At 39.1% G+C, this 72,089-nt stretch overlaps 3 protein-coding genes and 1 long non-coding RNA gene across 5 annotated transcripts; 3 read left to right on the top strand and 1 right to left on the bottom strand.

Moving 5' to 3' along the window:
* Positions 1-14,247: 14,247 nt before the first annotated feature.
* LOC117948710 (C-type lectin domain family 18 member A-like) lies at positions 14,248-25,370 on the bottom strand. Its single transcript, XM_034878468.1, has 12 exons — positions 25,123-25,370; positions 23,669-23,760; positions 19,679-19,912; positions 19,466-19,563; positions 18,963-19,084; positions 18,592-18,699; positions 18,362-18,454; positions 17,744-17,850; positions 17,488-17,617; positions 17,254-17,350; positions 16,586-16,677; positions 14,248-14,422 (listed from the first exon to the last, which is right to left on the bottom strand). The coding sequence occupies exons 1-12, from the start codon at positions 25,235-25,237 to the stop codon at positions 14,385-14,387; spliced, it is 1,326 nt and encodes a 441-aa protein (XP_034734359.1). The 5' UTR covers positions 25,238-25,370; the 3' UTR covers positions 14,248-14,384.
* A 2,261-nt stretch (positions 25,371-27,631) lies between these two features.
* Positions 27,632-36,642, top strand: LOC117948585 (fibulin-7-like). The gene is made up of 8 exons (XM_034878288.1): positions 27,632-27,838; positions 30,271-30,430; positions 30,734-30,904; positions 31,492-31,617; positions 32,897-33,070; positions 33,158-33,295; positions 35,317-35,452; positions 35,642-36,642. Exons 1-8 carry the CDS (start codon positions 27,776-27,778, stop codon positions 36,003-36,005), a joined length of 1,332 nt encoding a protein of 443 aa, XP_034734179.1. The 5' UTR covers positions 27,632-27,775; the 3' UTR covers positions 36,006-36,642.
* Positions 36,643-40,418: 3,776 nt separating this feature from the next.
* Positions 40,419-52,510, top strand: kif7 (kinesin family member 7). Its single transcript, XM_034875347.1, has 20 exons — positions 40,419-40,539; positions 42,140-42,532; positions 42,755-42,952; positions 43,090-43,489; positions 43,594-43,941; positions 45,081-45,273; positions 45,377-45,529; positions 45,787-45,945; positions 46,319-46,446; positions 46,531-46,646; positions 47,097-47,252; positions 47,336-47,541; positions 47,789-47,986; positions 48,515-48,640; positions 48,902-49,078; positions 49,157-49,372; positions 49,673-49,879; positions 50,497-50,695; positions 50,916-51,068; positions 52,113-52,510. The coding sequence occupies exons 2-20, from the start codon at positions 42,202-42,204 to the stop codon at positions 52,505-52,507; spliced, it is 4,059 nt and encodes a 1,352-aa protein (XP_034731238.1). The 5' UTR covers positions 40,419-40,539; positions 42,140-42,201; the 3' UTR covers positions 52,508-52,510.
* A 2,695-nt stretch (positions 52,511-55,205) lies between these two features.
* On the top strand, positions 55,206-65,799 carry LOC117947654. Of its 2 annotated transcripts, XR_004657284.1 has the most exons (3): positions 55,206-55,566; positions 57,050-57,247; positions 65,308-65,799. It is a non-coding gene; the product is annotated as an uncharacterized LOC117947654 (long non-coding RNA). The 2 variants fall into 2 exon arrangements; XR_004657283.1 differs by lacking the exon at positions 65,308-65,799 and having other exon boundaries at positions 57,050-57,536.
* Positions 65,800-72,089: the final 6,290 nt, after the last annotated feature.

Raw genomic sequence — 72,089 nt, 5'->3', positions numbered from 1 at the left:
CATGTGGGTTTAATTAGCTTCTTTAACAACCAACACAAAGTAAGACTGGCTGTAAGCCAAACTTTAATCTTGGTCAACTCTAAAATGATTGTTACCTCTTTTCACACTACACTTAACCCAGGCACAATTGCATTATTAAAATGTTAACCCTTGGATAATTGTGCTCTCAGTTGTGTGACATGGAGCTAAATTAGCCCTGGGCTGTAGATCTATAAGGTACAATAACATTGAGTTAGAAATGTGTAATACTGCTTCTGTTCTATAACAAAATGCAAAGACCTTTGTGATCCTAATGCTGATGGGTACAGTTGTCTTTTGAATGTTTCCATATTTAAACTAAGCTACCATGCACGTGAGGGAATGACACATCCAAATATCTGAACCAAGATTAACAGGAAACCATGGCATAATAAAAACATGGCAGGTCTGCATAAAAAGATAATGAGCTGTTGTATTCCCTTCAAATACACAGGTTGTAACCAAAGGGCTCCCGCTGCCTTGTTTGGATGCATGCCTTCTCAGCTTGGATGTGTTTGCTGAGATTGATATGAAACGCCTGAAACAAGAACATGAGGATAAAATGGAAGTAGGCTTTTCTTATGAGCTGTGACTAAATGAGAAGAAATGACAGGAGACAATAGTGTGTTAATATAATGTATACAGAACAGCTTATATTGTCCCTGTTGACTTCCTAGCAACAACCACTAACACATTTTTTAAGATAATGATTAATACATTTTTGTTACTGATCTAAACACAACCAAACACTGTTTTATTTTTTAAACACGATCAAATGCATTGACTTTTTAATGTGGGGACTTGTTTTTTCATGTTTTTCGAATTATTCTTATTATTTCAGCAAGGTGCTTTAGGTCACTTGCACCAGAAAAGGAGGCAATTACTTTTTTTATAAAACGAATGATTGTATTCTTTATTTTTTTCACTAGTTATCTGATCAACTGTATATCCTTACAGCTGTAACTAAAGTTAATATTAATTCTACCCTAAGCTAAAATGTCTGTTGTTGTGATATACTGTTGAAGATTTAGATACCCAGCAACGTATAAAGTAATAAAAATTAGCCCCACCTTTACCAGCTGCAACATTATTGACGCTTGCACATTAATGGATTGCTAATTATAATCACTGATACAGTATTCTTACATGGGCCATTCTGCCTTAGTAGTACTTTTAATTTTGGTACTTTACTTCAATGCTGATACTTTTGTACTTTTACTTAAGAGTTTGAATGCAGGATTTTACTTGTAATAGAGTATTTCTAGACTGAAGTATTGTAACTTTTACTTAAGTAAAACACCAGAGTACTTCTTCCACCACTTATGGTGCAGATTGTGATAATTCTAAGAAAATGTATTGCATCACATGAACTACAGTGTGCACAGTGCTAAAGATGCAGCACAGCCCAGCACTGCTCCTGGACGCTTGTTAAGCAAACAGAAAATCCACAACATGTACAGACAGTTTTCTATATAGAACATACATGCACTCACTATTTATACATTTCCAGACTGGGAAAGAAAGGTTTCTCCTCCTACTTTATCTGTTTATGACTTTGACTTTATCCAGTCTCAGATAGGCGAATTTGGGTTCACTGTCAGCCAAAAGAGAAACAGGAGAGAGGTGAGGGGGTGAGAAAAAGAAAAGTAGGAAGGGAAAAAGGTAGTCGAGCAAAACTGGGCTTGATGCATCCTAGCTGACTGACTCACGTAAACAGAAAAGGCTAAGGGGGATGGCAGAAGCAGAGAGGGAGAAAACTTGCCTGCAGGCCGAGGAAATGTGAGGAAAAGTACAGGGAACAGATCAAATATAGACACATTATATCAGGGCTAAATTATTATTTAGAATTATTGTTATTATTAAGAGAAGAGAAAATGAAATAAAAAACCAAATGCTGGAGAAAAAAACGTAAACTGATGTGGAGCCTAGCTGAGGAATAGACTCACAAACAAGCAGGTTTACATGGAAATAGGAAAAATAAAAAAACCATCAAGGTTGAAGATATTTATGAAAATGCAAATTTAGTTTTCTGTAATTTCACAAAAAATGGAGAGAAAGTGTTGCTATAGTATATCAGTGCATTTATGTTGAAACTAGACTATCAGCCGGCAGAAAGAGGTTGTTTTTTTTAGCTGACGTATTCAAGCTGTGCTTAGCCAACTGACAAATCCACCACATAGCAAAGAATATAGGCTCTGCACTGTATAGTGTTGATGAACTCTCATGAGGAGGCAGGCAGCCATGCTGAGGTTTAGCAGTCAGCTAGGAAATAGAAAAATTTGGCACTCCAAAAAATGTGAAACATTCTCCTGCATGGGAAACTTAAGTGTATGGAAAACAGGCTGTTTTGTTGCTGTTTGTGTGATGGATCTTGAGAGGTCAGTACTAGATTGATAACTAAGATTCTAACACCCTTTTTCGCATTGACACAGAAACCACCAACTGCCACCGCATTCAGGAACCGAGTTCCAAACCAAGTCACGGCTGAATTCTCATGATTGAAATGCAATTCAGTTGAAGAGAACTATGATTAAGATCAAAAGTGTAGTTCTTAGTATAAGCTTCAGACATCTACAAATCACAGCACAGAGCTTGGCATGTTAGGGTTGTTGTTAGCTAGCAGGCTGTTAGCTAATTGTAGTAGCAAATGATGCTGCTGACAAAGGTTAATATAACTTGATACAGAGGGTTGTGCTGAGTTTTTGGGTGCAGGGAAAAAAAAGGGTGGTTCTTCAACAAACTGTTGCACCTTCTCTGTGTTATGGGCCACCCCAACGCAATCAAACACCAGCTACTGTGAGGGTGCCCATCTGATGACCGTGCAGACTTGCCTGCACTTTTACACTCACACACTTCATAGTGAAACCCTCTTTTCTCTGGCAAAATGGATCAAGGGAAATTACTCATCCAACGTTTCCCCGACCAACTTATTGTATCTATGGAATGGACCAACGAAAGAAAATATTCTTTCTATTCTTTTGTTGAGGGGAGGGTCACCCAGCTTTTTTTGTTCAGGAGAGGGGGGGGTCACCCAGCTTTTGTATTCATGAAAACAGCAAAATTTCAAAGTGGCTTGTGTGGTGAATACATTTTCATCTAGCTGTCAGTCTCGGCCGCCATCACCGGGTCTGACCCAACAAAAACCGCAACATGTCAGCAACATGAGTTTTGAGTTGCTTTTTTGTGAGAATGCCATTGTATAGCTAACCGCTCCACCTGATGCCAAAGTATCATCACTGACTTGAAGATGGAATATAATGAAGATGACTGGCTCAATGGTTTCACTTTTCCTCGAGCTTGAGCACCCAAGGAAAATACTGAGCATTCACGTGTACTGCCAGTAGACTAACAACATTTAGGCATAACATTTTTTGGACTAGCCTACTTTTTTTTTAAAGGGCATGAACCCGTGAGCACCCACGGAGGACAACATAAATCAACTGTGATTTGAAATTTTGCAAACCACAGCCTTTTCAAGAGATTTGAGAAGGAATAAGTGGTAGCATGCAAGCTCTCAAATTGAAGCTCGTCTGAGAAATGGAGTTTTGGATAATGTTCAGCTTCGGCAGCTTTACCTCTATGCTAAAATTTACAATGACTAATAAAGCCTAGTGACGAGTCCAGTTCATGTGTTGAATTTCTAATTACCCGGTGTGATTGTTGAATTGTCTCAATGTTTTATTGTTTTATTATCTATATTTATTGTCAAGTCTATTTTGAGTAAAGATCCTAAAACTCCACCAGTAGCTACTTAAATAAAAAATGAACAGTCCCTTACCAGTGCATACTGTATTTGTTAAGTTTAGTGAAACCATCAGTAATGGTGGTTAGACAACTGAGTGGGCCATAAATTCATGCTAATGGTTCATGTCACTGTAGTTTAACCTAAGCAGATACAAAGATGTGTAAAGTTGAGTGTTGGCTCTTTGCTCGAGTGAGAGCAGGATTTTAAGGCAGAAAGAAAGTCATGATTGATATGCTGACAGACATCCTTTTATCCCTTATTTTGGTGGATATAGCTCCTGTAGCGGGTTTTGTGCCTATATGATTTCAGTCCCCCCCCCCCCCCCCTTACACTCAGACAGACGGAGCAGAGCACCAACACCCATGAAAATCAGTGCCCACCGAGGTATTGCTGTATCTTGACATGATAATCTTCTTTTTAAATGCACCACTGCACACTTTTCCCTCACCATAGAGCACAGCCGACAGCTCATACATTATCATTGAGTGCCTTTTCTTTTTTCTTCCCCTTCTCTCCATGTCACACCCAATGACTCCCCACACACCGTCCTTCCCTGTTGCTTTCTCTAGCTGGAGTGTCTCAAACCCTTATCACATCGAAGGCTCAATCAGGGTTGACTTTGTGTTTGAAAGGGTTAACCCACGTTGACTGATTCTGCTTCGCAACCCAGTTTGAGAGGTGGGTCAGATACAAGTCGATATCAAAGTGAATTGCACAGGACCAGTGTCTCCAACAACCGAGGCGGGACAAGTTATGTCTTTGGTTGGAAATGGGGACACTCCTGCTCGGCCGTGTGTGATTGGTGTCTAAACAAAGCTGCATTTAATCTGAAAACATTTAAATCTGTCATCTATGAAGTCTCCTCATTCCAATATCAGATGTCACACATCCTCACAGGTCGCAGCCCACTTTGAAAAACAGCTACATAGATTTTATGCAATGAATGAAATGAAGAGGAGGATAATTAAACTAGATGATGGCTATTTAATTGTGCTTTGGAATTTAATCACTGTAAAACAATCAGATCTCTCGCTCTCTCTCTCTCACACACACACACTCACACATACGCACACAACCACACATACAACCACACACACACGCACACAAGCACGTCTCCGCAGACCGCAGAGGAATTCAAGTAAGCCTACAAAACATTAGTTCTGGTAGCATACAGCTGGACTGGAGTATTTAACAACAATAGCTGTTCACTGAATACGACTGAATGTGTAAAGCCTCTCACATTTCCAGCATGTGAGGTAATTAGTACGCACCACTCTCGAGTTGTGACCCATGTTGCCTATCGGATTATGTCCAGGGATCAACCTGTGTTGACTGGCTTGGACAAAATAAGGGTTGAGCGCTGGTCAGGTAACCCTGGTCCGACCCGGGTCATTGGTGTGAAAGAGATACAGCATGAGTGTAAACACCTCATTATGTAGCCTACTGGGTTTTTTTTGTGAGTGTGGATGCACTTGCATTCATGCCTGTTTGTGTATCTGCAGCCTGTATGTGTGATCAGTGAATAATAAATCCGGCAGGGCTCCATCAGTGTGACAGTGCCCAGGTGGCGAAATGTCCCCCTTTTTTTTCTAGCCTTGAGTAACTGTGGCAGCAGCGTGATTTGGCCGGGCTGATGATAAGAGGCCTGCGGGCAGCTGCACATTTCACAAGGCTTTAAGTGGCACCTTATTCACTGTGCTTTGCTTCCGGCCCTCAGCTATTACACTTAACAGCCTCTCTAAAAAACATTTAGCACCACTGTGTATTTGTTCATCCAGTGTGTGCATCGATACATTACTAGGGGAACTTATGATACACTTTTTTTTATTATTTGCTTTTATTTTAATTTTTTTATTTAGATAAAACAGAGAAGTATCAACAACCTTGGAATTAAATTGTATTTTCTGCTTTGATTAAAAATTGTGGGCCAGATCACACTGTTGTGTAACATTGTATAACGTGTCTTTGTTGTTAGGATCTGGTTTTAACGTTGGAAATTTGAATGTGAGAGACTGCTGTCCCCACTGTCCAGTCTGATCTCAGTTTTGGATGAAGCTGCCTCTCCCTGGAGCATCTATTGGATACAGAACACCCACTGACTGTACACTGTTTCCAAACTTGTGATGTATTGAACAAAGAAAGCTGGCTCGAGGAGAAACAGAGCAGGGTCCTCAGAGGATAATCCAACTCATATTGGCCAGTCTCTGAAGAAGCAATTAGAAGGATGATTCAATTATACTCAGAGATAGTGAGAGTGTGAAACTCAGTTAACTTTGCATTAGCGTCTCTTTCCTTGCCTCGTGCAGTGAGATAGACACAATGAGAGTGTGGCTGGACTGAGTAGCATTCTCAAACAACCCCATTCATCATCCTCCACAGCCCTATCTTACTGTGTCAGGGACAGCCTTGTTCACTCGGACTGCCCAGCTGTGACGAAGAAAAAAAATACTCTCTTAACCAGCTAGATGTTTCTGCGTCAGCCAGAGAGCCCCAACAGATATCAAGCAGAAACACACAAAACCATGCCTGAACAAAATAAAAGAGGAAACATCATATTAGTCTGATAACAACAATTAGATGACATGTTTGCAAGATATTCGCCCTCATGTATGTTGAATTGGCCATTCCTTTTCCAAACGCTACAGAAATAAATATTTTTGTGCAACAGCAGATTTTGTGAATGATCTATAATGTGTATTGCAAAAGTATAATGCAGAAGTAAATTATTCTGTTGTCTACTGCATGAGGTAAGACCTTAAGATATTAGTAGTGGAACAATTCACCTAATTTGGATATTAGCATAATTTGGAGTCATGTTTGTGTCAATCTGATGAGATTAAATCCAACACAGATTCTCCTTTTAGCTTTTTTTTTAGCCTCTACCAACAAATACATGGCTCTTAAGCCGCTAAATGCTCCTCTACATTCACCTGCTAAGTGCTAACTGTGTCTGTCTGGTGTTTGGTGTTGGGCAAGAATAATAGAAGAAGGTGGCTCTTCAAAGCTTTTCACTCTGATAACAGCTGCCTGCTGTAGGTGGAATTAACTAAAACAGTACTTGTATGGCAGAAAACCCAAAACAACGTCCTGAAAGCTCCATCTCAGGGCAACTGTAGAGTCAGTTGATAATTCAGAGTGGACTCACAAGCAACCACTTTACACATTGTTCTGTCTTGATTTACAAGAATGTATGATCTAGATCTATAAAGGTGGAGTCTGTGATTCTAATCCAACACACTTTTTTTTATCAAATTCAGCCATGATCTCTTCATGGTCGCTAGCTGTCTGTTCTGAGTGAGCGCTGAAAAACAAATCTGTGTTTTGCACAAGTCTGGTTCTGTGAATGGGAAAACAAACAAAGTGGCTCGGATCGAGCCACATGGCACTTTTCCAGCCAAAGAGCAACAGACGCGTTCATGCTCGTGCACCGGACAGGGGAAAGGCCATGGATGTATAAGAGACGGGTGATATTCTGAGGATGAACTGCAACTGATGTCAGCTGCAGAGCAAATTACACACCACTTTACTTGTTCTGCTATAGAGAGAGGAACAAATACATGACTTACAGTAATGGATATTTTAGCATTCAGGTTCTGGTGATTTTCTCTGGCCTAACACTGACACTAAACCAGATCATTATTGAATTTGATAGCTAATTTGTCCTCTCTTCTTTCGATCTCTAAAACTGTGTGTTTTTAGTGCAGATGAAGGTCAGTCAAGCCCTGTTTTCCCACTCACCTTGTATGGCAACATTATGTAAGCTAATGGTGTAATGATATGTTTCCTCTGCTTGTTGTGAATGATTACTGATCAGCTTCAATTTCATGTGTTTTTGGATCATAATAGAGTTTCCTGTGCTATGTTGGGCCTTTTAGTGTTTACAAACACTGCAAAACTCTGTGTGTGTGTGTGTGTGTGTGTGTGTGTCTTTGTGTTTCTGTGTTTGTTTGTGTGTATGTGTGTGCACATGTGTGCGCATCTGTGCGTGCGTGTGTGCGCGTCTGTGCGTGAGTGCTTGTAATGATGAAAATACTGCTTTTTAAAAAAAGAATAATTGTCACTGCTGTAAGCGCTTTGCTTTTTGTCAGGCCTAACAACCTTCATGACAATACTGCGTAGTCGCTCACTGCTTCCTGGTTATTATCATTTAACCACTCATCCTCTGACCAGGCGCTGTCTCTCTCACATATAAAGTAATTGTAGCAGATTATCCTCACCCGACGCATCAGTCCTCTTTATCCTTTGCTCCTTCTCCGTTCATCAAATGACACACTTTCCCCACTCCGTCAAACTGCATTACTCCTTGAAGTTAATGAGTCAAAACTATCAGTCGTTTCGCTTTTAATTAAAAAACGGACAGAATGATTACATTTTTAATTGAAGCTGTCATTTTCAATTAAGATATGGCATCCTTGAGAAGCCCTCTCCTCTCTCAACTCTGCATTTCTTCATTTATCAGCAGCCTTCTCAAGATGTTCCACTCATTTGCCTCCTGATCCTTTTTCTCTTCCTCTTCTCTCGCTGTTAGGGATCCTTCTTGTTGGAGGATGGTGATGGAGGCCCTTCACATGTCAAGCACTTCCACTGAATTTCTCTACGTAGTCCTGAAGGCCTTCTTTTACTCACATCTAATAATCATTTCAGGACATGCCTCTTTAGATTTTATTATTTAACCCCATTATATGTTCCCCTTTCTTTCTTCTCTTCCACATTGCATTTTATTCTTCTACCAGCATCCCTCTCTGTCTCTCAGATAAACCATTCCAAACAAAGATGTGAAAAAATGCGTGTTTAACTTTCATGCCATGATTAAGTTATTTAAGTAGTTGATTTGATTGGCATTACAACATATTGTGCAAGGGTATTTGTTTGGTAAGCTAATGCAGATAGGACACACATGTTGAAATATAACACTGCTCATAAATGAAAGTAAAACTTAAAATTAGTAATCACTTAAAATAGAAAATGTATTAAAATTTATGAAAGAATAAACTGCAAATTTGCAGAGTGGCTAAAGTTTAACCTTCAATGGTTGAACATACTTCTTTAAAAAGCAATGCGTTTTGATTCAAAGTTATCTTTATCTTTTCTCATGAGCCATTTCTTCAAAAGAGTGGGGATTTTGAAAGGAGCATTCTCTTAAAGTGCTCAAATTCTTTTGGCAAAGGCGAGTTTCATAGATCAAGGAAATTGACTATTGGGAATAATCATTGATTTTGGATGCTGTCTTGACTATTTCCTCAAACTGATTACTTTCTGTAGAGAACAAGCTACTCTGCCGAGCCAAAATTTAAAGGGAAAAGTACTCCAAATTTGGTTGAGCAAAAAATATGTTTGTGATTTTTGGGGAAATTGCTTTCCTGCTCAAGATTGGCAGCAGATTGTAAAACCCTACTGTTCTCCAGAAAGAGACTGTGGTGGTGGTTGAATAAGGGCTGAAGGTCTTACTTGAGAAATGTATACTAAAAAAGACCCAAGATGGCTGTCTTTTAAGGCTAACTGTTTGTTTTATTTGGTGTTATTATTGTGACATGTCTGTGTGGACTCTGAGAGTAAATGCCATATTCATTCCATTGTCTTCCAGTTTCCTTTTTAAAGAGGTCTTATTAAGCATTTTAAGCACTGAACTGTGAACCATGAATCTTTCATGTTGCTCAGCCAGCTATTAGACGTGACCTTTTAAGAACAGATTAGGGGCATTGAAATGTTAGAAAAATACAACTGTACAAGACTGTGTGTTTTTATGTATTTTAATAAGGAATTAACTACACACCATAAAGTGTGTATAAAGTACTCACTGCTGCATATTTATGCAGGGGCATTGCTGGAGCCAGCCAGGGTGTAAATACAGGAGTTTCTTTTGTTCAGCACTGTTTTTCTTTTGTATCTTTTCTTTTGTTGTAAATTGCAAGAAAAGCTTGTTCAATTCTAAATGGACATTGTGTCTGACAGGGTAACAATGGTAAGCAATTTGCTAACCAATGGAGCCGTCATTATTTGTGCGCTTTCTGGTTATCAGTGGAAGCAGCAATGTTTGTAGTTGGTGGAACTTGTTTGAGGATTGTTGGGTAGTGTCACACTTCACTGATAATATAATTTCGAAAATAAGAAACCTGAACTGATTAACGGCTTCTAAAGTAGCATACTGTATATTATAATTCCAAAATCTTAGCTCATGATAATTTTAAATCATACCTGTATGTAACATCAAGGTTAATAAACAAGCTCTCTGTAGCATGTTGTCTTTGTACTAATACTGGTGCAAAATATCTCCAGTAAGCAGCTGTAATTCCTTGTTGTGAAACTGTATTGAACTTGTTTCCTCCTGTTTCAGTTAACTCAAGTCGGTTTTACATTTTCAAAAACTCATAAGAAGACTCTGAACTAATTATTTAACCTCAGCATGTTTTAAGGCATTGGAGGATCTACTTTTTTTAAGATGAATCAGCTCTAAATCATTTACAGTAAGCAAGGTTTTTAACTGAATATTCTGGTGTTCTGCTGGAATAGTGAAAATACACTGAAACTGATAAATTTAATGTTTGTGTCCAATCTAATAATACAGTGAGACATGATGTTGCTGAGCACAATGTAATTTAGAACTGTGTTATCTTATAAAATACAGTAATTATCTATCATTATGTTTTACTCTGGAATCTATTCCACACATTTCCATACCTTAATCATATTTTTCCTTTTCTTCTATTCTTTATGCTTCACACCCATTCTTTCCTGTCTTTCCCTGGTCTCTTCTATTGTCTTCCTCTGACTCTCCTCTCCTCCAATTCTCCTCACCTCTTCTCCTCGGTGGCTGCAGCTCTTTATGGTCCATTTCCTGGCAAGGAGGCTCTTGAGTGCAGCCCGGGCCATTCTTTCCCCGTACAATGCTGTGTTCTCATTAACTCTTATCAAAGTTCATCTTGCATCCAAATGCTGTGGTTCGCTCAATACAGACTGCACTAGAAAGAGAAAATGAAAAAGACAAAGCAAGCTGTAGAGACAGAGAGAGAAAGAGGCTGAAAGAGAGAACAGCAGACGGAGAGGGCATCATGTAGATAAAGGACAGAGAAATAATGGTTTAATGGTGATTGAGGACGGGCAGAATAATCACTGCAGTCCTCTGACTAGACTGAGCATTGGTTTGATTTAAAATTGAACTGTGTTCATATCTGAAACTCTGATAAGCATGTTTTTTTTATAAACCAACACTTTTCTTTGTCTGTTTTTTTTTTTTTTAAGCTGGAAAAGAAGTTAGAGATGCAAAACTGGCCAGGGAGAATAATTAAATAGAATTCATAAACGGCCCATTTATAAATGCCTTCATGTTATGTCCTTTCATAACAGCGTCAAATGAGAAATGCCAATGCTCACAGACCACTACAAGCAGCACGGCAGAGATGAAACCACTTTCCCAGTACCAGTAAACAGAGGACAAAAACAGGTGGAGACATAAAACAAGTACTTAGTGCAATACTTCCTTGATTTGTTCAGATGATTAGAAATCACCCTGTAATTCTGTCTGTAAGTATCATCTACCTCTCCTCATAAACATACACGGTTACTCCTCCTGTGTCATCAAATCCTGCAGTGCAGCTGGATTTCCTCATTGAGATGTAAAGAGCGATAATTGGAGACTGATTGCAGCCTTCAATGATTATCACAAGATGCTTAAACACTTAAGAGCTCCATTTATAATTTCATCTGTACTTGTTTCATCTGATGGATATTTTGTCTTTTGCTACCTTTGCATACATATTATTCCCTGAGCTAGCCGGCGTACCGCTAACAGCAAATTTAACTTGTACCCAATTCCTAATTTTCGTAAAGTCCTTGTTAATGATGAGTGCCTCCTTCTAACATCAGCAAACTGTAAATGTCAGGAGGCGACACTGTTCTCCAGGACGGAATGATGTAACATTAGTCCGGCTTTACCGCCATGGTTGACAGATAATTCTAACTAAGGAGCAGTTTGATGATACAATACCTGATTTCGTTCATATAGCAAGCTCACAGGTCAAACTGTCTTATAACTTGGGTAGAGCATTCAGTCTTATGATAAATTACTTTTATTTCTTTTTAAAACAAAACACTTTAAAACAATTTAAAACAGTCTTTTTGAGAGATTTTTTGAGTATAGAATAAAAAAAGTTGCCAAAAACCTAAACCTATCGCTAAAATAAAATGACTTATGCTGGTTTTACATGACAGCTGTCAACATATTAATAAAACAAATTAAAAAGGTTGACAAATGATAAAACCAATGGCCAAGCATTAGATTTGCTCTTTTAAATAATTAGGATAAATATAGTTTTAGTCATTTAGTTTTCAGGAAGGAGACATGTGTTTGAATTAGCAGTGGAAATAAAGAGAGGAAATGTTTTGAAGGGAAGGTGGCTGCGGAATAAATGAGCCATTCAAGAGAAGTGTTTTTGTCTCTGGAATATCTTAGTCATCGTTAGTGCTTCGATGGGTGATAATCAGTAGTGTTGGTTAAAACAAACTTATCTGGTTCAATGGGCTTCTTCTCAGCTCAAAGCTTGCAGAGCCCCACAGCACACACCCACTTTATTCACAGCTCAGTAGCGTGAACAGTTTAAAAAAAACGTGACAACGTGACAACAACATCGTGACTCTGCCTCAGCAGCCAGATAAACGCCCAAAGGATAATGTCTGAGACCATAAACACCAGCAAAGAATTTAACCATGATGGATGGTGCTGGAGAGTGACTACTTTGCTCAGGAACTCTGTCCCCCAACTCCAATATTTAGGCATTTTCAAATCAGTAACTCCTGTTCCTGAGTCTGTGTGCTTATTGTGCTGATTAAACTTGTATTTACTGTAGTGTAAACTGCTTGTGCACCCAAAAAGAATCAGGCCTGTAAGGAAAAGGATAGTTTAAGGGTTTAGATGTTCTTTGTTAAAAGGAAAATACCGCTACTTATGTGTGTGCATGTGTGTGTGTGTGTGTGTTTGTGTGTGTCTTGGTATTGAGGCAGCCTTAGGTCTTCGGGATGGCACTGTTCTGCTGCTCCCACTTTAATTGGCTGCTGGCCCCTCAGCCTCATCTGAATGGAGTCATTTAGGGACCTTTCACTCTCATAGAGGATTGTAGGTTGCTGCTGCAGGAGAAATTGCATTTCTGTTTCCATACAATGGCTGGTCTGAGTTGAACGGGGCAAGAGTATCACTGTCATTATCATGACAATGGAAGCTAATTCCACTGCCACTAGCTCCATTCTGAAACCCTCTGCTGCACCAGCTTATCAGGGGGCACCATGAGACCAGCAGGAAGCTACGTAAGCGACGCGTCTGAGGCAAAGATTTACACATACAGTGCACACTCACAGACAGACACACAAACACATTCAAGCCTGATACTTTTATAGAAAAGCAGCCAAAGGCATGAACCACCACATCAGCAAAAAAAAATGATTACACGGCATACGGCTCTTATACAGTGACACACTGTATTTATTAATAATTCTTATGTTTTTTCAATGTGGACATGATACATGTTTTAACCAGTGGCATTGTAAAAGGCCTTTTAGTGTAAATATAAATAACTGTAACCTCTCCTTTTATCAATCAGTAGCTCAGTCATTACAAATACATGTTGTGCAGCCATACATTGTTCATATTTACAGCAATTACAATTTCTAGTAAAGAGCTCAAAGTTTTCAAATTTGTCATTTATACAACTCACTAATTGTTTATATAGATTAGTTTAGAATAAGAGTGGAAACAGGGTCAAACAAATAACTGTCAGCTGGCAAGCTCCCCCCCCCCGGCTATCAGTTATGCTAAGCTATGCTAACTGGCTGCTGCCCTAAATTTAATGTAAAGACATGAGAGTGGTATTGATCTTCTGTCTAATTCTCAGTAAACAAGTAAATACATGTAATTCCCAAATAAGTTTGAACTATTTCTTCAAGGTGACCGTAAAGGGTACCATAGAGGACATTTTAATATTCAAAAAGTAAACAAACCTGACAAGCCTGTTTTTTGTGAACACAGTGTGAGCCAGGTGCACGTGACGGGACATGAGATGTTTCAGGACGGCTTTAAGGATCATGTTGAAGCACTGTTAATTTGCAGAGGGAAAATCTAAAATGTGTTGTTTAAAGTGGAAACTCAGTTGAGCTCAAGAACAGTTAGGGTACTAGTTTTCTCCACTTGCTTCCAGGTGTTTAATCCTGCGACCCCATCCCTCTTTTGTTCATTTGCACCATTTCACTGCAGCTCTGCATGTTGTTGTGACCCCATTCTCTGCAGCCTTTATCCCTTTCTTCCCTCGGAGAGTATCATTATCTACCATCCAACAGGATCCTCTTCTGGTCACTGAGAGGGCAGTCTGGTGTTGGACCTCGTATCTCTGACCCATTAAACACTCACTGACCTGATTCACATTTAAAACCCCATTTACACACACAAAGCAAAATCAAACCACATACACTATACACTTGTATACCTACATTTACTGCATTTACGCATTCAAACATCTACAGTATATACAGTACATCTAAACTACATGGATCTGTTTACAATAATTGAAAAAAACATTGGTGGCCATTGTCCCAACCAACATATAAAACATAGTTTCACCCCTTTGAAAAATCCAGGTCACCTGCCATCCTCCCACTGGGCTATGTGCTCTGCAGCTGTGAAACACACACACAAACACACACACCCTTTAGAAACAATAAAATATGTATGGAATTTGGCATGTTAAGAACAAAAGCACCAAACAAAGGAAACCTGTTAAGTGTGTTCATAAATCCCCAATAATTCTTCAATTCTACTGAAATGTGGCAGTGATCAAACTGTTAATAATGTAAAACACGACATAGACTCCTTTTAATGCGAACGGAAACACACACTTCACTCTGAAGAAACATAGCTTAGTGTCTGCCTCAGGCTGTGCAATAGCCACTTTTACGGTAAAACAGCACAGCAATGAAGGCCGGAAATTAATCTGATGGGAGAAGGATGGTTTTGCATTGTTATAATCAGCTGAATTTATGCATTTTATTATTTGTTGCTTCAGTGAAAGGTTGTTTTTTTTCTCAAGAGGAAGGGTGGGAAAATGATTGCTGTAAGGATATTCACATGTTTAGCGTTGTAAATGACCTCTATACTACTGTTGTTTAACTACATCTGATATATAATCCAACCCTTAAACCCTCTCTTGATCATGATCTGATAGTCCTGTTTTACACTAACACAAACTACAAAGAGAGACATTAAGAGGTCTTCACAAAGCTGGTTGTAAAAACGTCATCCTGGCCACATTGAAAGTAGATCGCTCATTCAGCTATGGGTAATCAATGCCAGATTACACATCAACCACTTGCAAAGATGCACTCAAGTGGATAAAACTAAACATCTGCCACCGTCTCATTCCTAACAATCAATGTAAGTGGTATGTGTGTGTCTAAACACTGCAGGCCTTTGTGGAGCTGACGCATATTGATTGCTCAAAGGCTCTGGATGGCGAGCAATTTAGTTTCATTGATTTAGACTGAGTGCCATGTTTGAATGTGTAGGCAAGATCACAGATCTTTCTATGTTGTGGACAAACTGGATTAACATTTAAGACATCACCCTGCTGTGCTTATCTGTGACAGAGGCTGTGAAATAGATAACACTAATTGTCTGGACACAGTAGACCACAGCAGGTGTTACTATCCAAACAAATACAAAACCATGTAAAGTTCTAATAAGTCATATTTTTTACATTTACCGCCGAAATAAATCTATGTGTTATGTGAAAGACTTACTTATTACGGTGTACTGACCACCTGAGTCTGCAGTCCACACTTTTGGTTCACTGTTTTCATTTTCTGACCTTCACATTTACTTTGTGGCTAAGTCTCATATCTCTGTCAAAAAAAAGTCAAACACCCACATATTTGTCTCCGGAGTTGGTGGACTAGGGCTACTACTTAGCTTAGGGGTTAAGGCACTGACCACAAATCACAGCATCTGTTATTCTCTACTGAATGCATAGAAATGATCAAAAACTATCAATGAAAAAAAAGTTGATGGACCAAACTGGACCTAAAAGTTGAGAAAATAGTAAATCTCCATTCTTCCGTTGGAGACTTTTGTTGGAAGTAAAATTGAAAGAGTGAAAGAAAATTGTTTGCAAAAAGGTATTATTCTTTGAGAAGTTGATGGTGGTTTCTGATGGTAAGAATGGCCAAACATGACAGAAACAGGCTGCAGGAGTCACTCACAGTCTATTTTATTGGGGAATAGGTCAGCCACCTTCCAGGATCGCTCGGCACTTTTGCCTGAATGGCCAGTCACCACCATCAACAACAATCATGCTCAGGCAGGGAAAATGGAGGTCGGGGCACACATATCAGCTGCATTGAATCCTTTTCTAATGGTACGAGCTCCCCAGTTTCAGGGGACAGATCTGTTTCATCATGAAGTTCAAAGCCTGGTGTTTTTTTGCATCAGTTGCAGCTGGACATACAGTAGCATACCAAGTTTAGGAGGAAATACAAGAGGGCAAGCCAGTCTCCCTAACAAATCAAATGTGGACATGCTGCAGTTGAAGAAATGCAGCCAACCAGTCATGCAGCCAAATGTGTATAGTTTTCAGAGGCAAGAGAAAAAGCAATGCGCTCAGTGATAAGCTATTTGGTTTTGTGCCCAAAGTCGACAATGGCAAGTGTTAACTATTCTGAATTCCTGTTATCGCCTATATCAAATGTCACATGTTTAGGGCAATCACATTGGGTGGTCATTTGTACAAAAGAGAACTCAATCTTCATTGCCTCAACACTTTCATCCACCCTCACAAGGAGCCTTACCATGCAAACAAATGTATCGGTTCTGCGTTTTACATCGCTGGTCATTCCAGTTAAAGGCACTCGACGCCTGCAGCTCGACACAGTTTCCAAAGCTAGACAGAGAAGGAGTAAGGGAGTGATCTGCTGATTAGAAAGCTTTATATTAAAGTTAAATCCGGAAAAAATGTCAGACCAGTTTTGTTTGTTTGAATTTCTGAAATGGTATGAAACCAATTATTCTGTAGTTTTTACTATAGAAACTGACAAAGCAAACCAACACAAATTTCTAAATGTGGCCAAATAGATTCAGGCTCACATATAGAAATCAGACATTCGTATTGTCATTTATGCATGACTACGTGTTTAAAACTAGTTATTATTGATATAATAGCTTATTTACTTAAAGTAGCTTGTGAAATTGGTTATTACTGATAGAGAGTTAGATAGATAGAACAGAGGACTGAAGTGAGAGACAGAAAGAGAGAGACATCTAGTGGTCAGAGTGCACTTTGCAGGTCAGCCAAAATAAAAATAAAAAAAGCAAATGATACAAACAAAAACGGTAATTTTCTACCCTTCAGATGATCTGTGTTGTGTTTGTTTGTTTGTTTAGCTCCATTTCACTTGGCCATCTCTGTTCATGGTGTACTCTGCAGTAGCTCATGTCTGTTAGTAAATGTGTCTCTTACCCTTGGTTGTCAGGTTGCCCAAAGGCAAAGCTGCTGAATCTAAGGATCTCTCCTGTGTCCCAGCGAAATGAGTCTTTCAGAGGCTTATATGTCAAACCTATGAAGTGAAAACATTGCTGTTTTTTACTTCCCCCTGGTAATACATCTGGTCCAAAGAGAGCCTGAAATCTAATCGGGGAGTACTTCCCGGTGTTAGAAAATATTTATTTGAATGTACAAGATGAAAAACTGTACCAATCCAGAAATTTCGGGTCTCAAAGTCAGAGTTGGTGACCTCGTTGCTCGTCTCCAGCTGACTGAGATAAAACGCAAGGATGTCCTGAACCTTCTGATTGTGGATCTGAGCTAGAATACCCGCTCGTTCCTGGTGAAGAAAACAAAATAAATAGTCACACTGAAAGCAGAATGAAAGTCCTCGTATGTATATGAGGTACGATGGCTGTAGAGCTTGTCTCACTCTCTCAGGGGGCAACACACACCTGTCTCTCACCTGACAGTGACTCTTGGCTCCATAGTAGGTGTCAGCTTCTGATGACACCATGAAGCAGTCACCATCTATCATCACATCACAGCTGTGGAAGGGAAACTGCACTTTCTCTGTTGGTACATAGGCCACCAAAATACGCCAACAATTATAAAATAATGATGCTGACCATGCATTTATGGCTCAGGTTTAATGAGAATTTAATAACTAAATGTGTTGTAATCTTTTAAGCCATAACAGATGCAAATGTGAATGAAATTTGCAGAATTTACTCAGGGAGATTAATAAAAGCAACCCAAATCAACCTATGGGAAATAATTCTGTTGCCTATTGAGCTAGAATATGCACAGAAATATAATTTACAGAGCAAAGTGTAAATACTGCAAATCTCATTACTGCTAAAAAGCTAAATTATCTTTGTTGACACTGTTAACAAGTCAATATCCTGATGCTTTCACTGTCTTTTTATCATGTCACTAAACGTGGCATCCCTTAAGATAAAGATCTTAGATATCAAATTTTCTCAGGATGTGTGTCCATCCTTTTGGAAATTGAAACCATTCCTGTGTCTAGGAGTACAAATTGCTGAGGTATAAGAAACTGAAAAAAACACACTGAACTTACCTGCACACTCAGCACCACCATAGCCAACATCACACAAGCAAGAGCATTCTTCTTCTTTGAAACGACCGTGAACACACTGCACACTGCACCGTACTGAAAAACAGACATGTGATACACTGAAACCTGCCTCTCTGCTAAGAATATTCAAGAAAACAGACCAATTTAAGGAGGCCTGATAGCAATAAGTATACTATCTCAATAGTTCTACACTTGATGTTGATGAGTGGTACCCTGGCAGAAACGTCCGGTAAAGCCCCGGTCACACGTGCACTTGCAGGATGAGATGTTAAGATGGCCGTGCTGACCACAGCTCATTCGACACGGATTCTTTGGAATCTCTGACAGGCACACCAACAAAAAACGTTCACAAAAGTTCTAGTTAAATGACATAAGCAGAATACCATGGAATACGCTAAATGCTTCATGAATGGCCAACCTGCATTTAAAATTACTAGTAGAAACACTGAACGAAACATAACATTGGTGGTTGATGAGAAACAGCCTTGAGGAGCGTAATGGAGATAACAATATTAAAGGTAGTGAAAGTCGTGGTAAATTCCATTTTAAACCTTTGAAAAAGTGTGACATACAACTGTCTTACCACATAATCCACCTACATGTCCCCACAGTCTAAAGCAACCAGACATGGAAGAGGTGCAGAGAGAGCAGTATGGACCCGTCTTATAAGGCATCACCAGCTGACCATTCACCTCCCAGTTACCCCTGCATCAACACAAATGTATACTGCAGAACACACAAACTAAAAGACACACAATTGCACAGGATCCAGAGTAGCAGCAGGGAGGCTAAAAGCATATTAATGTTCAAAATGTCAAATAAAATATCCACACATAACATCGATTTCACAACAAACACATTCTAAGGCCTTCACACGAGTAGTTAATGTGTACCAAGAACTCCCTGGAAAGTAGTATTGACCTTACATATCGGTATTGACCCGTTTTCCACAATTACAATGATTTGTGTGCTGGAATGCAGATAAAATGGTTCGTTTTTTTTTTGTATTATATTATTTTGCCAATTGTATAATCGGCTGTTCCCAGATGAATTTAACATTTCAGTTGAAGAGTGTGTAATTGTTACCCAGGGTAATATGCACAGACAAACATCTCCCAGAGGTCTCCTTCTCTCAGACACAGCTGGCTGGCACAGCCAACATGACCTGAAGAGGCCCACACCAACTACACAACAAAACATGGTTTGGACACACTGCATTAGCATTTTTCAAGAAAAAACCCAAATTCTGTTTGAATGTCACACAAAACATAGGTACAGTTTGCATCTGCTTGTTAATACCTGTGTATAGTGTTGACAGGTGGCGTTCTCACTACATTGCCCACTCAAGTAGAGAAAATCTTTCCCCTCCTCAAACCAAGAGTGAATGGCATCAGAAAATGATGCAACACCATAAGCAGAGAGATGTGCATTCCAGCCAACGTGTCTGATAGATGAGGAGTGTTGAGGAGGCGAGTCTGTATGACACAATGCTCCCCTCTCTTTCGCAAGTAGTGCCAACTTCTCATTCCATTCCTATAAAGACAATAATATTTAATGTCATTACACATCTTTCATTCTTAACAATTACAGTAAAACTCCTATAAGAGAAAATGTAATGTTGTTGCACATATTTTAGCCCTCTCTGTAAGGATCTTACAGTCAGGGGAACTTTGGGTTCAACATTGAGGGGGTTGAGATCTCCACTTTTGAACGTCAAACACATAATCTTTTGCATTCAATTTGTGCCTTTCCTGCATCAACTTATGGTCTTTATTTAAGTAAAGGAAATTATTATATGTTTTTAGGGAGGGTTGCATTGGCCAGTTTTTATTATTGGGGGGGTTGCAACCCCCCATCCCCCCTGTAAATTATGCCTATGGGTATGACTTACCTTAAGGAAGGTCATATTGTACTCTCTAGATACTGATTAAAACTGGATGACAGGAAAAACTCCTTGGCATGAAGGTCATTCCTAATAGTGCATAAGTGATTTTCTTTACCAGCTCAATCCTTTTTAGGGGTCGGAGCCAGTCTTAGAGTATAGCGGGCAACAGGCAGGGAGACACCTTTCGGCAAGCTGCCAGCCCATGGCAGGGCCAACAAACGCAGACTGACACTCATTGTGTGCTACACACTCATATATGTGTGTGTTAGTGGCTTCACCAAGTGGCATTTTCCAAGATTTTCAGTGGCAGATTCAAATAAACAACACACAAACTTTCCACAATCAATCACTCGGCCAAATCTGTTGCAGTACAAACATCACATTCAGATACTCTCACTACGAGAAAAGGTGGAAAGTTTCAGATTCAAGGTTTGTATGAAAACATGCTACGTATACTAAATGAATTAAACGATACAATTGTGTGAAGTTGAACAACCCAAAAGTTGAAAGATTATCATATTTGCATTACCACTGTCTCACTTGTTCACCCTCTTTAATTTTAAGGTATTATACCTCTGACAGATTAGTTAAAACTCTTTTGGATAGCACTTTCTAGTAAGACACACTTCATTTAGGGTTTATCAATTGTAAATAATAGCTTCAGGGGGTTAGTACATCATTTACCAATGCTTTGTAGATTAGTCTGAGTAGTGTTGGGTAGTAACACATCATTTAATAACCATTGCAATAATGTGATATATATTTCAGTAACTTGTAGTGAAAGGTGGAAATTCCGTAATCCCAGTAACGCTCTGTTACTTTGACATTTTGTGTTGTCAACTTGTTTCTTAATGGGAGTTTAATGGAGAGTTGATATTACTTTGGTCTCTCTGCCTCCAGTGGAGAAAATGGGCTTCCATGAAGAAAAAAAACTTGTTTTGTTGAAACGATGTCTGAACTCTGCATCTAAACAGTTGGAATGGGACCTCTGGAGTCTGTTGATGTATCATAAGACAAGTTTAGTTACTTATAAACCCTTTATAAATAGTACCTTTATTAGAAAGTGGTACACTCTTGAACAAGTAGGATCTCTTTTAGGTTGAAGAACCTCTAAATAATCTCATCAAATGTCTTTTTGTGTACAGTTAGACAGAGTTTGGAGAAACGACAGAGGTATGACACTGATGTGTGGTGTAGAAAGGCGAAGCCCCCACTGAGATCATTGTTCACTCTGATGTCAGCCAGCCAAAGTCATCGGCTCACACTTTGATGCCACCAGAGGTCACCGGGCAATATTTCATCTATGACATTTCATTTCAAAGGATGTCATGTTGTATTCGCTGGGAGATGTGAATGTCTCATTAAGAAAAATGAGAGTTTATCCGTCTATCTATCTTTGTGGCATTATCAAGAACTGCTCACTGTCATGTACCAAATTAGCAAAATCAATGAAGCTTCATATTTTACTGTGAAGCTTTGCAGTTCTGTTTTTTGTCACCTTAACTGTGTTACATTGAATTGCTGGAACTTGAGAAGTTCTGAGAAAGATTAATAAAATACAATCTCACCAACGGAAGTCATGATTTACAAATCAAAAGTAAATACTTTCATTTTTGTCTGTGTGACCCTATTACTATACTTTCTCAAGAGTTCAAAGAAACCCTGCACACAGGGGTACGAAAGGGAGGAGCATCATCCATTCCTAAATTATTGGCCATTTATGTCACCCTGAAAGAAAAGCCTAAAGGTATATAGTATAATCACATCGACACAATCTCACCACAGTTCTTACTGGTTCTTTCCTGTGTGAAGAAAAATCCTTATCCAGACATTCACAAACACAACGGAAGCCTTGAGCCTCTTAAAATTTATCAGTAAAGCTCTTTAATATGCCTCTTCAACTTGGCAAAGCTTGCTCCAAGGGTTTTTGTCGAGAAATTACCTGTAATAGCGAGTTGAGAATGCAGAATTATTATCCAGATCCTCTTTTTCTCATTACTGCCTTATCAGTTGAGAACAGTTCTGCGAGGCTGAAGAGCAGTCAAAGAAAGGAGCTCAGACTGTACGGGTGGCTTTCAGGATGTAATCTATGACAAAGTGACAGTTTGCCCTGGCACAAATCTAATATTATGCCCTGAGGATAGCTGGTGCATTGTGATTTCCATTATCCATCGTTACCTGTCATAATCACATACATGTGAGACAGTTGTGCAGATAAGTACTGTATGGCGAAGCAATAGATGGAAGAAGATAGGGAGAGGATTTACTGTAGCTGGGGTGTTTTGCAGAGAGTGGGATTAGAGATCATGAGTCACAAATTAATAGTAAGACTTGCTGCACATTCAGCAACACTTGAGCCCTCTAACTGCTCTGTCAAATTCATGATTTCATTTTGTGTACAGTATTTCCCCTGTATGTGTTGATCATCAGAACTAAAAGAGTAACAAATTAAAATGTTCCGCCGTTTCATTTTTGTTCTGGTAAAAAATAAAAATGTATCATTTCACTGTGCGATCCTCACAAGACCACACGCGGCTAATTGGTTTTGGCTTCGTTCTGACTGTCCACTATCACTCAGCCTGCAGCAGAGCAAAACAAATGATGCACTAACACTACTATTTTACACTGTTGAGACTATTAGCACCACAGAGGAAGACAGTTTAAAAACTAAAAAACCTGTATCCATGCTTTTGTTTAGTGATTTCACCTCAAAAATATATATATATATTTTGTGAAACAACTATTGGTGGAATATGGCTAAATTGTTTTAGTTAAGTATAAGATCATTTCATCCCCCACTGGAAATACTGTGGTGGTTTTGAAAGAAAACCACCACAAAAAAGTTGCTTTCTGCTCCTGAATGTTGTTGTGGGATAACTGTAAACATATTATTGATATTGGCTTTGCCTGTGACTATGCTGCTAATTTAGTCCACCTTGTGCAGTTAGATTGAAAAACAGTAAAAACAGAGCTCTGAAACAAATTTCAGACTTTTGGCACTGCATGCCGTTCAAAACAGTTACCCCACATCCAGCTTAAACAGGGTTTCAGATTCTCCCACTGCACATGTCGGATCATTACTGACAACAACATCATCATCACTACTGTTATTCTCTAGGTTTGGCACTGCCAGCTGCAAGCTCATTTGAACTCAGAAGCATTTTGGTTAAATTTGCCAAACATGGCCATATACCTTCCATGGGTGGAGAGAGAGAGAGTCAACAGTACAGAACAGTAACTCTTGAAAAAAGACAACTATGTGCTGCCGAAGAACACTAAACTTTGGTGTGAGAACCAGCAGTTACCGTGAAGACAGTGTAAAACTACCTTAAACTCACATTTAGGGGACAGCATTCGTGCCATTCAAACACACACTTAAGAAGCAGACAATGTATGCCACAAACCATTTTTTGCATGTTAGCTGCCATGGGTTTGACTCGGCTACGCAGTCTATTGTGCTGGGCAACAATGTGTGAGTGCTCCTTCACCCCGAGTCCTGGAAGAAAACAGAAACACTCGTTTATTATCTGTGCCTCTATTGCCGTCACCATGGCAACAGGATACAAATGTGTTGGTGGGATGTGTGTGTGTGTGTTCGTTTGGAGCATGGGTCGATACAGTCTGTCACTAACAATTCAACTCAAGGGTCAGTGCTGTTAAACGAAATTTAATCAAAATTCCTGACTATATTTTGATAATTTTTGCCATGACATTTGCATATCAGTAGCTGTACTATCTGGGAGGACGTAAATGCCAGATTCTAGCAGTATGGGTCCCCATACTAAAGTTGGATATGCTCAGAACATGAACTCTGCCTCTATGATCAAAGAATATCCACTATGTATAAATTTATATTTGGATCATGTCTTGAAATATTTGGGCAATAATATCTCTGTATTCTTGATTTTTTCGCAGTGTACAGTACATCAACACAGGATAAAATGTCTATATTTCTGCTTGTATTAAAGCTTATACAGTTTTCTTTACTGCTCATAGATAAAAGGGTTAAAGTTAAGTTATGCCAATGCGAACATATCCGCATATTTGCACATTACATAGACTGTCGACAGTATGCGTAATTGCACATTTTTAACTCAAATTTTGCTGCTCTTATTTTCCTCATTGTTAATATCTTCTAATTTTTACTTTTTTATATTGTTTACTTGAATGTTATGTTTGTCTGTGCACCAAATTTGTTATAAATGTCTTGTCACCGTGGGATAGAGGGAAACGCAATTTCTATTTCTTTGTATGTTTTGACATGTGAAGAAATTGACAATAAAGCAGATTTTGACTTTGATATTACATTAAATTAAGCCCAAGATTCGTAAATAATTAATGTAAGGACATATTGTGGATTAATTACATTTTAGACTAGACTTTAATCTGTTTTGATCTAATTAACTTATTTCACTACTTTAAATTACTTATTAACCTACATCTGAGCACATTTTACCAAAAAAGTAAAGAGAGTCAGTTCCTCAGTGATGGGTTGACAATTTTGCCTTGTGTTTGGCAAAATGCCATCAAAATGGTCATTTTAAGCTGAGGCCAAACTTCTGTAGCACAGCAACCAGTGACAGAAAAGTTGTGCTGCTGGTGCTTTGCCAGATGGAATGAACAGCTAAGAAAGCCCACTCGAGCCCCCAGCTTACACACGACCAGTTATAACAGTATTCTCTTACACTTACTATAACTGCTATAACTTAAATAACATCAAGGAAAATGTCTACATTCTATTTAGCAGTCAAAATGTGTGCCAGTTGATAAAGTAGGCTATATCTTGCACTACGAATTCTACAGCAGGCTACTGTCCCTCGTGGCCACCTGACTCGCGCACCGCTTGAAGTGCATTTACCCGGGATGGCGGACTTCTGGCGCTCCGGTGTTTCTGGATTAATCCGGTTCGAGTGGATAAACGGGAGCAGCAGACTAAAAAAAAACACAAACTTGGACGCGGTTCTAGAGCCCATTGTGAACTCCTGAAGTATCTCCAAAAACAGTTACCACTTTGCTCACAGTTATCCTGCCTTCCTGCTCCTCTCCTCCCTCTTTTCACTTCAACAGCTTTCACGCCGGTCTGCAGCGCAGAGCACATGTGTCTCATCAAAGAGAGTCCACTATTCCCAAAGACACGCGGTAGAGTTTTGATGACATTTTATTATTTTATGAATTCATCAGTGTGTTCCTCTAATCCCTCTTTTTTTTGAAAGTGAGGAAGTGCCTTTAGAGCAGTTAACAACCATATTAATTGTTTTGTAGTGATTCCAATTATGCAGGAACAATGGATGATAGTATAAAAAGTTCAGATTGACTTCTCCTTATAAAAGAAACAAAATATATTTTTCAGGTTCAAATGCTTTCAGTCAAAAAGACAACATAATCTATGTTCATGCAGGCTACAATTTGGCTAGGCTACTGTTTTATTAAACTCACAAAAGTAACTTTAAATACATGATTAAATCAAATACACATACTTGTTTCCTTTTATTATGATTTTCTGATCATAGTTTTGTTTCTGAATGCCAGAAACTTGTTAAAAATGTTGACGTTCCTTCGTAATAAAAAAAAAAACTTTAATGCTTCACTTTATTGATCACAGAAGATGGTGGTGGAAGTATTGAAATCCTTAGTGCAAGTAGCTACACTGTGAGTAGGCTACATTGTAAGTTGAAGTCTAGAATTGAAATTGTTGCACATCTATATGAAGGTTATATATGTCCCCTTTTAGAGTGCACTACATTTATTTTACAGCTGTTGTCATACGTTATAGATTATAATTTAAAAAAAAAAATCACATGATCAGCTTACAAATGTGTTTTTATAGATTAATTACATGTACCTCTTGGTCAAGCGTGAGTGTTCATCATTGTTAAATGAGGGGAAGTTTGTTTTGAGAAACTGTCTATCATTTAGATGAATCAGAGCAGACTATGAGGTGGCCGAACTTTACAGTAAGTTGCACATAATGACCAGTCATGTGAGTGTTGGAAGTATACAAGTTGGAGCCGTCTAGATGTCTGTGTGGACATGATGGTGACAGTGTTTTTATTATGGACCCAGTGCGGGAAGCATAAATCATGCTTTGCACATTGTGGGATGACTGCAGAGTGACACAGACTCAAACGTATTGCTCTCCCCTGTGGGTAGGAATGTGTTTCAGTCCCCAGTTATTTCTTATCTCCTTGATGTTGCTGCATCAGTAAAAGACTGTCTGACCCTGATGAGCCAAACAACAGCTGTGCACACATTCTGCTCTCAGTCAGACACGGCCACCTACTAAGATGATTTCTCAGGTGAATCCAACAACCAGAGGAAGTACCGTACGATTACTTCCTGCTTGAGCTGAAAGCAGTACTCATGAGCCCGAGCCTCATCATTAGGATCCTCTCTGAACTGCAGTGGTGTCGGTCCGTCTACACACTTTCTCTGCAGCAGCATGGTTCAGTTGCAAACTCACACTGAGACACACTTTACCAAGTAATTTAAATGATCAGATACTCTAATTAATGCAATTTTACTTTCTTCATAGCCGTCAACTGAAAGAATATGCTTATAATACAGACAACAGACGTCACAAATGGTATTATACTGTTTATGTACTGTACTGACTGTTGCTGTTTATAAGTCAGTTGAAGAATGCTGAGTTTCAAAAAGCAGTTTGAGAGTTGTGTGTAAATGTTTTAATATGGTTTGAAAAAATGTACTTTGTTTTTCAGCTGTAACTCCCGATTGTATCATTAGCTTTCAGTTATAATATATTCTCCAGAGGGAAAATAAAAATTTACTGTTTTGTTTAATGTTTTTCCTGACTCTACTGTCATAGCTATTTCGCTACACAGAGCCCTTTGTCAATATATACAGCCATTAGGTCAGGTATGGCCCTTTGTCTGTTTTTGTTCCGTTTAACTAATATACAGCACAGGAATGCATGTATGAATATATTCCTGTAGAGGGCACAGCTTCTCTGTAGTGATCCTATTGTCAAATCAGTTTGATGAGAAATAGGTATGATAAATAAAAAGAATACAGAATATATATTTTAACCTTTTTCTACAATATATGTATGTTGTTTTCGTTTAACATTACTGACAATAGTGTCAGTAATGTTAAGTTTAATGTAAAAAATTGCTGTAAACAAGTTAACAATATCAGAAAAAATTATTATTATTAGATTATGATCATGACTGTCATCTCACGCATGATTTAGATCATCAACATCTTTACCAATAGAGCTCAGTTTCCTTCCACTTCTGTATGAACAAGATATAAACTAACTGCTTTGGCCAGAGAGGAAGTGCACACCAAGTTAAGTAAAGGGATAATAATAAGTCTCTTTTCCCTGATTGGCTCCTGAAGAGTAAACCCAACATTCCTCAACAGTTTTCTGCCGCAGTTTTTCCACTGTGGTCATTTTCTCATCTGGAGTCCATGCACGCATTCAGTGTTCACACTGCCAACATCTTTGAACACTTTTGAGGACTGCGCTTTGGATTGGAATCAGTGTAAACATGATAGCTGCGATTGTCATCACTGTGTTGTGTTTCTGCTCGCTTCATCCTACTTTTGAACAGGTGAGTGAAATCAATGTCACAGGCTAATGCAGTTGGGTGTTTTTAGAGTATAGAACATCATTTTAATTAAGTTGAAAGGCTCAACACATGCTCAAAAGGACAGCTATATTCTGTTCTATTGAATTGATTAATTGATTACAACATGCCTCTTGAAAACTCCATCCATGGCTTGAAAGGCAAAAACTGCACACAAAAATCTGAGTAACCTTCATCATAACAGCACCTACTGTGAATGTCCTTGCTTGGCATTGCATAAAAAAATCTTTTTACAGAGCAAAGCTGGAGTCACCTTTATTTTGCCTCAGAAACAAGTACCCAGAGGCTCCAGTGAATGAATACACTCAACATATATATCTATCCTGTGCTTCAATGCAATTGTGCTAAATGTTTCATAAAAGTGGCATCTCTCTGTAAATGACTCTCTTTAGGACTTTGCTCGCTATGCATGTGTGTTACTGAAACAAGGCCTGCATATTTTTATTGTGTTTCTCAGAAAGAAAGAGAGCGGGATGGTTTAGGTGTGTATCTATGTGTGAGGGCAAGTTTAAAGTTGCATTTCAGTGTTTCAAAGTTGTAACTCTGGTTAGATACAATAGTACAGTACTGTCATTTTAAGCTCCAGAACTGCATGCATCCTCTTAATATGAAGCCATGTGAAATGTCGCTAAGCATAGGCAGAAAGAGGCCTTTGACAACTGCACTATAAACACGAGCCACCCCCTCCCTCCCTGGCTGACTCAAGCTTCTCCAGACTTAGGTTCTGTCCAAATCAGAAAGGTGTTTTCAACAAATATTGACTCTTCTTACATAACATGAGAGGACAGGGCACAAGGCGTAGAATGACACTGTTGAAGAGGACATGGCAAGAAAACCAGGCAGTGTCACTCCCTCGCCCCTGCAGCCAATAGAAAGGGAGTTTGTAGCACAGGTGATGTTTATGCTGAGGGAGTTATTACCCTGTACTGACCCCGACCCCAACCTCCAGCACACAAAAAGCGATTTAGCTGTTGCTGATTTCATCGCCTCTACTAAAGTGACTGTAATCTTCTGTAATCCACATGGGGTCACACCTAAACATCACAAGAATATTAAACCTTCAGAGAGTGTTCCTGTGTTTATGACTGAGTTATGTAGCTTTGAGACAAGAAGGTTGCTGCTTGCAAATACTTACAGTTGCCAAACATACTCTGATCTTTCGGCATTTACTCGCTTTTATAACAGACCAGCTTCTGTACTGCACAAGTATTTAAGGGCCTGACTATTTCAGCAGGCTTTCATTTGTTTGCATGCAGTGGAGCAGACTATTTTTCAAGTTTTGATCAGAGCCTTAATTTTATTTTATACTGTACTTTTAAGTTAGGTGATCTGGGGCCTGCTGCATGAAAGTAGAATGAAGATATCCAGGATAAGTGAAAACACGCAGCTTGACTTAGTGTGATCTGCTCATCGCGGCTTGCGGCTCCGCAAAATGCAGAGACGGAAACTGAAGGTAGTTTTGATGACTAAATGAATACAGAAATGCACATACAAGTCTTAAAAACAAGCTGGAAAAAAATAGGGAACCAAAAATTACGTTCAAAGTAAAAACAGGTAACAGTACACAGTAACGTTGCAATGATCTGACAACAAGACCAAATACAGAGGGTAACGGGATAGCAAGAGGCAGGTGACACAAGGGCTGGGAAACAGGTGGAAGACAGGTAATCAAAAAACGGGAAATCACAGGAAGTAAAACTGAAGATAAGACAGCACAGAAAACCAGACTATCAAAAAAACAGGAAACAGAACATGCAGACACTCACGAGAGACCACAAGACACAAAACCTCAACTAGACAAGACAGGGAGCAACCAAGGACTAAAGCATATACAAGACCAAAAAATATAACAAAATCACAAGGACAAAATATGTAACAAAATACCAAACTATAAAATCATTTGGCTGTAAAGAAATCATCAACCAAACATTTTGAGTCTTGTGATGAATGAAAAGTTAGTTCTCTGGCTAACACATCAATGACATCACTGGCTTGTGGTCCTACAGTCTCTTTTTTATGTCGACAAATATTTATTTTAACTTACCTGAGCCAGAGGAGTAGCTTTTCTCTATTCATTAATTCATGAATTCACCAAAACAGTATTCCCTTTAAAGAAAACTCATACGTTTAAAAGAAAGAGTGTTTCTGCAGCTTTGAAGATCCAAATAGTAAAACTATGTTTAGTACAGTGCAATACACTCTTAAATGCTCCTGTTTTAACAAAAATCATGAACTTCTCATATTAACATCATTGAATTGTTTACAATGATATGGTTTGTAAAAGAATTGATACAGGCATATATTAATCTTGTTAGAGAATTACAGCTTTGAAGAAGCTGTTGTGAAATATTAATCAACATTTAATTACATTAGTCATCTCCTCTGTTTTATTCCAGGACTGCCCTAGTAAACAGGAAATACAGGGCTCCCTAAAGCAAGTCCAGAAGCTTCTGTCAGCCCATGAAGCCTCTTACTTGCAGAGTCTTCGCAACCTAAAGAAGAAAATAAACCTGTTGCAGAGCAGCACGGGGAAGCAGACCACAAGAGCAATCAACAGTAAGCAAAACCCTCAGAAAGACTGATTTATTCAAATGTCAGATGTTTGCATATCAATTTGTTTCGTAATGTTATAATATTGTGAAGTACAGGCAGGACCTTATGAGCTGCATGCTACCGCCTGCTCCTTCTCAAACCTATCCTGTAATTTTTGGGGCGGTCTTGGGTAAATTCTGATTGTTTGGGTTTTAATTTTGTGGTGTTCATTTTTTTTTTTTCTTTTGCAACATTGTTGATTGTTCGAGATAAACAATAAATCAGATAAAATGAAATATCTGCCATTCTGCTTTTTTTACCATTGAGGTACCTGCCCAAAACTGGACGTGCCTATCAATGGGAGGAAACTCGGCAAGTTGCACGCCGTGGGCCATGAGGTTCACGTTCTGTGTGACCCTGGTTATGAGCTTGTTGGATCAGAGAGCAGGGTTTGTCAGGAGAGCCTGACCTGGAGCGGCCAGCAGCCCACCTGCCGAGGTGAGAGTCCAGCGCTGATCTTCTGCTACCTGGCCCTCACTGTGATGGTCAATTTCTCTTCTGGCCCATCCTCATTCCTCTTCCCATCAGGGTCTCTCCTCTTCTTTGCCCTGACCATCACTCATCCTGTTATCTAACCCACTTATCACTTTCATCGTCCTTTTGTAACCGTCCCGTCTCCCGCTTTCTATTGCCATTCCTCTTTTTGTGCATTATGCCTTTTTTCTATGTAGAGATAGATTTCTCTTGTGACTCATGATCATATTTCCTCTTTATGTATTGTGGTAAGTTGTTGAGAGATCTTGTTGAATGGCGTGACATGTGATATTCCAATCTGTATGTCCTCTGACAGCTCGCAGACTTTAAGATAACAGCTCAAAGGCTGTTTGATCAAGACAGGGTTTGCCCTACACTAACATTAACTCATCTGCTCCGTTTCTTTTTCATTCACTCTCTAGCATGCATGTGCAATGATGTCACATCTTCCTATCATAAAATATCAAAGCATATGTTCTTGTATCTCCAGGAGGTTCAAGTGTAGCAATGGAGTCACTTTGTATAATCTACCTTTCTTTCTTTTCCCCCAGACATCAATGAGTGTGCATCTTCTCCGTGCCAGAATGGTGGGACATGTGTGGATGAAGTGAACCAATTCTCTTGTGTCTGTGCCAAAGGCTGGGCGGGAGCTACCTGCCAGAGCCCCTTGCCAACATGTAGGTAAAATTGGACCACACACACGTTGAAGTTGTAGTGCATTTAACATTTGCAATCCTTGAGATTTGGGTCTTTGGTTGCACCAAATGTTTTGATGTCTTAATATTAGAAGCTACATACAACAAATAAATATTGCACACTTTACTACAGGGCATATTTCTTATAGGCTAGTATCCAAATCCTCCCGGTCTGCTGCTAAAAGAGATTATATTGACCAAGAGTTTGGCTTGCCAGTGCTACAAACCACAAAGTGGGTTTTTATTAAATTCCAGCTTGAAGTCCAAGGCGATGCTGGTTGAGCAGTGGTCTGCTCCCTGATGTAGATGGTGGACTGTGAATCTCTGGAGCCCAGTTTGTTTAGTTTTTTTTCTATTTATTTGATATTTCCATGTTAACATATAGTTTGGTTTAGGTCTGTTGTTCATTAGACATTAGCCCACTCTGTAGGCTCCATTTATAATGTCACAGTCATGGCTAGACTCACTTACTCACTCACTCACTCACTAAGGAGTTTTGCACCCATGGATGCATGGGGACAAATCATGTCAGACGTAGTGACAACATACCAACTAACACATGACTATGATACAGGATTTCTGAGGCAGAATATCAATATTTCTAATTATTATAATATATATTTTTTAATGATGATAATGTCTGATTATCCAACATATGATTTTTGTTTGCATAAACACAATATATTTAAACGTTTTGCTGGAAGGACTCCTTAAATTAAACAAAGGCAACTGCACTTGAATACGTTTCACCTCTCATCCAAAACGCTTCTTTAGACTCTTTAAATAAGTTTTTTAAAGAATTAGACAATAATGTGTTCAGAGCAGGACATTTTACAGTAAAAATTAAACTTGTCAGTGCTTTCTCATAGACAAACTATAATGTTGACATGGCTTGTGTTCTAGGAGAGACAAAGCGTCTTTATGAAAATAACATGGCATCTTAATTTGTGTAAATAGGCTAATAATAATAAGGCTGAGTGATGCCAACATTTTGGTGAGTTTGGCTTGCAGACAAATTCCAGTATAATTGTCCCAAACCCTGAAAAAAGATTTAAAAACAGCAGCCCAACTAAATTACATGAATCATAAGCATAGGGTTGTTTTCATTAAATAATGTTAAATTTGCACATTAAGATTGTCTGCCCATTGGATTAAAACTCACAATACTTAATTGGACAGAAAATAGCCAACTTTGAAATAACTAATTACAGCAGGGAATGAAAAAAAAAAACTTCTCCTCTTTCCTGTCTTCCTCATTCAGTTTTTGTCACCATGACAAACACCTCCGCCGCCACCGCTGCTGCTGCTACCTTGCCGGCTGCCACCACTGGGCCCTTTGTCCGTCCATCACGTTGCACCATCATACAGGGGACCACCCACTGCACCTGTGAGCCAGGATACACCATCTCTGGCAGGGACAGCAACACCTGCACTGGTACGACTAATACCTATGACTAAATCTAATACATATATTTAGGTTTTCATGTGGGATGTCAACTGCATGTGCATTGTTCACTTCTAGATATAGATGAATGTGAGCTGTTCCATAATGGCCAGGCAGGGAGACTGTGTTTACATAGTTGTGTCAACACTCCTGGAGGCTACAGCTGTTCCTGTCCCGTTGGATACAATGTGACCCGCGATGGACGCAGCTGTAAAGGTGCACTTTCCTTTTATTATGTTTTGTTTCACTTTTCACTTTCTTAATTTCAAAAATATGCACTCAACATTACATATAGTATTCCACAACATGTTGTTTCACTATCAAATGTTGCTGAGAAAACTATAATCACCTCTGGTCTGGTGCCTCATTTGTATACATAACGTTGCTATATACAGTATGTGTTGCTTAGACTACATGTAATACAAAGCTTAATATGTTAAAGCTAAAGTGTGTAGTTTATGTCGCCCCCATAAGGAATTTTAAGTAATGAAAAAAAAACTGTTGGCATGTCCACATGATAAAAGCCTTCTGTGATCGCACCTCCACCCCTCCTTCACACAGTTGCTAGTAGTCAAGGAGGACACGGAGCATTAAAAAACATGACAGACTCTTCAGAAGAGGTAATTATCTTCACTCGAGTTTCTGCGTAGGAAAGTCACCGGACGCCACAACAGTCACGGCGCCAAGATTCCAGTTTTGGATGGGCCAGACCAATTGTGGGTGGGCCTTAAATTAAAAACGTTATTAAGTCCCGGTGCAAAGGACCAACCTATCCGCAATTGCTCTCCTTGGTTTTGACCAAAGAAGAGCGCTTTGGAATCTCCATTATGCACCATACCTGGCTGTGCTACAGCGCATCTCTCAACAGACCTAAGGCCTATAGACTGTAAAAGTGGTCAGGCATCTAATAATTCCCCAAAACATAGTTTAGTTCTGCTAATATAACATGAGGCAGAATATTTCACAATTCTGTTTAATTGTATTAAGTTTTCAACATTACAGATCAACAACACTGCCCGACAGTTTGAATCAATACTCGGGCACAGAACTTGTTCATCAACAACGTGATCTGTCAGGAAAAACAAGACTCGTTATTTCCTTCTTAGACAAACTGTTACTTTAGTGTGATGATTTATGTTATAACATTTTTTACCAAAAGGAAATAAATTACATTTACAAGCTCTAAAGCATTATTGGCCTTAACAAGAGAAAACCATGAGGGAAAAAAACTACTTGACAACAGTAACAAGCTGATATAGAAATAGAAATGCGCATGCAGCATTATTTTATTCCATATAGCTCATATAACAACATAATATAATACAAACAGATTGCCTGCGCACATCTTCTAGCGGTCCTACACAATTAAACCCGCTAAAGCAGAAGAAGCGACCGGATAGGTCTACTTTAGCACTGGTTGAGTTAAAGACTCATCCACGGAAGACAGATCTACAGGCCATTATCCACTGCCAAGTCAGAGGCACTAACACCGGCACTGGTCACACAAGTGTCCTAGGGTGGCAGAGACAAAGATGTGCTATGTGTTGTGGATTTGAGCTCTCCTTCATCTCCTGGTTGTAGATGATCTATACCGCTCGTCGACATTTAAGGTCCCTAAACAACAACTGTTGCAACACTGTCCTGCACTATAAAAGATTTTCACACTTTTGACCACTTTGAGCTAGCCTAGCTAACCGCCAGGCTGCATCTAATCCCAAACCTCACTGTCTGCTGAACTTGTGAAGAAACATCAAAACAGACATGACCAGCTTTTACATTTTTTTTGAAAACTAAACATTTAGATTGTTTTAGCACAAATTATGAGATTATTAGCCGATTTTTAGGAAAACTTGAAAAGTTAATATATATATAAAAAACAAAATTTTGAAGAAAGGTTTTGGGTGGGCTTATTGAAAACGCTGTGCATGCACCACATGCTAATTATTAGCTTTGCAGCAATTCATTTGGCAATGGCTTGAATGTAACAGACTGTCTTTAATATCACAAGGTTATGCACTAAAGCTTCAACTCTAGACATTAAATTATTTATTTTTCTGAAAGCACATACTTTGTACATTTGAAAAACTTCACTTAAATCAGTTTAAGTGCAAGTTTCATTAAGAATCACTAAAAAAACTGAAGATCAAAAACTAATTACTATACTTATTCATTCAATGATAGCCCAGCTAACTTTTTTGATTGAATAAATGTCCTACTGTGTGGGTGTTTTCTCACAGACATTGATGAGTGTGCCACCAGACAGAACAACTGCACAAAGGACCAGATGTGCATTAATACGTATGGCGGTTTCCAGTGTGTCCGTGTGGACTGTCCCAAAATCCCTAATGCTACATATGTCAAGACGTCGCCTATGTAAGCATTATTCTTAATAATTTTTTTGCATTCCAAGTTCACCTCGTATTGTAATAAGTGTGTTTTTTTTCATTTGAGATGCACAGTTACAAGTAGATATGGGGATGATGTCTTAGACCAAATAAAACCATTGACAACTTAAATTCCATTTAAAACCAACTCTCACTCTTGGATGAACTCTTTTTCCAGGCGTTGTGAACGTAACCCCTGTCCTGTGGACAACAAGGCATGTTCTCAGACCCCAAATTCCTTCTCCTACCATTACCTGGCTACAGTGTCCAACCTGTCAGCTCCCCGCGTCATGTTCAGGGTCTCAGCATTACGTCCAATGGGTGACACACTTCGCTTCTCCCTGCTGGGAGGAAGGCAAGCTCGGCGCCACTTCACAGTACAGCGTTCAGACCGTGTGACAGGTCAGCTGATGCTGGTAAGCCCCGTGCAGGGCCCTGCCACGCTGGAGGCAGAAGTGGAGATGAGTGAGCTGGAGAGACGAGTCCAGCTGGGGAAGTACATTACCAAAGTCACCATGTTTGTTTCCCAGTATGAGTTCTAGAAAGAGAGAGATGAAAGTGGAAACACACATAGAGAAAAAAGGCCAAAGAAAGAGTTGTTTAGGATTGGGCTAAGGACTCTATTTGGTCATGCATGTGTGATAATCTGATGTATTTGTGTGCTGTTGCTAAATAAGTTGCTGCAGACAGGTCTTAAAACTAGTAAAGTCATTATGAACCAGCACAAGAACTCTCATGTGATGGTTGGTTTAACACCTGTCTTGCGTGCAATAAACATTTTTGAATATGGGTCCTTCAGGAGCATTGGTGATAAGCTACAGAAATTCAGGAATGGATCTTTTGGTTAATTACATAAGAACAAGAGTGTTGTATGGATGAACTAAAAAATATATATTGGACAAAAATGAGTGTAATAGATATGAAAAGTGAATGACATGTAGCCAACAGTAAAACAGCAATAAATTGGAGGAACCAGAAACATGTAGATAGTCCACCCTGAAAGAAAGTGTTATTTTTGTTAATGACAGTCCTGCTATGTTGACATCATGTTATGTATACTGGAAATGTAATCATGACTTGTGAAGATTTTGTAATTCTTCTTACTATCATGTTTTATTTATATTGTGGTTTCAGTAAAACTATTATACAACCATTAAAACATTATATAAAGCCTAAAAAGTTTATTTTTATTTTTAAAAGCAATAAAAGTTACTTTCTGGTATACTGTATACATAAACACATTTATAGTGAAATATGTGGGTACTGGTTGTTTAGGGAACACTTCAGTTCTTGCAGTACAGAGCAGTGCTGTTCAGCAGACAGACTGCCAAAGACAGGCTGCTCAAAGAGCCACTGTGTTCTTACAGTACATGAATAACTTTAACTTATAAATTTGCACATATACACAGACAAAATGCACATGCACCCTGCAAGTAATGTTTGTGTGATCATTTCCCCTTCATGAGGAGATGTATATTTGGAAAACCTGTGGCATTTTAGATATGTGTAATTAAATGTGTCACCACACTGTGCTGCACCAACCACCTATCTAGTCCTTGGTGTTACACAACTGTCTGAAAAAGAAACCCACACAAAAGAGCCTCTGTATGATAGTGTGGCAAAGTGTAGGTTCACTGGAGACAATCAGCAAGTCTTTAGTTGCAGAGGGGGCTCCATACTGTGACTGAGACTCACCGCTGAGGGGGCTGGGGTGCTTGGGATCCTAAAACCAGATTGCACACTGAGTGAACGAAAAAGATGCTTAGAGATAGGGAAGCAGACAGAGAGTGATGGCTGAATAGAAGACGATTCACTCCAGCCAGACAGTTACTGGCAGAGGGGTGCAGACTGAATTAAAAACTGCTGTCTTTATTACCACAGCAAGATAGACCTCTCACTGTTCTTCACTCTGTTGCTGCCTCTTGTGTCTTAATGGGAAAATAAGCAGAGGGAGAGGGGAATTGCGAGGCTGTGCTTAAGTCCGTCTCTCAGGGACCCCCGTAAAACCCGTCTCTACTCCTCTACAGCTTGAGCGTTCTGTGTTTTTTACTCTGTATTGCTTGTGTGAGGATCAGCCTGTTGCACAATAGCCACTTACACACAACTGTACAAACAAGGCTCTGAGAAAATCTTTTGAGAGCACCTGGTCTGAACTCTGGTGTTTTGTCTGCACTGTTTCACTTTTCACCCCTCACTGTCCTCTCTTTTCCTCCCCACCTCTACCTTATCGTATTACATCCACCTTCTCATCCAGCCATCACCCTTTCTCTACAGGTCTCCAATGTGTGGGGTCACACCGTAAAGATAAAACAAATCCCTCCTAATGAGTGCTGGCAGTGTGTACAGAGACTGAAATCAATATCCTGATCTCAGTCTGGTTGTGAGGTACGCTCATAAGAAACCAGACCACTCTCTTTGACAGCGGGCTGGGTTATCACTGGTACTTACTTTTGAAAAGGAATACCTCGGTCTCCTCTGAAGTTAAATGGAACAAAGGAGAGTGTGACTGGGTCTGCTGAGGCTCCAGAGAGTGCAGACAGGACTCCACAGTCAGTTTGGCTCCCGTCCATTTAATGTGGTCAAGCAGGTGAGGGAAAGAAGAAAGGAGAAGGAATAACAGACATGCCAGCAGTGCTGCCACAGTTGCTGTGCTCAAGGAAGCTACAGTTCGGTGCAGTAGCAAGCAGACAGGATCCGACAGGATTACTGTCCAGTCAAATATCAATATGTATATTTATGATTGTGTTTCAATCTGAAAGTCATTGCAAAATAAAAACCTGTTCCTGTGCATTTTCAAATCATGGTGTTACACTGCCCCCTGCTGCTCCCAGAGGAAATGTGCTGCAAGCTCAAAATGCTCCCTCTACTGATATGTTGGTTTAATCACTTTGGAGTGTATTGTCTCAATGATCAACTGATGTGTCCTTATTGATTATTGTCATCAAGTCTCTTTTGTCACTGTCAAGACTGTTCACTATTTATAGTTTTAAAGCTAGCTAAAGATTGATATAAACTGACTGTTCTCATTTGTGTCATGTTTCATATTTTTTATGAATTTCCATCTTGTCAACATCATTGTTCTCTAATTATATTTCACAGTTTGTGTTCATGAAAGATCACATCACAACCCCAATACAATCACTTACTGTATCTTGTGAGAGGAAGATGCATCGATTTAGTCTGACTGAACATGGCGCTGATAATGAAATGAAGTCACACTACAGTTCAATTAAATCCCCAATGGCTGAACCCTGCTAGGACCTTCATTAACAGTAGTGTGTGTGGCCAGAGGCCTGGCTTTAATTTCTACCCTTCCAGCATCATGGTGCACACAGAATGTCCCTCAATCTCAGATCAAGTTTGAACACTACTGTGTTTGAACCTGCCTACCCACAGGACAAACGTTAGGTGACGATTGGTGAGGGCAAATCAATAGTTGGGTGTGAAAAGTTATTCTGTTTCAAGCAAGGTTTGTGAGAACAAGCACCCTATGATCAAATAAAAAAACAGACAATAATCATTGTCATCATTAATAAATATTTATAAAGAACATGCTCACCTCAATGAGAATTTCATCCTGAATACATACAGTGTATACTGTATGTATTTATATATATATATATATATATATATATATATATATATATATATATATATATATATATATATATATATATATATATATATACAGAGTATATGAAGCGTGATGACAACGAACATTGATTGGCAAGGACACCTAACTTTCACACAGCAGCAGTCAAGTTGACACCAATTAATATAGGTATTATTTTATTTTTTGATTTTGAAGTGTTATATCATAGGTGCACAAAGGTAATATGACTGAAAGTACCAGGGTAACAGTATGGTAGCATTAAGGGCTCTAGGCTTGTGATGTCAAGAGACTGTCGGGCCCCTTGTCACAGAGCTGATCTATAAAGGACACAACACCAGACCGCTCAGCTCATAGCAGACTGACTGACAGATAGGTAACTACACCGAGGACCAGCACAGGCAGGTCAGATTAAATGATTTTATAAACCTATACGGACACACAGACACTGAAGACAGGTAGGTGAACTATTAGGTATTAGAGGTGAGTGTGTATGTTTGTGTGTGTGTGTGTGTGTGTGTGTGTGTGCGTGCGTGTGTGTGTGTGTGTGTGTGTGACGCTCACTGACACAGAGCAGGCAAGAACTCACAAGCAAATCATAATGTTCATAAATATTTTGCTAACAATCTTTCATTTTTTTTCCCTTTCTCAAAGGACGAAATCGTTTTTTTAAACAGAACCAATGTCAACAGTAAATTTTGAATGCTTTGGAAGACTAGGGATTTTGTTGTTATAAGTATAATCCTGAGACAACAATTCACAGTCTGCCTTAATATTCAAAATGTAGGCTAGTACTCATTGAAGATCACATTGGACCCTTTGTGGGGATTCTGACATGTGCACTTGGGACTGCGATTTGAAAACATTTGTATGTTTAATTCAGGTTATTGTACTTACCACGCACATGCAGATTTGACATATCTGCCAAAGACTAATTATGTAATTGTTTGTAAAAAGAACTGTTTTTGTGCCTGTTTTTGTGATGAAGAGTGAGGATGAGAGTAGATGCTGTAGTACGATGCTGCCAAGACCCGTGTCAGGTTGCAAAAAAGTCTGATAGTAGGCCTACCAATTTTTACAACTTTTTGAGTAGGCCAAGCCCCTCATTAATGGGGTCAAAGACATAGAACAATAATAATCAGAAGGAGAAAAAGAAAAAACATTTGAATTTCAATGTGGTCCTACTAACTATGTATTAATTATCTGTATTGTGTTAACTTCTGTAGCTCTGCAGGTTATAGGCTATCTAAGTCACTTGTTTTTGCCTCTCTGCATTAAGCCCATGATGTACTGAGGGAACGTTGAGCCCTCTCAACCATGATGCTTTCAAGACCACACCCAAAATTCAGCCCAAACTTTTGGGCTCCTCCCTCTTGCCTGCCCCTCAACTTCCACACTAAAAAAAAAGAGAAGAAAACTCCAGTGTTATCCTGAATCCATCCTAGTGTAACTTCTGCCACGTTAAAGTAAGTTGTGTTAACTGGTGGTGGTTACGATAATTTGCCCAATCAATGCATCATGTTTAACGTTAGCCATTTCTTACGTGATAATGTAAACTACTAGCACTTCTAGATAACGACATCCAGCCTCATCCTCATGTTTTGATGTTGTTGTTCGGACGCCTGGCTAACTTGCTAACTTTAGCTTAGCTAGCGTGTAAGATATGAGGAAACTTCTTGTTAAGGGAGATTTAGATAAAGCCCAGCTACATGGGTGTGTTTCTTATGGATAACGGGACGTAACGTATTCACTTTGTTAAACAGTGGTAAAGGGGCCTCGGTTAGCTAGCTACATCTTGCTAACATGGCCACAATAAGTTAACGTTAACTTACTTGATAGCAGTGGTTCCCAATGTGGGGACCGGGGGACCACAGGGGTCCTTGAGAAGGTTCCAGAGGGTCCGTATAAAAAATTTGAATACTTTACATATTTTTACAGTAAGGCAAGGCCGCCTTTCAGCAACAAAGGCAATTTCAAATGGGTCCTTAACTTTGATGTATCGTAGATCAAGCCTACGAAAATGAGTTATGGGGCTCTGTTTAAAATAACGTTAAGCTTAAGAAGGGTTGCCTAGTTTGGGACTGGCCCATCCAGGTCCTAGCTTAATACGTGAAGTGTCTTAAAAGTAAAATGTATGTCTCAATCTGTTTGTCAGTTATTTTCACGTAAAGGTTTTTGATAAAGCAGCTCCAGGATGTGTTGAGTTTTAAAGGGATATTTTTGCCATGGCATATACAGACGTAGCTGTTTCTTTGTTATCTGAAACCAATGAGCCAGTCCACGCTCTATGGCAACAATTTTATTTTATTTTTATTTGTTACATGAATGCAATAAAGTACCTCGATTTGTCAGGTATAAAATTTGCTTGATTTCTGGTTATTTTTATCTACCATAACAGTATCTACATTACAGAATAGCTAATATATCACAAATTTGGTGTATAAAGTGGGGAAAGAAGTACTCCGATCCTTTACTTCAGTTGAAGTACTAATACCACACTGTAAAATGACTTTGCTATAAGTAAGAGTTCTGCATTGAGAATGATACTTTAGTAAAAGTATGCAAGTGTTATGAGATAAATTTACTTAAAATAAAAGTACTCTCACTTTAGAAACTGGAAACAATCCAAACAGCTACTGTCAATCAGCTTAGTCTTTAATTGTCTGATCATCTGAGCTGCAGTTGTAGGCCTGTACATTGTTGTGCAGCTTAATTTATAATAAAATATTGTATTAAATTAAATTAAATCAAATTAGTTAATCAATTGTTTACTTATGTACAATACTTGAGTAAATGTACTGTAAAATTCCACTACCGGTTGCAAATTATTGATATTGTGTATATTTCAATATCACCCTCTCCTATGTAAAAGTGTGTTATACAATATGGTCATTTAGCAAAATAACTGCCTACCTGCACAACACTCGTGTTTGAGCTGCTAGGTGAGTTCATTGCTTTATCATGTAATCAGTCACATTCTGATTTGTAGCCATATTACATCCTTCAGCCAGATGACATGATATTATGATTAAGAAACTAGTGACAAGTGAGTTCTATTCCCTCTAGTGGCCCAAAGATGATTCCTGTGTAGCAGAGGAACACAGAAGAGCTCCAGCGGTGCAGCAGACATGTCTCCTAAAGTGCCCAGTGGCCAAGGCAGAGGCGATTATTCTGCAGTGCAAGTAGCTGTTCGAGTGCGTCCCCTCCTGCCCAAAGAAGTTTTACGTTGCCACGAGAGCTGTATTACCGTGGACTCGGAGCTGTGTCGTGTTACTCTGGGCCACGACCGGCACTTCATTTGCGACTACCTATTTGAAGAAACTCGCTGTCAAGAGGAGGTTTATTCTTTGTCTGTTCAGCCACTCATAGATGCCTTCTTTCAAGGTTTCAATGCAACAGTCTTTGCCTATGGACAGACGGGCTCAGGCAAGACTTACACCATTGGAGAAGCAAATATTTGTAAGTTATTTATTCAATCATTTTTTCCATTGCCCACTTCAGTTGTTGTAAGCTCAGTTTATCCTGTATCAAAAATTAAGTTTAAGGTTTTGCATAAGACAAATCTAAAGAAAACAAGACCAAAAAAGTACAGCAGTTTGACAGTACACACTGTGCTCTAATCAAGTTTTACCCTAACAAGTCGGTTGCATTCAATTATTTGAGTTTTAATTGTGTTTGTAGGTTCCTTTAGAGATGAGGAGCAGGGTATAATCCCCAGGGCTGTTGCAGATGTCTTCAAGCTTCTAGATGAAAATGACCTCACAGACTTCTCTGTGCGAGTCTCCTATCTGGAGGTCTACAAAGAGGAGTTCAAGGACTTACTGGAGGTGGAGACCGCCAGCAAGGACATCCACATCCGGGAGGATAAAGGCAACATTGGTATGGAAAAGGCTGCCTAGTTTTTCTTTAAGCATGTCTTTTGTGGTTAAGATATTGATATTATTATTCAGCATTTTACTCAAGTGGTTTGTGTATGTATGAATGTGCTTTTTTGTCTTCGTCTCTGTGACTCATAGTTTTGTGTGGCGTAAAGGAGTGTGAGGTGGAAGGTCTTGATGAGGTGTTGAGTTTACTAGAGTCAGGAAACACAGCCAGGCACACTGGTGCAACCCAGATGAATCCAAACTCCAGCCGGTCACACACCATTTTTACTGTGTATATGGACCAGCGCCGGGGAAGCTCTCGCCTTTATGGGACCGCTACAAATTCTGGACCACAAATGTTGTCTTCCAAGTTCCACTTTGTTGACCTTGCGGGGTCAGAGCGCATCTTGAAGACTGGGAACACTGGAGAGAGACTGAAAGAGAGTATCCAGATAAACAGCGGTCTTCTGGCTCTTGGAAACGTTATCGGGGCACTGGGGGACCCTAAGAGAAAAGGCTCTCACATACCATACAGAGATTCTAAAATCACAAGGTACATTTTTAGTAAGCTCATTAGATACTGCAGCATACCACTTGAACATAAATTTGTGTAAAATGTCTCTTTGGTTTAATTCATATAATCCTTGTTTCACTTAGGATCCTAAAAGACTCTTTGGGAGGAAATTCCAAAACACTGATGATTGCCTGCATCAGCCCATCTTCCTCAGACTTTGACGAGAGCCTGAATACACTAAACTATGCAACAAGGGCCAGAAACATTCAGAACCGGGCGACGGTCAACTGCAAGCGCGAGCCAGATCGAGTGGAGGGGCTGGAGCAACAAATCAAGGCCCTTCGCCGAGCCCTGGAAAACCGCCAGCGTTCAGAGACCCGCATCATTTCTCACGCTGATACAAACAGAAGACCTCGACTTGGAGAAGGAGAGATCAACAGACTGCAAGCCCAGAGCGCCCACTATAGGACGTGTACAGACACTGCTTACAGGTCAAAGCACATTGATTTATCAAGTTAAATGTAGTCTTTATCATTTTGAATTGTGCATGTCCTGGACCATTGACTGGTAAGTGCCTTTGCGAATTAATGTGTATATGGAATTCACAAGCCATTGTTTCTCTTATGCATACACAAGTTCACAATATAAAATTATTAATTAGGGATATTAAATTGTTAATGTTATCCCTGAGGTCACCGTTGTTCTATTTTAAATGAACAGTCCAGCCACCTTCTTTTCTGACTCTATCACTAATACTTAATGTTCAAGCAACCTCCGCTACAATATGAACTTTCCTAATTCCACGTCAGCCAAATGAAAACAAATTGCTAGCATAAAGTTTAATACTAATACTGGTGTTACTTTATTTATTTTTTAATCTTTGCATTTTTCAAATGCTTAAAGAGGCCAAAACCCACAATGACTTTATAATTATTACACCATCTGATTAGCTAAAACCTAATATACAGTAGATCATATTTGTGTGTAATAGAGGAGGGAATAAAAATTGATTCTTTGATGCATTGCAGTTCTCGCTTCTTGCACTTGTACAAATCAGAAAACAGAGTGACTGAAAGAGGATGGGATAATGGACAACAACTTAGATTTTAGGCAAAAGTGCAGAAAAAAAACAAACGCATAATGGTCAAAAGGAGAAAAAAAAGTTTTGTGTATATACACATGATCTAATATGACGTCCATTAAAATAATTAGGCAAAACACATCAAGGCCGTTCATCTACTTTATGATAATATAACGTAAAAGAAGTATTAAATAATACATAAAAGCCAGTGCATTGACATATTTTTTTTCATTGCTATCAGCGTTCCCCATGTATTTTAGATTGAGTGCAGCTCACTGCTGACAAGAAGTAAATTGCCAGGGACACGTTTCTGTGTTTACCCTGGTTTGTTAGCTTGAGGAAATGAGAGGAATACATGCCACTCTCTCTGGTGAACACTGGAGTTTGTTGGCATCAAGCTTTAGGTGGTATCATCTATGTCAGGCTTCATTCAGAGGAGTGTCTCTCATCCTGTCTGTGTGATGTGTATCTTGCTTAATTGTCAGTAGTTTAGATTTAAGAAGCATTGGTGCTTCCTTCCTTCATATTTTTGATAACTATATATCACAGGTTGCTGTGGGAGCTGCAGAGTGAAGGGGCTCTGACTGCAGAGCAGAGTCTGAGAGTAAAGGAGTGGCTGTGCTCCGTGGAAGAGGAGCGCAGTGGACTGACCACTGCCTCAGGACCAGACAGCGGCATCGAGAACAGCTCCACTGAAGACAGTGTTGCATTAAAGAGAGGAAGACCCTCTGTGAGGAACCAGGTTTGTCTCTTTCACACTCCCAAGGAAATATTTAAAGAGGTTTTAGTCAGAACTTCAGGTGACTGACATGTTTATAAAAGTGTGTTATGAAAATATTACCCAGGATCCAGAGGCTGTGGAGGAAAGGTGGGGCCATGAGCATGGAGAGAAAGAGGAGAGTATTGGGCTGCTTCAAGCACAGATTCAGCGGCTAGAGGGCGAGAACTCTGACTTTTTAGCAGCTCTGGAGGATGCTATGGAGCAATATAAGCAGCAGGTGATATGCAATGGAATTCTATTATTGCCTTTTCCATAAGTGCAGTGTTTCACAGTTTAATCATGGCAGGCCACATTCATCTATGTTTATTATGTGCGTGTTAACCGAGCTGGTAGTAATATTGGCCAACTTGGGAGCAGGGTGATGATCCCCTCCTAAGCTGTGTCACCTTTTATAATACTGATTTTCAGCACGTTATGTCCGTTGCCTAAGCTGATACTGTATGTTACGCATTTATTGCTTTCCTTGTGTTTCAGAGTGATAAGCTGCAGGAGCAACAGGACTTAATAGTGGAGCTGCAGTGTCTGTTGTCCACTCCAGGGCTGACGGGCCTGGGTCTTAACTTGAGGCCGCGGCCACACACCGCCCCTATGGGCTCCATGCAACACTGTCAGAATGGAGGCACATACAGCCAGGTAACCAGCTATTTTTGGAGCCTGTGGGATTGGGTGGATTTAAAAGTTTAAAAAGTAGTAATAAATGGAGGTGCAAACTCGTCAATATGATGAGCACATACTAACCAGAAACACCTTATTAAAAAATGCCCAGATACAGTCCAAAAAGTTAAACAAATCTGTTTAAAACGCACAATTAATTCTAGCTTGGTTTTATTATCATCTTTATACAGATCTAATGTCATTTTTACACACTTAAGCAGAATGTGTGTGTGTGTGTGTGTGTGTGTGTGTGTGTGTGTGTGTGTGTGTGTGTGTGTGTGTGTGTGTGTGTGTGTGTGTGTGTGTGTGTGTGTGTGTGTGTGTGTGTGTGTGTGTGTGTGTGTACTTACAGGTTAGTGACGGGCTTTGTTGTGATCAGGATGGTGGCCTCTATGAGGACCATGATATCACAGGAGGAGCAGAAATGCAGGATACAGAAGAAGAGGGCAGTCATTCAAACTTCAGCCAAGAGAGACGCAAGTATGTTGTGTTTATGGAACTCATAGCTTGCAGCTTACACTATTTAAAGAAATGTATGTAATTTAATGCTAATGGTTCTGTCAGACAGGTGAACCTGACCTGGACCAAGAGGGACATGTCAGGAGGACTAGCAGTTGGTGCTAGAGGGCTCATATCTCTGCATGAGCCAGACCAGCTCCCCTGTTTAGCCAGAAAAGCATGTAAGTCTAACAACCCAATGTGCCTCTATATTTATGTAGGGGTATTGATTGGGAAGGGGTCGGTTGTTGTTTGTTAGCACTCAGGTAATTACAAAATTAAATTATTTAATACAAATATTTTATGCACAGATTTTAAATATACATATATCTTTTTATTGTCTTTTGGTTCCTTTTGCATTTAGATGTTATATGTTGTCCTGATAGAGTCAGGGTATTTCTAAGGCTTTTAAAATCTGTTCAATATGATTTTGTTAGCTGGTTTTAGTCTCTGCGGTCCAAGGTTTACATTATTGGAGAGTGGGAGTTAAACAGGGAGGACTGATTTGTATTGGTCCTTAAGGAGGATCAAACATGAGGTCTTGAATCTTGGCCATTGTCTTGAAGCTCTGTTCCTTTCCTCCTTGTACCACCCTGCTGACCTCATGCGTATTGTCTCAAATCTCTGTGTAGCCAACTCGAGTACTGGGGAGACATCTGTGCGTGAAAGTCTGAAAGGTTTCGAAGGCGTTTCAGAGTTGGGACTTTTTCAGGCACAGCAGAAGATCAGGGAGCTGTCTGTCACCATCCGGATGAAGGAAGAACTCATCAAGGAGCTGGTCAAAACGGGTAGCAATTTTGATATTGTTACCCTTTCTTAGCTTCATCTAATCCAAATAAAGGTTCTCTTTTAACCATCAGGTTTTTTTTAGGTAAGGATGCTCAGGCCCTGAACAAGCAGTATAGCCATAAGATCACAGCTCTGGAGAGTGAAGCTGTGCAGGCTCGACTGGAGCTGCAGGAGGCTCAACGGCAGCTCCAGGATCTAGAGAGGCAAGAAAGAGAGATCAGCACGTCAGACAAGACCAGAGCACAGGAATGTCGCAGGAAGATAGCTGCTGCTCAGAGCAAAGTTCAGGTTTGACTGCCACACCTCTGTATTTATGCCTAATAGCACATAGGCAACCGACAACTAGACAACTAGTGATGCTGATTTGTGGTGCATCTGAAAAAATATTTTAATTGATCTAAGATACTGTTTTAAACCTATGTTCTTTCCCTGAATTGTGATTAACAACAAAACTGTACTGTTCGGAAGTTATACTTTTGTACGTGAGACCTTTTCGAGCTGTACTTTTAAACTTCTGTGAATGGTTTCGCGTTAGGTTCTCAGTCAGCGTCAGAGGGATACCGCTCGACTCGCTAACCTGCCTGCCCAGAGCGAACGTCGTGTGTTAGAGCTGGAGCTAAGTGTTCAGAATATGAGACAGCAGCAGGAGCAGCTACAAAAACGGCTGCGCCAAGAAAGTCAGCAGAAACGACGTCTGGAGAGCGAGATGCAAAGAAGAACTCACAGAGTAAAGGTACCTTAGGCCAATTCAGCAGAGTGGCAGCCATATCTTTAAAAACTGAATTAAAAATCCTCTTTCTCTATATATGCAGTCACATGGACCATATCACTTAATGCTTTCCTTTAGTGGAAAACAAGCTAATTTAAGTCATTCTGCCGATTAGCCAGTCCCAAATATTTTGCAAAACTTGACTGTGCTGTTGCAGGGAACACCTAGCAGGGTCTATCTATGACTCTGACAAATCTCTGTAAATTCCAAAGCCAAGGTTTGCCAAGCCATAGATTTCTGGTTATAGCCAGTGCTTCTGAACTTGATTGAGTGAATTTCGAACCAAACTCAGTTTATTGCAAATGATGTTTGTTTTTTCATGTGTGAAATGAGCAAATCTCTTCCACAAGTCCATATGTCTGGGAGTAGTTTTAAGGACAACCTATCAATATACAGTGTGAGGGCCAATTTTATTCTGATAAAGATTTCCTCCATACTAATCTTGTAATTGACCATTATCTTCCTTTGTTCCACCATCCATCCCTTCTGTAGGAACTCGAAATAAAGAATGAGCAGCAGCAAAAGATCCTACGCATAAAGACGGAGGAGGTCGCTGCCTTCCAGAGGCAGAGACGCAGCGGCAGTAACGGCTCAGTCATCTCTTTGGAAGAACAACAGGTGGGACAAGAATCTCAAGGAGAATATATCGCTCCCAACTTTAAATTCATAGAAAGCAAACTGTCTTTGAATCCCAAAAGAAAGTTAGTCACACAGTGATTTGAGGAAGAATTTGTCCTTTTGCTAAAAATGTGTAGAATGTTGCTTGTGGGGCTGTTGCTCCCTTTGCAGCCTCAGTTTGTGCTTGGTGTGTGTGTGTGTGTGTGTGTGTCTATTTCTGCCTAACGTGTGGGCTTTTGTGTCTTGATACCCTGTGAGCAGAAGATTGAGGAACAAAAACGATGGCTGGATGAGGAAATGGAGCGGGTACTGGACCAGAGGAAAGAACTGGAAGATCTGGAAGGAGAGCTCACCAAACGAGAGCAAATCCTGGCCAAGAAAGAAGCCCTGCTACAGGAACGCAGCGGACTGGAGACCAAGAGGCTCCGCTCCAGTCAGGTATTAACAACCACAAACCACTCAATTCAGTGTCACAAGAAACAAATGCTGAATATTTTGTACTCCTCTTCCCTCCAGGCCCTCAGTAAAGACCTGGTAACACTGACGGGGCGCATTGAGTCACTTGAGCGAGAGTTGAGTGAGAGGAATGGTCTTCTTCGCAGCGGCAGTGCTCAAGATTCCGAACAGATTCGGCAGGAGATCTCCAACCTCCGTCAAGAGAAAGATTCACTGCTTAAACAGAGAGTGGAGCTGGACGATAAGCTGCGGCAGGGTAGCCTGCTGTCACCTGAGGTCAGATATTACTCTGTGGTTCAAGCAGCCACAGAAAGAAGAGACTTTTTGTGGATAGGATGTGTTTTGTGTTTTCATAGCACTGACTGTTGAACATATTTTTAATTGTTTAGACCTAATTTCATAGTAAGAGAGGTGTTGCTGTGCAGCAAACATGAGTTAAGTACTTCACATGGCAGTAAGAGGAACTAACGAGTCAAGCCGTGACAAATCCTCACTGGAAGCTGTAATATCAACTGTGTGGGACTTAATGTTCATGGTGAACATTCTCATTAAGTCTGTTCCCTCTGACTTTTGCAGGAGGAGCGAACACTTTTCCAGCTGGACGAAGCGATCGAGGCTTTGGATGCCGCTATTGAGTATAAAAATGAGGCCATCACTCAGAGACAAAGACAGCTGAGGGCTTCTGCCAGTATGCTCTCCCAGTGGGAGATGAACCTTATGGCCAAACTCAGTTACCTGTCTGCCTCTGAGACCAGAGCTCTGCTGTGCAAGTACTTCGACAAGGTCTGTGCACTCAACATGATATTCTGCTTCTTCTTTTTTTACTGTGTACTACTTTTACTAGACAAGCCGGCTAGTCGTTAATTAGGGCAGGGTATTGTTCAAAGATGTTTGATGCCAGTACCGACACCAATACCGTGACTTTGATACCAGTTACTTTGCAACTTTTTTCACACCAATTTTATAAAACAAAAGAAATTACAACATTACGGCACAAATCTTTTCATTTATTTATCAACTCATGAGCCTCATCTCTGTGCATAACACAGAGTTTAGTGAGAGTAACACAGAGTTTAGTAGAAGCCTACTTCATGCTTATTGGCTCACTGACGCTGATGAGATTTACTCCCTAGGTATTGCAATTGGGTTATTGAATGACAAGGCATTTTTCAATACTCAATATTTCAGAGGCAATTCTGTCGTTGCCTAAAAAGTATTGAATTTGGAACCCAGCCCTATTAGTAACACTACACTAATGTCATTTAAACATCAATATCATGAATTAACCATTAGTAATAGCAACACTTGTTCACTCTTGACAAGAAAGCTAAGCAGTGGCAGACCTTGCGTTGTAAGCCTTCAGGTCTGAACTCACCAACATGTGTTTGTCATTCCTGTAGGTGGTGTCTCTGCGTGAGGAGGAGCGTAAGCTACAACTCGCCCTGGCTGAGCTGGAAATGCAACTGGATGAGCAGCAGAAGCTGGTGCAGTGGTTGGAGAACGCCCTCGATCGCACACAGCTCGACACAGATCGCCGGCTCACACAACAGCAGAAGGAGCATGAGAGGAGTGTCCAGCTCTTACTACAGCAGTGTCGAGGTGTGGATCACAAGGACCTTTTACAATAATAACAACATATTTATTATTTATTAGGTTTACAGGTAGAAAGTAAATGTGATTAAAGTGATTTACCATTCTGTGTTAGCAAATCTTCATTTCACACTTTTCTAAATAATTCAAATTAAATTAAAATATTAATGATCTTATGAAACAAATAGTATATGCACCCCCTTATGTGTGTGTCCTGTTGCCCCCACAGAGCAAATGGACGAGGGGCTGGCAGGAAGGCAGCGGCAGTATGAAGGATGGATCCATAACCTCAGCAAGGAGCTGAACCACTACAAGGCAGCAAATCTGGAACTAAGTAACAAACTAAGGGAAATCTGTGGTTCAGTCAACCAGCATGCTAAAGGTAGAGTCATTTTTACATCAAAGTGTGTGCTGCTTTTAATATTTATGATTCTCATAATCATTGTCTTTACAGCTTGCAGCATGATGGCTTCAGATATCCATGTTATTAAGCCATACTTTGCTTCTTGCCAAATATAAAATGACTTAAGTGCAAATAACCTTCCACGTTTCCTCGGGCAACTTCTGTATCTCCATTCTCCGTTTCATTTTTGTGGCACCCTGTCACTAGCTGAGTTACAGCCTGCTGCTGACGGAGCAGAACAGTTCATTCCTACGGCTAGATAACCACAGGACATTCGGGCTACAACTAATCATTCTTTTCAGTATACATTACTCTGTTGTTTTCCTTGATTATTCGATTGGTTTATAAAATGGCAGAAAAAGTCATTGTAATGCAACCGTTTCATACACTATATTATCCAGTTATTAGATTATTATTAGCAAAACATTAATATGAATGTTGTAGCCGGTCAAGGTGGAAAGGTAGTCTTAATTCTAATTTTCTAACTCTAAAACATATTACGACATCACAGCCAAGAAAACAGAAGCAGGGAGTTCAATTCAATTTTATTCATAGTATCAAATCATAACAAGAGCAATCTTGAGACACTTAACAGAGTAGATCTAGACCACACTCTATAATTTACAAAGACCAATTCCAGTAATTCCCACTAGAGCAAGCATTTAGTGCACCAGTGGCGATGAAAAACTCCCCTTTAGACAGAAACCTTGAGTGGTGAGTAGAACCTCCTTTTAGGGAGAAACCTCGGACTGATCCAGGCTCTTGGTGGGCGGTTGTCTGTCTGTGCCGGTTGGGGGTATGGTGATCACTGCCAGTGTTAACCGTGGAGTGTTATAGATAGATACTAGCTAATAAACACATGCTTGTTCTTTTGAGTACTTTTAGAGAAAGTAAAATCTGCAAGTCGGCCAGGCAAGACACTCCACTTCTGAGATTCTCCCGGGGTAGAATGGTGGAACGCAGCGCAGACGCGCCCGGTGGAACATGGGGGTAACTGTCCTTTTTACCTGTGTTGTCTTTCAGTGGGGGCATCTGATGGTAAGCCAGCAGGCATCGGCAGCATGGAGAAGCTAAGCCGCAGCCCTGAGGACAGCCCAGGAGGCAGGGCGACGTGCCAGTCTGACAAACCTTCCAGGTCCAGGGAGGAAATGCGTGAGCTGGTGAACACCCCTCTCCCGTCCACGTGGAGACGCTCCTCTCTCCCTACAGAGGAACCTGCTATCATGGAAGAGTTATGGCTTCGAGGAGCTGGGGACGCTCCTGTTAACCGTGTAGTTCAAACTGGTATGGGGTCCTGGGGCGGGGCAGCATCCCTGCCCGTGGTTAAGTCTCGCAGAGAATCACGGAACTCCAGCCTCAACATCGGACCACTGACTTCCAACAATTCATTAATTGATGTGCGGAAGAATCCTGTCTAAAAATATTTTGCAACTTAAGACCATTCACATAGATTTTTGTTCTGTGTTTTTTTTAATATAATGTTGCATAACATTACTTTAGTTTTTATATTTCAATTTCTGTATTTGAATATAGTTTTTTAATGAACAAGGACACCCACTGAGTTTTATGTGAAGCACTTTCACGAAGGTAAAGTTTATGTTTGCATGTCATACAGTAATTGGCAGGTATATGTTCTTGCCATCCGTGACAGTCAACAAGAGGTGAATTATTTTCATCATTACAAAATGATGCAGTCTTTTTGCCTTCAACAGTATTTTATATTAAAATGTTTTTGCCTGTAACACTCATATGGCTTGTGTTTTTTTTTCAAGCAGCTCTTAATGACTTAAACACAACTTGAGACACAAAACTAGGGAAACGGTTTCTACCGTTTGGTCTTTGGTTTTTAAATCGAGAGTCAGTTTGGATGTTATCAAAGTTGATTTAGAAGACTCATGAAAGCTGCTGTGAAAGCAGCTTCCATGGTCAGCATGGTGTGGGTTTAGGTGCAGCTTGGAGGTTTCCATCTGTAATGGTTTCTTTTAAAATTGTCCAAATCTGAAGTGTGTTATTTTCATCACAGGTCTTCCCCGTTTGTTTATAACATGACACATGACTATAAAACATTTAAAGTAGCTCTAGTGTGGTATAATGCATATAGCTTGAAAACATTACATTTCATGAAGTGAGTCACAGCCATAAACATCAAATGTACTTAGGACTGGGTAATATCAGTATAATGATGATGGTGCTATGACATCAAACTGGTGTTTTGTTCATCTCAATGTTACTTTAAGCCTGCAATAACTTTTTAGGCCACCTTGAGGTAGCAGATTCACATGATAATTCTCTGTAGGTTCATCTCTGCCAGAGACGCCTTTCACATGGACACATCAAATTCACGTCATTTCATAGGTTGTTATTGTAGAATATTGATTGTAGCCATTTTAATGTAATTTTTTATTTATCAGTAATAATTCAATAAATATAGCATAATGCTTAAAAGGGGACAATTACTTTTTGACACTTCAGCACATTTTACTGACAATACTTATATAATGTGATTTTGAAAGCACAACTTTTACTTGACAAAGTATTGTTTTACTTTGTGGTAGAGCTTATTAAGTGAAAGATCTGAGTACTTATTTTCCCACTCTGAACCACTGACATTTGTTATTCCCCCCAAAAAGAGCTTTCTGATCTGCTTTTCCATGGAGGCTCATGGAGACACTTATTTTACTGTGTTAAAATATGGACACTATCTGAGCAGCAGAGGGCGGTATATTGTCGGTGTTTCACATGAGGCTGTAATATTTCAGTTCCTGTATTCATCTACATGAGGGTCAAGCAATTTTTATTTTTTATTTTCTTTGGACTGAAATTAGGATTCTTTTTTAAAATCGTTTCCCCTTTAAAACCAGATTAAGAGGCAATTCAAGAGTTAGTGCTGGTTTGGGGCCATTTTAAATAAGCAGATTTAAAGAAGCTAGCAATCAATTGATTGCATTATAAGATAAACCTTTATTGATACCCAGAGGACACAAAGACAGTATTAAGTTAACAAAAATAGAGAAGTAAAACAAAACTTGTGCTCAATGGGTGCCATAGATGGGAGAAATAATTACAGATATGAATTGGAAGAAAAGTTACCTGATTTTTGCGATAGATAATTATAATAACAGTTCTTCACATCATTCTAGCTCCCAAATGGACCCGGTGGTGCTGGAGATGGAGGAGGCAGTGGGTAGGGTGGCTTGGATGATGAATGAGGCCCAAATCAATTAAATAAAAGAGCAGCATTAGATTCTGGGACAGAGATGATCCAGCTCTCTGAACACAGAGGTAACAGAGGAGGTGTGGCGCAGTGTATCATGGGAGAATCTTGTCCTAATTGCTTTGTGCTCATCCTTGTAGAAAAAAAATGCTATTTATCTGACTTAAATAAATGTGCATTTTTCTGAGTTTTCCTGTATTGTGGAGATCATGACCCAAGTATTCGAGATAATGAGCGTGACAGTGTATAATGGGAAATGTAACCAAGGAAACCATTGTTTCTCTATGCCTATGCATAGTTTTTTTTCTATATTGCATGACTTCTAGTGATGCATTGGAGCAAAGTCTTAATAAGTTAATAAGATGTCTGTACTGTTTTGTATTTTGTATCTACCAGGGGAGAACAAAATACACACTTCAAGTACTTCAGTACACTGCAAGCAAGAGATGACCTAATACACATTTCTGGCAGAGGGCTATATGTATATTGACCTATAGGTTGTGTGTATGGCAGTAAAATGTAGCCTTGGCCTATATGAGCCAAAGAAAGAGGAGAAGAGTCCAAATGTTTGGCCTAAGAGATACAAGCAACACTGACTCTAATTTTGCATTGTTGTCTGCCACAGTGTCTTTGTTTTCACTACCACATAAACTAAAATAAGGGTACGACATAGTCAGACTTATTAAATCTATATAGCGGCTTTAAGTATAAGGTTTGAGTAGCCTATATTTCCTTTCCTTTTTTACAGTTGAGACAAGTGTGTACATCGCGCATACACACACGGGGAAACCACTTGCGATTGGTTATCGGCAACTTGCCGTCGGTGTGACGTCAGCGCAGCACGGGGGAGGAAGCGTTTAGAAAAAAAAGGGGCGATAGGAGGTGAGAGGAGATGACTGGAGGCTCAGTCAGGGGACAGAGCGCAGCCTCAGCACCTCGGACACATGAAAAACACTCGCTTACACACTGCGGATGAACGGCCGTCCCACGCTCTCGGCTCGTGCACGGACTTGCAAAAAAAAAAAAAAAAACGCCTTCTGATAACGGATACAAACACACCGTTCAACAAGGATATCTCACCCAAAGCCCGCCGCGGACAAGCAGCCTCGGCAGATGGTGTGGGATCTATCGATCTAGTCCACGCGCTCACCTGTTTGTCAAAGCCAGGCTGCACAAACTCATGTGTCCTGCACATCTGGAGCCTGGACGAGTCTACCGACCGGATGTTTAGGTCTCCCTGAATGCAGGAGGCACGATGTGGAAGTAAGTCTTTTGGATTCAGTGGCCTTGATTCATTTACACAAATCAGACTTGTTCATATTTTCATGCATGTTTTTTAATTAATGCATCTCAGTTTCAGTTTTAGCCTGCATGCAGATGCACTGGCCTAACATTAGATAATATTAGGACCCGGATTTTAGAACCAGTGTGCACTTTTCTGAACGTGTGACAATTGAAGTATAATGTTTTCAAAAGGGTTCATAAGCAAAAAAAAAACAGTAGATACAATCATGTAGGGTTAGGTTGTATTTCTCGCCAAATACTCTCACATGGAGTAAATCTTCAAGATACGGTTTAACCTATTTGACGAGGGGAACATTAGGCAAGACACTCCAAGACAACATATTTTATAACAATAAAGCCACAGGCCTGTTTAACCTCAAGTAGATTGAGTAAAAAAAGGCAACTTCACACCCTAGTGTGAGCTTTATCAATGTGCCCTGCTTGTCTAAAATGGGACTACAGATACAGTGTCAAGTATGTTGTCTTTTGAATATGTTAATTTATAAATAGGCTATGATAATGGAAATAATATGTGCGAGAGTTTTCTCCTAGATATACAAAGAAAGTGACGCATCCCTTGTCAGTGCATTTACTCCCCAATTAGAACGACTGACGTCAGACGTACTGACAAAGAAAAGCGTGAGTTCATCATGAGGTTATTTTGAGCTAAAAAGATTATAATGTAGCAGGCCTAAATGTAAATAATTCTAAGAGGTGTTGGCTATTTCAACTGAAACAAAATGTTGTTACATAACATCAAGTGTAGAAAAGTAATCCTTAAGTTCCAAAATTCACTATTTCGGTGATAGCTCCATAATAACATTGATAACAGTAGCCTCTTAGAGCAATGCACAATTGTAAAAAAAGAAAAGAAATTGGCAGATTCAGTAAATTCCTTCAAACCACAAGCACATAGGCCCATTTGACCCCTGACAGTGTCCACATCCCAAAGATTTGTAAAGTTTGTAAAGTAGTGGTTAAGCAAACACTCAACTTTAAAGGTTGGGCTTTGCTGAAAAAATATCATGTGGAATTAATTAAAATGTTAAAGCCTTGTTCCATTGTGGGAGGCAGAGACCTAAAACAGGCACATAGAAATGTTTTATCTGATAATGAATAAATACTTTAAAGTAAGAATGTAAAGTGCAGTAAGAGCTGGAAAATACTTACAACAGCAACAATGTACAGTTTGGGTATCGATAGTTAGCCGAAGGCCTAAAATGTGAATGATTATTATTACATCATAACTAGATGTTATAGACTTAAGGTTTATCTGTGACTGCCAGAGAGATAATACTTTGTAATTGTGTATTTAGAGGAAAATAAATAATTCTATTTGATTGAAAGGCTTAAAAAAATGCTGAGCAAAAGTTTCAATTTTTTAAATCAAAATTGCTAGTTTGCAGTGACTAGGAGCATGTAATTAGGCCATTAACTCCCTAATAATTTCCTTTGTTCCCAGGAAGCTTCCGACTTTCCTTTGGCTGCTAGAGAAAACAACGGAGCCTGTTCCTGTCTTTGGTTATCTAGCTGTATGAGTGTTAATCCTCCATCATAAAGCTAGATAACCGAAAGTAGGAATGACCTCCAAACCTTCAACTCCCTGCCTTAATGAGAATAAACAAGAAGAGAAACACAAGAGGACATCTCGTCATTTCAGGTGGGTTATGAAACACTAGTCTCATTATCTGAACATGCAAAGGACACACATTTAGAGCTGGGGCAATTAGTGAAAAACAGTCAGCAGTTATAAGTTAAGTTATTTCAAAACTTTTTTAACTTTCAGTTCTCAGTTGTGAGGATGTGTTGCTGCTCTTATAGTAGTAGTAATATATTTGTATTTTGGATTGTTGGTCGGAAAGAATAAGCATTTTGGTGACATGATTTTACGCTTTAGGAAATTGTTTTCTGACATGTTATGAACCAATTAAATTAATCAATAATAAAAATTATTCTAAATTTATAAATATATATCTATATCTCTCTCTCTCTCTCTCTCTCTATATATATATATATATATATATATATATATATATATATATTTATTTATATTTTTTCCCTGTTTCTCCCTGTAAGCTATTGTAGATTTACCTGTTGAAGGACAGAGTTCCCTTTTCTGAAGGATGTTTTCTGTCATCTAAGACCGTGGGAGTAATTATTTACACAAATCAGAAACATTCACCTTTATAGAGGTAACATATGTGAGTGTTACAAATCTAAAAGGGGCCCATGCTGTAATAGGCTCTTGGCTGTTGACTCATCCCCTCGCTAAAGCCTCTGTTGAACAAACTTGAAACAATTAAAATACACCAAACCAAGTTAACCCCGCCTCATTGTTCCTATTGCTTTATTAACTCAAATGCTTTTTAGATAGTTTAACTCTATCTACCTAATGTAAAATATAAATTATAATATAAATTATTCTTTTCATTTTACAAATTCTTTAAATCTTAATTCTTTATTCTTTATTGAATGTCTTTGAATAATTGTAGCAAAACAGGTGACCTTTTGCAGCCTTTAACCCTAGTGATGCAGAGTGAGTGGAAGAATACAATGTTATGTGCATAACTTTGTACGTTTTATATTGTGACTTGGATTGACCATACATTTTGCATGAACTAATTGTCAGCCAGACTGCCCATTTTAAACATCCACTAATTTCACTGTGAAAAGAAATAAGAGGCAGCCTTACATTGCTTCCCTGAACCCTGTCCTGCATATTAGCAATAAAATAAAAACCGATCCAAAATGTCGAGCCAAAGGCAACAAAAGACAAGTGTCAGCTTGTCTTTCATAAGAAAAGGCTCAGATAAACCTAAATAAAATCCATATTTAGAGGCTTTTTTTTCTTAAATCACACAGCAGACATCATTTTAGTTTGAATTACTTTTTAAAAATGTAATTTTAGGTATTATTTCATGTAGAGACACAGATTGTGCAGCAGTTATATAATTTAACACAAGGTATCTGAATTGCAAAGAAAAACTGAAACATTTTCCTAAATCTAAATGGTCTGTTACACCTTTACTCTGAAGGAAAGGCCTTTGTCGGATGGTGCAGATTAGAACTCAGCCTCCTTCCCTGCCAGAACATCATGTTGTGTAAATGGAAGCCATCTTGATGGAGCCCCTCTGCTGCCTCTAAAATGGTTGTTTTGCACATAGCAGGGCCGCTTGAATTAGTCCATCGTTAGCTTGCTATCAGACACCAATCAGCGATGTCTTTAAGCCTTCCTGTCTGAACTCTTACAACACGTCTCCTCTGGGTGTGATCTCACCAACAAAGATGCAGCAAATTACTGAGGTCATGTTACCGAGCCCTTTTAAAGTCCAATCAAAATCAGCCAGTGTACATATAACTGCCACTGTGATTAAACAGTGAATGAATGAATCAGTGATTCGGAGGTAGAAAATCTCATGACATTTGATTTCATTAAAGCTGCTGTTCCTGTACACATCCTGACACCTCCCATTAATTTTGCAAATTGTTTGCAGGGGAATATTATAATAAGTCTAATAAGTTAAGTCAAGTTTAGAGAAACAACACACAGCAGACTTTTTTTTCATAACTAAAATTAAAACCCTGACTCAAATTTTACAAGTTAAAGTGATTGTTGCTTGTTTGCATGACAGATAAAAAATAATTCAAATTAAATAAGTTTGCAGATATCTACACTGACCAAACTCTGGACATTTTAAGGTCATTCAAAACTACCTGCAATCACCTGTCAAATCCAATCTGCCCACATCCTCCTCATGCTCAACTCGGACCACAAAAAAACAGCAATACATCTAAATATGTGATTTTAATGGAAAAGAAAAGTTTGAAATAAAATAACGCTTTCAGATGCTTTTGTATATTCTCTGTTTGTTTGACAATTTATAGAGAGACACTATCTTTTTAATTAAAAAGTGCTTATATTACCTTAAATTTACAGAACTGATCTGATAAATTATTATTTAAAACTACATTGGATAAATAAGCCTTATTAGGCCTTGAATAAGGCCCTTACTGTATATGAAACTTCTTCCTAAGATTTGTTTTTTTTGGGGGCAGAAAATGACAAGATAATAAGCCTTTAGTCTGTAAATCTGCTTTGGAAAAATCATACAGACCTGCAGCCTGTTAATTAATGTATTCATTATTATTTATGATTGTAAGTGTAACGGGTAGAGAAACAGCCACAATGAGTGTGTCCCATGAACAATGCACATGGAAATCATTTATCATTTATCATTAAAAATCATTTATTTTCAACAACAATCCGGGATCAGTAACACAGTGGTGGAAACAGTGATACTAGTTCCATTCATTCATCAATCAACAAGAATCATAGTTAAGAAGTCAGAATAGAGAAGAAGGCCTATTTCAAATTAGCATTTGTCCCTTTTTCCAAAAAAGCCATAGCCTACCTTAAGGGCTCGTTTAAAAAAAATGATAATAGAGAAAAATAAAAATGTAACCTTGTAACCCAGCGGTGTGTGTTATCCGCAGTGGTGAAATAGATAGGAGGAGTGGAGCTCACACAGAACAAAAAACATTAAACATTAAACGTTTCTTGAAGTCTTTATCTGTCATGAGCGCTCTCTGTCGGTCTCTCCTCCAGACCATTGCTGTGGGATAAAGCAGACCTGCCAAAAAAAACCAAAAGTGGCCTACAATGATGGAAAATAAAGGAAACAATCGCACAACTACAGCCGATAATGAATAGGAGCCAGACTGGCTCAGCATATTAACATAATTGCATAGAAACGACGGGAGCAGAGAGAGTATTTAAAGGCACAGTGGCACACAGCGTGCCCCTTCATCTGCTGTTATCTGCCCGTCTGGAGCACACAACCAATATGAACATTTGCATTATGGACAAAAAACAAACAGTCAATTATATTGGCGTTAAAAAAATATAAAGGTGCAGTACAGAAGTTATCTATTACGATTCACCCTTAAACATAACCTGAACTTAAAATGCTCTGCCTAGAGGCCTTATCTGAAAAGGAAAAAAATAGGTTTGCCTCTAAGTAAAAATACATAAATAGTTAGACTACAACCAAGGCTGTAAAACACTGAAGTCACTTATCCCTGAACATTTTCACCAGACTCTCAAAGATGTACTATAGTAATTTCTCACTAAATTTTCTGAAACATGAAAAATAAATGTAGTTTTTAAATCTGCCTCCAAATAGCCAGCATTCAAATTCTGGTGAATAAAGTTGTTGTTACAATTAGACATATTTAATTTCTACTGTATATGTAAAATACTGAAAACAGCCTACGCCCATTATGTGTATATTTTTATTAGTAGAATGGGATTTCCACTGGGTTGCTAAAATAATCAAACATTTGCACTGAAAAGTTAAGCTGCCAAGTTTCTGCTTTGAACTGTTGTGTTTTAAAGAATTTGTCCTCATAATTTAAAACTATGTCAAATGTTGCACAAAGTGACTGTTGATATGGTGCCATTATTAGGACCATAGACTTCAAAACAGTCCCTGCTTTCAAAATAAACTCTTTCATACCGGGATGTATAACGATGTTGGCCTGTTGTCTTCCACACGCCACCTGACTGTAATGTAACAATCTGTGTTTAAAGGTTTGCTGCTTTCTCATCATGACAAAGGCAAGGAACCCATTGCTATAAGTCGGCACCACGGCTTGAAAAATAAAAGGGGGACTGTTTCTTTATTAGACACCAGGCTGTAATTAGACAAGCAGCTGGGGGATGGGCAGGTGTGAAGCTGGGTGATAATATGAGCTCATACAGCAAAACACTGTGTGACTACCATCACAGAGCACATCAGCCTTATTACCGTGTTTAAAAATAGGTTTTATTCTTAGATTGAAAACATTTCTGTGTGTTTGGACGACTCTGTTTGATTTAGCTTTGAATTAACATCATCCTTGTATAATTAAAAAACCACCAGAAGATATTTCAATAGGCCTAATTGGAATTATGTGGCTGGATGTCTGCTAGCTAAAACGATTATAGCAGAAATAACATTTCCTCATTCGCTTTGGCTGTCAGCCACTTAATGCACAATAACCATTTTCTATAATGAGGCTGTTGTAAACATAATCTAGCTTTGCTGTCTTACCTAATTGATGAAATTCCTGAAAAGATGATCTTAGTCATATTTACAAGCCATCAATATTACATTAATTAATTAATTAATTAATAAGAGTCCCACACCAATTACTGTACACATGTACAGTGTAAGTGTTGTTTGTTTCCCCCTGATGCACCAACACAGTGCAGCCCTCCCAGATGCTGCTTGTTGGTGCTGTGAACTGCAGCTGCAGGCGACCTATTGGTAAACAGTAGCCAGCGTCCACATTATCATTCTGATCCTGGCTTCGCTCCACAATGGTTGCTTTGTGAAAAGAGCACTTGACAAAGGTCCACCACGTCTTTTTCCCAACGTTGTATATGTGAGAGGGCGCTGCAGTAAACTGGGCAGTGAGGTGGGAACGTCGCGTCAAACCAGACCGGCAGATGCCTGCATTAGCACTGCAGCCATGAGAGTGTCTCCTGGAGAAGTTGTCCCTTTGTCTTCCTGCCTCTTTATGTCTGTGATTGACTCTCTCACAGTCAGTGTATTGGTGTGTATGGATGTGTGGTCTCAGTCCAGAACTAATGTTAATGGATAAGAATGAGGCCAGTGTGTCAAATGTGTACCCTACTTGATTTATATTACTAGAGGTAACTCAACAAAGCACCGCTCTCTCCCGAATATGAACAATTGTCCTGTTTGCCAAGATGTAGCCTCATGTAGCCAAGGTTTTTTTTATAAACATAAAACATTTTATATACACCACTGAATGTATATTTTTATTAAATCACGTTAATAAGAGTAATCTGAGAAAAAGGCCATTATCCGGTATTGATTTCCTTTATTACCTTGATACTACTCACACACACGTTTAAGAGAGGCAGATTTAAAAGGATTTTTAAAACGTTGTAAAGGATTAATACAGCTGGCAGTATCAGCAAAAAACATTGAGACCTATGTGTATGCAGGTCTTCATTCTAATATGTAAATGTGCTGTATTTATATAGCGCTTTTCCAGTCTTAACAACTGCTCAAAGCACTTTTTACATCTACAGGATATATTCATCCATCACTCACATTCATACACTGTGGCCGGGGCTGCCGTACAAGGTGCCACCTGCTCATCAGATAAACACTCACACACATTCACACTCCGATGCGCAGCACCGGGGGAAACTCGGGGTTCAGTGTCTTGCCCAAGGACACTTCAACAATGACTGCAGGGGCGGGGATTGAACCGTCAACCTTCCGAATGGCAGGCAACCGCTCTACCACTGAGCCACAGCCGCCCGTGAGTGTGCTTTGGGGTGTTACATGATCTCTCTCTGTTGCCATGTGTCAGAGGCTGCATAACTAAAGAGACAATGCAATCCACACATCAAACTTTCATTGCCAGGTCTCATCCTTTGTAAAAGCTGTTTTGTTTTCTGTCGTGAGACCTCGCTTTCCTTAGAACAAAACCATGGTTACACCATATGACCCAGGCATCCTGGTCCAAACACGACAAACAGACCATTTGTCTCCGTACCAGAACCTGTGTACAACTAGAACGACGTGAGCTCTCCTGAAGGCGGGACATTGTAAGGTTTACGTCCCTGCACCCTCCTTTCCCCCAACAAGGATACCACAGCTGCGATCCTGTCTTAATCTGGGGATAAATGTGATTATCCTGCTATGGCTTGTTCTTGGCTTTGTAATAGCGACAGGGGACCTTTTACAGCTCCCTTTTTTCCCATGGTCGAGTGGGTCTGAGCAGCTAAGACCCCCAATGTAGACCAGTAGCCATTCTTTAGCTTTAGGCTGGAGCAAACAAGCACGTTACAGCGACCCTGAAGCAGATAGAGATAAACAGTGGATGTTAAAAATATTATGGATCTGCAGCACCTCACAGTCCTCATCTCAATTGTTTAAAAAATATATTTCAGAAGATACTATTTTTGGCACAAATACCAGTAAAACTAAATAATAATTAAGTTGTAGACAACATTCTGCAATCTGTGTACTATATAAAGTATATGCCATTATACTACATAGTATGAGATATGTTATACTAGTGGAAGATAAAAAAGAAGTTATTCTCAATCTTACTATTTATATCATAATTCTTACATTATAAGAATGATTTTTTTATTATTTATGTTAGCATTTATTATACATCATTCATATATTTCATTATAACAGGACAATTTATAATTATGCGATTATTTTTTGGTATTTGACCAAAACAACTTAACTCAATCTATTTACTGCATTAGTATTACCCAATTGTAATTGAAATGATCCCAAACAAGCTACAAAGCAAGATAAACTCACTAATAAATCATTTGGTTATTCATGATTAACACAGACGATTTTTGATTTTCACAACAAATAAAAGCTTTGTGGGAACTAAATCACAGAAGAAAATCTCTAAGGAGTGGATTTCCATTCTCCTCCGACAGTCGTTCAGACTGTCAGTCAAGTTCAAGTTCACAGGGGTGGAAATGTCTCGACTCTTCATTCACTTCTGTCGTTCCTCCCCCCTAACTCCTCCTCCCTCCATCCCTCCCTCTCCCCCTTGCTCTGCACTGACTGCATGGGGTTACTATGACAGAGGGCCTGTGGCGTTGTTATGGCAGCGGGCTGAACAGCCTGGCTATGCGCTGGTGACAAGGACAGCCTGTCAGAAAGTGAGAGAGACTCAGGTTCCCCCCCAACAGCTGGGCACAGACACCCCCCCACCTCAGGCCTTTCAAACACAACCCAGACCCTGGGAACACCAAGGATTCACATTCATCATCCTCTCTCTCTCTCTCTCTCTCTCTCTCTCTCTCCCACTCACACACATACACATACACATTCATACACACTCACTCTCTACCTCTTCAACTAACTCCTAAATCTTGTGTTCATCCATCCACCACTTAACATCACTCTATACCTACACTTCCACCTCTTCCACCTCCTCCACACACACACACACTTCTTTGTTTTTCTCTCCTGCTACACCTCACTTCATTATTCCCACCTGTAGTGTGTAATCAAGTAAAGGATTTCAAATTCAAAACAAAAAACAAAAAATAAAAATCCTGGTGAAGAGAAGTACATTTTCAATCTGTGTGTGTCTGTGTGCGTGCGTGCGTGTGTCTGTGTGTGTGCTTGCGTGTGTTTGTGAAAGAGAAAGAGAGGGAAGATAGATTTTGTTGAGGTCTCATTCAACTTTTGAGCATGAAAAGGCTGATGATTTGCATAAACTGCATGCTGTCTGAGGGACTTGGGGGTGGCTGCCTTACTAAGAAAAGATATGGGAGAACATGAAGAAAAAAAGCATGACCCTGCATTGTGAAGCTGCAGGAAGAAAGAGAAGGTTTGAATAAGAGAGTGGGTGAAAATTGGCAAAGAAAGGGTCTTACCATGTCTCCTAGTGAGATTAAATTGTCCAGGAACCTCTTTATATATAATTTGGTGAATCTGGCAGCGGCATGGCTGCAGGGCTGATCTCATATCAAGCGCCCGCCTGAACTTACAAGTAAAAAATACGTAAAAAATAATAATAATAAAAAAAACGTGACGAGATGATGCAACCAGTTTGAGAAAAGTGTTCAGAGTGGAAGTCATTTTAACTGACTTACAGTACATGTAAATGTTGAATTACAGAGTTGATTCTGATTTCTCATTTTTTTGTCTTTTATAGGACCATAAAGATGATGATGATGCCGTCATGCTGTGAAGGATCTCCAGAGCTGTATCATTGTGTTACACAGGGCAATACATGGGTTTTTGGTCTTTGTGCAATAGAGCTGCTTAGCCATAATTCATACATAATAATAGTTTGAATGAGTTTTGATAATGATAAAGAAAGTTTGAAAGATATAACATGTCAGTGTTATTTATTTGCTCTTTGAGAATTATTTCTGAAAACGGATCAAAACATGTAAATGGTTTTTGACCGAAATGTGATCTTTGATTTATGACCTAGCTTTCTCTTGACAAAGTTAGAATGACTTTTTGTTTTTGAAGTTGATTATTTGTGATTTTGGCAAAAGAATTAAACAATTCTAAAACTTAAAAGGTTGCTGTTCTCATTCATTTACACCTCGTTTATTTATTCATATGACATTTGGGCTTATCAAAGCAAGCTGAATGACTTGTTTGGCTCTTTACTCCATACAATAAATGTTGGAGATTATTATTATTTGTCGTGTTGAAACTGTTCATAAAGGCTGTAGCACCTTGGACAGAGGCAGCTAAAAACAAGCACAGCACATTTTGAGTCATTTGCAGACTTGCTCAATGGTGTTTTAAGCCCCCAACGTCTCCTTCCAGGCAGCGCTCCGACAGTTGACTTCAATGCACCTAACCCTAACCATAACCATAACCATAACCATAACCATGACCATAACCATGACCATTGCCTAATTCTAGTGCATTCCAGTCAGCATGCCTGAAAGGAGACAAGGGCTAAAAATATCTACTAACGACATATCTAGTTAGTGATACAGTTGTTTATTATTTGCGTTGGAGGGCTGTTTACAACTGCAATAAAAATGGTCTTCGCTACTTTTTCATAAACCCCAGACTATGTATGAGAGAAGGAAACAATTCTGTAAGGAACAAATTTTCTTACATTCATTCATCTCTCCCTATAATGTTGAAATAAATGAAACCAGTGAAGAGGAGGAAAAATGCCTCAGCTTACATAAAAGACAAAGAGCACAAAACATTAATGATTAAATGAAATCTCTTGAGTCACGCCTTGGGGAATATAGTACGTTCTTCCAAACTGGTTGACACGACAATGACACAACAGCATCTCACCTTACGGGTGGGATGCACCTTATGTGTTTTTAAGCTTAATTGTGGGCAAAAAGTCAAGTTCTAGTATGCTGCAGGAACTTAAAGATCAGCCAAATTTAGTGGTCCACATCTCAACAAATCCTCTGAGAATATGATTAAAAAAGTGGTTGTCATTATTTTCTGTTTGTGTGTGTGTGTGTGTGTGTGTGTGTGTGTGTGTGTGTGTGTGTGTGTGTGTGTGTGTGTGTGTGTGTGAGAGATAATTTATAGAATTATAGTTAAGTAGGTTAACAAAAATAAAATAAGCCTAAATTAAGAATGAATCCATTAATTGTATTTCTCTTGTCATGGCATCTAATAATGAAAGAGATTATGTAATGTCACATGATTGTATTATAAACCAACTGACTCACTATTGATGCAGCCTGTCTGCGGTGTTTAGCTGCAGATTAGTAAACTGCCTGCGACAATGTGATGACCTTGTGTCCAAATAGCGCCAGTCAGCTGTTGGACAGAGGGGGTTGCGACCTTTCACTCTCCTGGGACACAACTTGACCCGGCACAAGCAGACACGTGTGTGTTCCTCTGATGACCCGTCACACAGATTCAGGTGTTACATCTGACCTGGTGTGTTATTAAATAAATAGCATGTAGGCCTATATTTAGACTCTCTAATAGGAGAATATATTTATGATTTTCTCATAGAATGAGAGAATCGTGTTGTAAGAAAAGCAATGTATGAGTGTGTCCCCAGGGCCTCGTAAAAGTCATGCTCGGTTTTGCTTTCTCTTTTTGACTCACAAACGGTCATATACACAACTGCACATATTCAATATCAAAAGTTTTTGAAATGCTATAAAGATAAAGAAACTTTTCTTGGTGAAAGTAACACAAAGAGTGCAACATTTCTAACCTTGTCTTAATTATATTTGAAAAAATAACATCAGAAACAGTTTTCAATCATCTATTTGATATTTGACACTGAGAAATACGCTGCATGGCTTAAAATATGTGGTCCACTTTTGACTTCTTTTGGCTGATATTTATGGTTTGGCCTTTTCAAATTACAGTAAAGCCTGTAGCTTCTAGCTTTATGGCAAAACATTTTCAGGATGGACATTTCCTGTTTCAATATCTCAGTGCCTTTACATTCAATTTTGTTTTCTCCAAAACACTTAATTTTTCCCTGAGGGGGTCATTTGAAGATGTAGACTAGGTACAGTAGGCACAATTTAATTACAAAGGGATTTTTTTATTTTTTTATTTCATTTCCTTTTTTTATTGATGTAAAATCCTCAACCCATGGCAGGCCTTATTACCCAGCATCCATGTTGGACCTCACTGATGCTCTTGTGGCTTAATAAGAGCAAATTGACACAGCTAGTATCCAAAATATTAAGAGTGAAGAGTAAAGGCTGTCATAGGAGCATATTAAAGTCCATGGCTTTGCAATGAGATGTTCAACATTCACATCCAGGTGTCAGGATACGTTAGGTTGTTTAACGCTTCTTCCTTTTCATCACATTTGAGCATCAAAGCCTGATGGAACTCATTAGCTGCTGGCTGCAGGTGTTCTATCTCACGGCACTTAGTAGTGGGTTTTCATTCATGAATTCTGCTCAGATTTTCTACTTGTCAACATATACAGATAGATCTCCTCTTTTGTGGTATGAGTCATCAGAGGTCCCATAACTCACTAAAGCTGAGAAATTAATTTTCAGGCTGCACTGCAAAGAGACAAAGCGCTTTTATGTGGTATTATTACATGTAAATAAACTAATCCTTCTTGTGACATCCTATTCTTTACACTGCTTACCACTACAATATAGATTGAAGGCAACATTTTCTATGAGACAAGATTTGATTTAGTACTTCTTGTTTATCAGAGGTTTCATGGGAAATTGCCAAAATGTGTCTCTCAGTCATCATCATGTCCATTTCATCTTCAGAGTAGAAAGTGACGTTTTCGCTCTACCTCATGAATTACGAATAGGCAGCTGTAGAACAGGTTGGTGTCTATGGAGGGCTGCAGATGATTATCCAGTCATTTATAACTTCCAACTCAGTGAGCTTTAGGTCTTGTACTCTGCGTTTGCATAAGAATGGAATCAGGTCCTGTGAACTTCCCCAACCTATTGACCCAGCTCCCCAGACATGAATAGCTCTGCTATGAGGCTCCCCAGCCTCTCAAACAGGCTTTATCCACGCTTTAAGTCCCAATCATGGTAATTTAATATATCTTAAGCCCCTGGCTGTTTTGCTGGAGCCCCTCTACAGTTTGTTTTAGGCATTCTCTGCTTCTCACCTCATCAGCACTACTCTTTATTTGACAAATTTAAGGGGGTGCTGTGGCACTATATATGTTCCTTTTCAGCAGCCAAATACGCCCAGATTCCATATACCAGTAATTAAAAATAGGGTTTTCTTATTGTCATTCAGTCTTTTGATTTAGAAGAAAGAGGAAAATGCCACAAAGGATATACAGCTGAAGAACAACGTGATTAAAGCTTGAGACTGAAGCTGCCTCAAATGCATCCCTGGCTCACATGTGACAGCTCTGTGTCTTCTAATCTGACAGAGTCTGTCATCAGTAAATCTCTAGTAACAGAACTTTCCATATCATGTAGAGACAATATGAGGAACCAGTTGAAAGTGTTGATGTGAGACTGTAAACTGACTAGCTTAGATTGTCAAAGAAAAAGGGACAACAACAAGTTGGGATAAAATCACTTTACATGTAATCAATTCTATTTTAGTTTAATTTCTGCTACATTTGATTTAATTTAATTTTAAGTGTCAACTTGACACTTAAAACTCAACTTGCATGGGGACACATATAGCAGCCACTGCCTTGCAGGTATCATTCTTCCTAAATGCCCAGGAGCTGCAGTGACCTTTTCAGGTGATTAGAAACACTATTATGACACTTTAACTGTGACTGTTGACAGGAGTGCAGGTGTTATAATGTTAGACGCATGGCAAAATCAATCCAAATCTAAGTTTGGCAAGCACAGCGCTAACATTTAGTAGAAAGTGCAGAAATGTCTAGTATGAGGTTTATGGCCCTAATGCAACACTGGGTACAATGTAGATGTTTAAAGAACTTTACAGCATGTTTTACATCCTCAAAAACAATATATTCATGAGGTTATAGAAGATGCGTAGGTAGTGCTTGTATTGTGTCCAATCAAGAATTTTTTATGAATTTGTAGATTTTTCTTCTGTTCAGTGGCTGAATGAGACGAGTTTCTGGCATTACAACAGCCACATGCCCGCTTGTTTGTTTGTAAATTAAAATGTCATCAAACTGACTCATTATTTACTGAAATAGACAATTGGTTGTCTAAAACATGTAAGTGGGCTTCTGGTAGATATTAAAGCTTCGTAAAATTAAGCAACAAAAGTAATTAAACATAAAAGCCATGAAAGTAAAAACTGTGATAAAGTGTTGCTTTGCTTCCAAAGGGAACATTTTACAATGTATGATGTTTGTGACTTTACTGCATAGACAGTAAAGCTTCACTGTTGAAGACATTCACTGGACCTTGTACGCATTTAAGTAAAGGTTCAAATAAAGGTAAAGGTAAAGGTTCAACTAAAATGTTTACACTTGGGTTAGGGTTACACAGTGTTTTCTATGCACCAGCTGGATGGATGGATCAGAAGTCATGAAGTTACACTTTGTTTCTTTTAATCTCTGTTAATAGACCAAACCATAAAACATTTAACGTCATTATGCTGTTTTTATGATGATTTTCTTTCAGCCCAAGAAGCATGCAAATACCCCATAGGTTAATACGATTTTCATACATTTTTTAGCCATGAAACTTGTTCTTAAATTATTTGTAACTGTTCTAATTTTAAATGAGCGTCCGTTTAATTCATATGACAAACGAGAGGTATTACTGGGAATTTCTTCAATGTGTGTTTGTCCTAAGAAAAGTATGTACACCTTTATATTAGTACAATGTGAACATTAAACTTTTTAAACTGAGTAGTATTTACATTAATTTACTAGACAGCACATAGTTCATTAAAATTCGGCCAGATTTGACTTTCTTGTACATTTTGAAGTGGGCAATATTTTTCCTGTATTGCAGGTTGTTGAACTCAAAGTTCAAGAAGAGTACTTTATATTCTGGTGTCGGAAAAATACAAGACAGCAAAAATAATAGCGAGCCCAATTTGTAGTCAGAGTCATGGTGTGGAGTCCACAGGGGAGTCCATTCAGCTGCATGAATGAGATGAAGCTTGAGTTGTTTAGTGAGAAAGAGGAAGTGAGAGCTCCAACTCCCACTGATACTCCCTGTGAATATTATATTTACTAAAATCCACCAATGTGACCAGTTGCCTCTGAGCAATACATCTCCTGTTACACTTTAATATTGTCATAGACAAGAAAACGTGGGTGCAACCACAGCAGAGTGGTGTGAATGGATTGGAGTATAAAGAGCACCATTAATCAATTGTGTGAAATAAAATTAAATAAATAGTGTGTAAAGGCATGTGTATGAGAGAGTAAATGACTAGCCTGCGTCCTTGTGGCACCACCTGCTGGAAAATTCAAGCTCTTTCATGGCCTTCTCACCTGCATTCACCTCCTCAGACGTTCAGAATACACACACACACAAACATGCAGCCGACACTAACTTCACATGTTAAAGTTATGTTTGTGTCTGCTTCAGTTGAAGCCACAGAACAGAAATATGTGTGTGAAGGATCGTTTAAAGTTTCTATTAACACACAACTTCATATCTTAACTTAAAAGTGGCAGTAGTGAAATATTTTTGGCTTTATTGGTAACACAACAACAGTGGTAACAAGAGGAATATGGATGCATTATGTATTATGAATAAATATATAAGATAATGAAAAAAGATAAACACAAAAAAAAACATTTCAGTTCACGTAAGGAGATTTGTATCACTTCTAATCCTTGATCTTTAATCTTTTCTATCACACATAGAATTACACATTTTTTTCATCTAGATTGACAGGATTAGGGAATTGCATTTGAAAAAATGTGTTGATGGACAAACAAGTTTCTATATTTTCTAAAAAAAAAACTCCCTGGATTTATCTTTTAGGACAATGGGTGCTTAGCTCCTTGACTCAAATAGAAAAAATAATATGTGATAGGGATGTTGTGGAAGTTCTCTGTACAGCAGGAGATAAGTTTTAAAGGGAGACCGAAATAAAGACAGCTGAGCAAAATTACTGAGTTGGTCTTTGGTGGAATTGTTTCTTATATTTTGCAAAATATAAATGATGAAAACAGTTTCACAGAGTTGACAACAGTAACAGTGTGACAAAGTCTGAGTGCAGTAAAACAGAAACATCACCGTCTTATATCCTGCTTTTCCTAGAGAGAAGGAGACCTTGTTTGGAGAACATGTCTAATCTCAGCAAAATAATTAATCTTACAATACAGACACATTGGAGCCTTTTGGTGTCTTTCTACATTTGTTCCTCATGCTTTAAAGTTTTCATTTATCTTTAGTTGCTAAAGACAACCTTTGCCTTGGTCACGTACATATACAAAATATCTTGACTCTGCTCTCTTATAGATAAATCTAGCTCTGGATATCTTGGGTTTTCAGACCACAGGGCACCAGCTTTCAGTTGATAATTTAGGAACAGACAACTGTTGAGTCGGCTTCAGGGAGGACACATATAGAA

Source organism: Etheostoma cragini, chromosome 1 (genome assembly GCF_013103735.1).
Source record: "Etheostoma cragini isolate CJK2018 chromosome 1, CSU_Ecrag_1.0, whole genome shotgun sequence".
NCBI lineage: Eukaryota > Metazoa > Chordata > Actinopteri > Perciformes > Percidae > Etheostoma > Etheostoma cragini.
Note: the sequence above shows the minus strand (reverse complement) of the source record. Positions and strands in the feature narration are given on the sequence as shown.

Bases quoted from the DNA above. Each gene is read 5' to 3' on its own strand.
- LOC117948710 (XM_034878468.1), bottom strand. From the start codon at position 25,237: ATGGGCTCTAGAACCGCGTCCAAGTTTGTGTTTTTTTTTAGTCTGCTG. The intron at 19,564-19,678 runs GTATTAACAAGC...TTTGTTGTGTAG, and splicing joins CCTGTCAACACTATACACAG to TTGGTGTGGGCCTCTTCAGG. The intron at 16,678-17,253 runs GTAAGAGACACA...TTCTCTGTCTAG, and splicing joins GGGCAACCTGACAACCAAGG to CTTTGGAAACTGTGTCGAGC.
- LOC117948585 (XM_034878288.1), top strand. From the start codon at position 27,776: ATGATAGCTGCGATTGTCATCACTGTGTTGTGTTTCTGCTCGCTTCAT. The intron at 30,905-31,491 runs GTGAGAGTCCAG...CTTTTCCCCCAG, and splicing joins CCAGCAGCCCACCTGCCGAG to ACATCAATGAGTGTGCATCT. The intron at 33,071-33,157 runs GTACGACTAATA...GTTCACTTCTAG, and splicing joins GGACAGCAACACCTGCACTG to ATATAGATGAATGTGAGCTG.
- kif7 (XM_034875347.1), top strand. From the start codon at position 42,202: ATGTCTCCTAAAGTGCCCAGTGGCCAAGGCAGAGGCGATTATTCTGCA. The intron at 43,942-45,080 runs GTCAAAGCACAT...TATATATCACAG, and splicing joins TGTACAGACACTGCTTACAG to GTTGCTGTGGGAGCTGCAGA. The intron at 51,069-52,112 runs GTAGAGTCATTT...GTTGTCTTTCAG, and splicing joins AGTCAACCAGCATGCTAAAG to TGGGGGCATCTGATGGTAAG.